Source organism: Aegilops tauschii, chromosome 4, assembly GCF_002575655.3.
Source record: "Aegilops tauschii subsp. strangulata cultivar AL8/78 chromosome 4, Aet v6.0, whole genome shotgun sequence".
In the NCBI taxonomy this organism is placed as follows: Eukaryota; Viridiplantae; Streptophyta; class Magnoliopsida; order Poales; family Poaceae; genus Aegilops; species Aegilops tauschii.
In genome coordinates this window covers 341,994,694-342,066,782 of record NC_053038.3, presented here as the reverse complement: position 1 = coordinate 342,066,782, position 72,089 = coordinate 341,994,694, and the positions used below count along the sequence as shown (strand labels likewise).

At 45.0% G+C, this 72,089-nt stretch overlaps 3 protein-coding genes across 4 annotated transcripts; all 3 read right to left on the bottom strand.

Moving 5' to 3' along the window:
• Positions 1-10,569: 10,569 nt before the first annotated feature.
• Positions 10,570-11,793, bottom strand: LOC109768546 (protein FAR1-RELATED SEQUENCE 5-like). Its single transcript, XM_020327281.2, has one exon. It carries the CDS (start codon positions 11,791-11,793, stop codon positions 10,570-10,572), a length of 1,224 nt encoding a protein of 407 aa, XP_020182870.2.
• A 40,532-nt stretch (positions 11,794-52,325) lies between these two features.
• LOC109768544 (gamma-interferon-responsive lysosomal thiol protein) lies at positions 52,326-56,101 on the bottom strand. Of its 2 annotated transcripts, none has more exons than XM_020327277.4 (5): positions 55,580-56,101; positions 53,577-53,642; positions 53,013-53,153; positions 52,827-52,919; positions 52,326-52,679 (listed from the first exon to the last, which is right to left on the bottom strand). In XM_020327277.4, the coding sequence occupies exons 1-5, from the start codon at positions 55,838-55,840 to the stop codon at positions 52,479-52,481; spliced, it is 762 nt and encodes a 253-aa protein (XP_020182866.1). In that variant the 5' UTR covers positions 55,841-56,101; the 3' UTR covers positions 52,326-52,478. The 2 variants fall into 2 exon arrangements, with proteins under 2 accessions (XP_020182866.1, XP_020182867.1); XM_020327278.4 differs by lacking the exon at positions 55,580-56,101 and adding an exon at positions 53,838-54,719.
• A 533-nt stretch (positions 56,102-56,634) lies between these two features.
• Positions 56,635-61,319, bottom strand: LOC109768545 (E3 ubiquitin-protein ligase BIG BROTHER). The gene is made up of 8 exons (XM_020327279.4): positions 61,061-61,319; positions 60,242-60,403; positions 59,386-59,620; positions 58,475-58,515; positions 58,173-58,217; positions 57,529-57,656; positions 57,116-57,224; positions 56,635-57,024 (listed from the first exon to the last, which is right to left on the bottom strand). Exons 2-8 carry the CDS (start codon positions 60,380-60,382, stop codon positions 56,971-56,973), a joined length of 753 nt encoding a protein of 250 aa, XP_020182868.1. The 5' UTR covers positions 60,383-60,403; positions 61,061-61,319; the 3' UTR covers positions 56,635-56,970.
• Between the last annotated feature and the right edge of the window lie 10,770 nt (positions 61,320-72,089).

Below are 72,089 nucleotides of genomic sequence, written 5' to 3'. Positions count from 1 at the left end.
CTCGGCATGACGAACTGTAGCAATGGTGCATACTTAGGGAGAACACTTATACCTTGAAATTTAGTGAGAGATCATCTTATAATGCTACCACCGAACTAAGCAAAATAAGATGCATAAAGGATAAACATCACATACAATCAATATAAGTGATATGATATGTCCATCATCATCTTGTGCCTTTGATCTCCATCTCCAAAGCACCGCCATGATCACCATCGTCACCTGCTTGACACCTTGATCTCCATCGAAGCATCGTTGTCGTCTTGGCAACTATTGCTTCTACGACTATCGCTACCGCTTAGTGATAAAGTAAAGCAATTACATGGCGATTGCATTTCATACAATAAAGCGACAACCATATGGCTCCTGCCATTTGCCGATAATTGTGTTACAAAACATGATCATCTCATACAATAATTTATATAATCACATCTTGACCATATCACATCACAACATGCCCTGCAAAAACAAGTTAGACGTCCTCTACTTTGTTGTTGCAAGTTTTACGTGGCTTCTATGGGCTTAGCAAGAATCGTTCTTACCTACGCATCAAAACCACAACGATTTTTCATCAAGTTTGCTGTTTTAACCTTCAACAAGGACCGGGCGTAGTCACACTCGATTCAACTAAAGTTGGAGAAACAGACACCCACTAGCCACCTGTGTGTGAAGCACGTCGGTAGAACCAGTCTAGCGTAAGCGTACGCGCAATGTCGGTCTGAGCCACTTCATCCAACAATACCGCCGAACCAAAGTATGACATGCTGGTAAGCAGTATGACTATTATCGCCCGCAACTCTTTGTGTTCTACTCGTGCATATAACATCTATGCATAGACCTGGCTCGGATGCCACTGTTGGGGAACACAGTAATTTCAAAAAAAATCCTACGCACACGCAAGATCCATCTAGGTGATGCATAGCAACGAGAGGAGAGAGTGTTATCCACGTACCCTCGTAGACCGAAAGCGAAAGCGTTATGACAACGCGGTTGATGTAGTCATACGTCTTCACGATTCGACCGATCCTAGCACTGAAGGTTCGGCACTTCCGCGATCTGCACACGTTCAGCTCGGTGACGTCCCGCGAACTCTAGATCCAGCTGAGGTCGAGGGAGAGTTTCGTCAGCACGACAGCGTGGTGACGGTGATGATGAAGTTACCGGCGCAGGGCTTCACCTAAGCACTGCAACGGTATGACCAAGGTGGAAATCTGTGGAGGGGGCATCGCACATGGCTAAACAATCAACTTGTGTGTCTATGGGGTGCCCCCCTCCCCCGTATATAAAGGAGTGGAGGAGGGGAGGGCCGGCCCTATCATGGCGCGCCCAAGGGGGGAGTCCTACTCCCAGTAGGAGTAGGTTTCCCCCCTTCCCTAGTTGGAGTAGGAGAAGAAGGAAGAGGGAGAAGGAGAGAAGGAAAGGGGGGCCGGCCCCCTCCCAATTCGGATTGGGCTTGGGGGGCACGCCCCCACCTTGGCCGCCTCCTCCTCTCTCCCACTAAGGCCCAATAAGGCCCATTGACGCCCCCGGGGGTTCCGGTAACCTCCCGGTACTCCGGAAAATGCCCGAACTCATCCGGAACCATTTCTATGTCCAAACATAGCCTCCCAATATATCGATCTTTATGTCTCGACCATTTCGAGACTCCTCGTCATGCCCGTGATCACATCCGGGACTCTGAACTACCTTCGGTACATCAAAACACATAAACTCATAATACCGATCGTCATCGAACGTTAAGCGTGCGGACCCTACGGGTTCGAGAACTATGTAGACATGATCGAGACTCATCTCCGGCCAATAACGAATAGCGGAACCTGGATGCTCATATTAGTTCCTACATATTCTACAAAGATCTTTATTGGTCAAACCGCATAACAACATATGTTGTTCCCCTTGTCATCGGTATGTTACTTGCCCGAGATTCGATCGTCGGTATCTCAATACCTAGTTCAATCACGTTATCGGCAAGTCTCTTTACTCGTTCCGTAATGCATCATCCCGTAACTAACTCATTAGTCACATTGCTTCCAAGGCTTATGGTGATGTGCATTACCGAGAGGGCCCAGAGATACCTCTCCGACAATCGGAGTGACAAATCCTAATCTCGATCTATGCCAACTCAACAAACACCATCGGAGACACCTGTAGAGCATCTTTATAATCACCCCGTTACATTGTGACGTTTGACAGCACACTCCGGTATTTGGGAGTTGCATAATCTCATAGTCATAGGAACATGTATAAGTTATGAAGAAAGCAATAGCAATAAACTAAACGATCATAGTGCTAAGCTAACAGATGGGTCAAGTCAATCACATCATTCTCTAATGATGTGGTCCCGTTCATCAAATGACAACTCATGTCTATGGTTAGGAAACTTAACCATCTTTGATTAACGAGCTAGTTAAGTAGAGGCATACTAGTGACAGTCAGTTTTGTCTATGTATTCACACATGTACTAAGTTTCCGGTCAATACAATTCTAGCATGAATAATAAACATTTATCATGATATAAGGAAATATAAATAACAACTTTATTATTGCCTCTAGGGCATATTTCCTTCATAGTCGCCTTGTGTTCAACATTAAAGTAGCACACTGCTTTTTTGGGGGGCGGGGAATGGTTTTTGTGATTGGTTGATTTTTAGTTATTGCCTAGATTTGCAGCACCAAGTTGTTATCCTTTTTGTAGTGTTCTTTAAAATTACTGTATGAAACATGGCGTTGCCTATATCCACCATCAAGTTGCGGTTTTTATCGCAACTATGAATAGAAGATGAGATATCTCTCACGAATAAGAGGCAACTTTTTATGAGTGTTTTTGATGTTTTAGCTAATGTGATGAAGATGAATATGTGAATTTTTTTGTGATGAGGAGTTTTTTATGTGCTTGTTTTATGTCATTTATTTTAGTTGCCACAAAATAATGAGTAGTTGCATAGTTTTCAACACCAAATCGCCTTTGCAAGCACTAGCATTCAGTAGTTGAGTTATCTCTGGGTAGGAGTAAATGGAGATCGTTCATCTCCAAATGACAGTGATGTTACCTCCAAATGTAAGTAGTATCATTGAGCAGTTGAGTTATAGGGCTTTGTATCTTTTTTCATTAACATGGTTTTTTTGTGTTTTCTTTTACAGAATGGCTCCAAAAAGCAAAAGGCCTGCGGAAAGAACTGATGGTGAAAATGAGGGAGAAGAAGTGGCAGCTCAATCAGCAAGGAGTAATGTTGGACGCAAGCGCGGGCGGACAAATCAGGATCATGTACGTGGTAGTCGGGCAGCGAAACAGGCCACCAATTCTGCCCGGCGTGGTCGGGCGGGGAAACGGGCCACCGATTCCGCCCCTCGTGATGAAGGAGGGAGAAATCCGAAACGTGCGAAGAAAGTCGCGGACGAGGTTTTTTTATGAAAAACTTGAAAGAAGGGAGGCATCCTTGAAATATGTAATGCTCAATTAGCATGCCATTTTCTTTTGTATATGCACTCCTATCATTTGATAAGCAGCAGAATAGCAGTGTACGAGTTGCCTAGTTTAGTACTAGCAGTTGCAGTTCAATATAGATCTAGTTGCTCAGTTTTTTAGCAAACAGAGCTTTGCTTTTTTTAATTATGGTGTGGTTTGCTTAGCTTAGTACAGTGAGTTGCTCAACTTAATATAGTGGGTTTCTCAATTTAATATAATTGCCGCTGCCTTTTTTAATGAGTTTTCCCGTTCAATTTTTTTGTATGCAGATTGGTAGCAGTGGGCCACCACCGAGGAACAGGGCATCACCTTCAAGACTCTTTGTCCTAAACAGTGGCCTCGATGATACACAAAAGGATGCCATCGGTGATATAAGCTTTGGGGTGTGCTTGATATCGGGACAAGAACAATGAAAGGAGATCTTGTGAAGTCTGTGATGAAGTGTTATGATCCAGAGTTGTCGCGGCTTGTTATCCTAGATAGGGGGAAGATCCCAGTTGATGCAGCAAGCGTAGAAAGAATCTAGGGTTTGCCAAGGGGGCAGAGGAAAGTTGCGTATGAAGTGGAGCCAGACATAGTTAGGTTGTTCAACGAGAAGTTCGACATCCCGACAGGGCCCGCTCCATCAGTGACCGAGTGGTGCAAAATGATAAATGATATGGGAGTTGCTACGGACGACAAGTTCTTAAGTGCCTGGCTGGTTGTTGTTTATAGCTGTTTCTTGCACCAATGACCAACTTGAAGGTGTCACCGCGCGCATACTCAGCTGCGTTGAATCCACGTGAGGTTGTGAATTCAAATGTTTGCCAGTTTGTCGTCGACCAACTTAGGCTTGCTTTCATGGGTTTTGGAGACAAGAATACTATATGTTGCTGGCTTTTTCACCTAGTGGTAAAATGATCTAGACCTCCGCCCCTCTTTTTTCGGTTCATTTCATGTTATATGTTTCGTGCTGAAGTTGGATAGGTCTTTTCGCAACTCACATGTGTTGTCTATTTTTTCGAAACAACTCCTCTACCTTGACTCGCTTGATGTGGACTACAGGACAGTCCATAAGGATTATGTGGATGAGAGGACGGCAACTGTTCTTCCAAGGGTCAAAGCATGGAATGAAGGTCTGATCAAAGCAGTAATTAAGAAGGACAGGATTAGGAAGGGTGTCTATGGAAAGCTGTGAGTAAGTGTTACTTTACTTTCTGAATAGAATTTTTTGTAGTTGCATGATTTTTTTTATGCAGTTGCCCACCTATAGGGATTGTGTTGCCTAATTTTAGGAGCTAGTTGCTTTGAAGCTAGTTTCATGACAGTTTTTTTTGCATGGAAATTTATATGGTAATCTTCCTCATTTTGTCTCCAAGTAGTCATACATGAAGCTAGTTTCATGACAGTTTTTAAGCAGCAGTTGCCAATAATTTATAGTTTTTTGTAGTTGCTCAATTTATCGGGGGGGGGGGGGGGGTTGCTATAGGTGCTGTAGTTTTTTGTGATGTCCATAACTGAAGTTGCCATCAATAGTGCTGGTATTGCCCTAAGTTAGGAGGCAGTTGCTCATCCATTCCCTCTTTTGAACTTTCTTGATCTTTTTGCTAACTGAGTTTATCATGTACATTTTTTACAACAAACTGCTCAAAGCCAAGTTCTCGAGGTGCGCAGAAGATAGTGTTTTTGGGAGCATGGATCACATCCAGAAGTTTGTTGCTGCGAGGCTTCCTCAAAACTACAACACCAATGTATTTCTTTGCTACCATGGTTTTGTTATTTTCATAAGAAACAGAGTGCTTTTTTTGTTCATCATTGTTGTTGTATAGACTGCTCATCTTTGAGTTTTGTATTTTTGTGTTTTGCAGAAACAAAGGAGGTTGTCAATGCTGGTCCACGATATGTGCTCTGAAATATCAGTCCAAATTGGGAGGTTTGTTCAAGGGGTGGGCAAGTTGAAACAGGAGAAGGTTGAACCAGCAGCCACAAGCGTTTCTAGGGTCGCAAGCGCACGTCAATCAGCACAGCAGATAAAGGCAGCGGCAAGTCCGAAACAGCAGAAGGTTGCAAAGCAAAAGAATACAAGGGGCAGTAGCAGTCGGTGCAAGGAGACACCTTTGGCATCCGATGACGAGGAGGAGGAATCTGACGATGAAGAATTTGAATCTTCAGAAGAAGAAGAAGAAGAAGAGGAGGAAGGGAAAGATGAGGATAGTCCTGAAGAGGAGAGTTCGGATCAGGACGGGGACAGCAATGATGACGACAACGACGATGATGACTATGATGATGATGTTCCGTCATACAGCAGCCCGTCAGTAGCCACAGAAACTGGTGATGATGATTCACAGCACATGGACGTTGACAACTCACAGTCGCCCCTTGCTGGTGAAGACGATGGTGAAGATGAGGAAGAGGACGATGAGGATGATGTTGAAGAGCAAGAGCAGGACAGGGAGGAGGATGATGAAGAGGAACGGGGCGGTGAAGAGGACAAAGAGAAGGAGAGAAATGTGGAAGAGGGCAATGAGAAAGAGAATGAACCAGAAAAGAAAGAGGGGAAATCGGAGGAGAAACAGGATGATGAAAAGAATGAAAAGGAGAAAAATATGAGGAAGACAGAGAGGATGAAGATGATGAGGCGGAGCAATATGGTGGGGGTGGGAAGAAGGGGGATGAAGATAAGGATGATGGCGGCACTGGCGGCAATGCTAGCACCGACCAGCTCAGCGGGGGAGGTGGTGATGATGAGGGAGGTGCCCAAAATCCAGGGTGGCGTGGGGGCAGTGATGACGATGAGGTGCCGCTTAGTACGATAATGGAGAAACTCAAGTGTACTGGCAAGGAAAAAAGTAAACTAGAGGAAACGATGTCCATCGAGAGCACACAAGGAAGCATCCAAAGCGCCGGCAGTTTTTTCAGAGCAGCTTCGTTAAGATGGACATGCGGAAGGAGCCGTTTGAGGTTTAGAGTGGGTCTGTCATTTTAGCTGCAGATGTGGTGAGGATTGGAGATACCCAGTACAGACAGAAACAGGTCATCCCCGAGACCCATGATATCCCTCTTTTCCCGATGCCCGCGATGCCAACTGAGGAAAAATTCTCCGGGATGGATTTGTGCCTTGAGACGATGGTAGATGAGTTGGAACTACCAAGTTTTGACCAAAAAGAGAAGGAAAAATCTTGCAAGAGGAGTTGGAGCGGCTGTCACGAGGAAGGTCAAGAAAGTGAGCCATAAGACAGTTAAGGCTTCTGTTATGTCTCCAAAAGCAAGCGAGGATGCGGCTGTTCAAAGTGCTGCAACTACGACAACCAGCCAGCAAGCTCCGACAGCTCAGAGGCCAACAGATGAAGCGGCAAGTCAGAAAGCCACATCACCAACAAAAAGCAAGGTTTACCAGAAAAGAGCAGCAAAGAAGCAAAACAGAGCAACTGATCATATTCTGCAAGCAACTGAACAGGAAAAACAAGCAACTACTGAATCAGCAAAGACTGGAACCAGAGCAACTGGTGCTACCTTTGAAGCAACTCCGCAAAAAACTCAGGCAAATAGAGTGAGCATGCAGGCAGCAACTACCCAGGAATCAGCAGCCCCTCCCACGCAAAGTACGGAGGCAACTGCTGTGCTTGAGAAAGCAACCCCTGAGCAGGAGCAAGCAACTGCCCACAAATCAATAGACAAGCCTCCAGTACTCCCCAACAAGCAAGCGTGCTCTGCAAAGGGGAAAGAAATCTCACTCCATGATATTAGGGACATCAACGAGCTGCTCAAGAAGTGTGTGAGCCCAGGTTCGACGCCACCGCTCGCGAGGAGTAATTCTGCTGGCACCATACCTGTAATACGGACATCAGCTGCCATCAATCTACCAGCAAACAGAGGAGCATGCGATTCAGGTGAAGAAGTACGATTGTTGCAAAGATCAAAGTCTGGGAGTGCTGTGTGGGATGATTACTGTCCAGCTCCACCTTTCGATCTTGGGATAGATGAGCCAGCAGGAATAACAGGCGAGGAGGGCAAGGCAGCAGAGGATAAGGGGGTGGCAAACGCACCTGCCACCGGTGACATTGAGTGGGGAATTGACTGGGGCAAGATGGATTTCGATGAAGTTGTCGAGGGGGCAATGAAAATGTTGTAGGACAGAGTGTGGGGCACGTGTCACCTGCTGGTTTCAATACACCAACCGAAGTTGCAAAAACTACCGCTGAGGGGGGATCATCGGGCAAAGGTGTAGCCAGCAGCTCGGAAGAGTCCGTTCCTGAGAAGTGCAAGAGGAGGATACTGAAAGCTCCACCATCACAAAGGTCACCATATGTGAATGTAGAGATGAGGAAGGATTTCACATGCAATGCAGAAACAAACAGAGTGTACGCGCTGGTTCTATTGCTTGGAGGAGGAGGAGGAGGGATGAGAAGGACGTCGCAGGGTGATGATACAACGTGTGTGTTTCTTCCAGTAGCCACTTTTTACCTGTTTTTTCTTTTTTGCATGCAATGATATCTCCTATTGTTATTTTTCTCAATAGAGTGTTTCTTTTTGTTCTACAGGGCGCATATCATAAACTATCGTGGTTACTTTTGCACAATCAAGGAGCTTGCTCAATCAATGAGGAAGGCAGGATGGATGAAGACACATGTCTTTGAGTTAGGGATTGAAGCAATCATGTACAATAGGCAGGAGGGGTCCAAGAAAATAATCATGCATGTTAGGTTTTTGGTAAGAGAAATAAAACCCACAGTTTTTTCCTTTTTTGTTTTGGGACTGAAGTTGTTTCGCTATCATCTCATTCTACATTTCTTCATAGACTTGGCTTCAAAGACTCGATCTCGATGTGAAGGAGTTGCATGACAGGTTCAAAGAATCAAACCGTTTGGATGAGCAATACATGGTATGCTCCATGTGTTTTACTAGTTGTCTCCTTTTTAAAAACATTTTTCAATTGTTTATAATCGTGTGTGTGTGTTAGTTGTCTAAATTTCTATGACATGTGACACATAATTAGGATGGCCTTAGGTACATGTACAAACCCCTCCTGCTGTGCATGTACACAACCACCCGTGTTGTGTGCCTACTATAATAGCCCCCTCAAGATATGAGTGAGCAGTATCTATCAGTTGGCTTTTCTTTACATATAAGTTGCCTGTTTTAGTTTGCATTGTTGCCTAAAAAGTGCATGGTTATAGTGACATTTTTTCTGCACAGGTTGAAAACCAAGAGCATTGTCTGTGCTTTGTTGTTCAGAAGTCAGTTTTTTTCTTTATTTTTGGTTTTTACATATCCGTCGCACTTACTCAAGTAAAGTTGCCCCTACCAACTCAGGGTTGCCTGAAATCACATCAGAAAGTTGGTGTTTTTCTGTTTTTTCTTAGATCATTTTTTTAGAAGCTGCTATCAGGAAATCATAGGAGTTGCTTGAAATCACATCATAAGTTGCTCATAAAAACCCACAGAGTTACCTGATAAGCCATTGCAGAAGCTTCATACACATGTCAGAAGTTTTTTGATGTTTTTTAGTGTTTTGAGAGCTATGTCAGAAGTTGCCTAAAATTCTAGAGAGTTGCCTAAAAATCATATCAGTTGTTGCTCCTAAAACCATATAGAGTTGCCCGAAAACATATCAGCAGTTGATGTCCTTTGTTATGCTGACATGGTTTTTTTTCTTGAAGGTTATGATTCATGTGCTTGAAAATTTAGACCCAGAGAACGCCAATGGTGCACACCACTACTGGCTACTCAACATCAATCAGAGGGACAAAAGGTTCGAAGTGTTTGACTCATGGAGGATGTTAAAGAAAAGCAAGAGGCTGGATGATGTTGCAAGGGCTATTGTAGCAGCAGTTCTTGTGCTGTGGGACAAATACTATCCAAAACAAGCAAAGACAATGGACAAGTTCCCACTTGTGGATATCGATGCACCAAATTAGACTGTATCGTAAGGACTAACCCACCTACATACATCTCGTTGTTATAAGACGTAGTTTTTGCCTTTTTTTTGCAAGTGCTTTCTTGACATTTGGTTTTTTTGCAGTGGTGACTGTAGCATATTTGCATTGATGAACGTGTTATTGTGGAACGGGGCGTGGCTCCCGAACTACGGACAAAGCGCCATACCAAACATCAGGAAGAAGATGACCATCTCCATGCTGAAGTGTGACCTGAACAAGATTCTATGGCAGGATATCCTCAAACCGGCCAACAAGTGAACGAATAAATAGGTACATTTTTTTCCTGATCAATGTGTTCCATTAGAGAATATCAAATGCGAATACTAATGTGTTCCATTAGAAAACTCACAAAAGTTTTGTCCCAAACCACCTATAACAAGTTTGCATAAATCACAAGCGTCCATAGGATTTGCAAGTTTATGAGTAAGGAATATAAGCACAAATGTCAAGCATCCACCCTCCACACAGTCTCCAATTTGTGAATTTAAAGCTAGGAAAACACATAAATTAAAACAAGTCCATGCAAATCATTCATAGTTGCTTTTTTTGAAACTGGCAGCTGCTTGATTTCCCTTCTACATTTGCTCAGAAACCAGACCACAATTGCTTCATCTACCAGGACACTATTGCTTTTTTTCTTACTTCAGCTAGTTTTGCAAGCCCAGGGGGTCCTTATCTTCATGTGGTAACGATCACAGCAGCTTCCCTAGGCATGTCGCAGTAGTGTGATCGATTGATTCACAAATGCTGCACTTGTTCTTTTTCTTAGGGTGTAGTTCCAGGGCTGATTTGAAGCGCCTGCTGCGGCTGCACCCTTTTCTGACTGAACGAGGTGGATCCATAGGAGCGGGGGCGGGAGGTTGGTTTGAACCACTTGGGGCATTTGATGCTTCCCTAGCCCGAGCCGCTTCTCGGGCTGCCTTTAGCCTCTTCTTCCTCAGTTTATTCAGCTTAGTAACCTCAGTATCTGCTGCTTTCATGTGCCTCCTAACTGCAGCGGCTGCCTCATCACTAGTCATTGCCTTCTTGGCTAGCTTTGCAAAATCCATTGTTAGAGTCACTTGCCGAACTTGGTTCTCTGACTCAGCGGGCAAGTCCTGCAGAGGGCCCTCGTTAGTTGGCGGTGGTGCACTTGGCACTGCATCTTGCGTCCAGCGGCGCTTGATGTAGTGTTTAGGTATCTCATTAACACCAAGGTGTGTGAAGATTTTTCAAGACATGGAAACAAAGCATGTCGTCCCTATGCCACTTGCAACATTCACAATCATAGATAGCTGGCTCTGGTCTCACCGGGACTAGGTACTTCCTTGAGCCATACCCTAGAACTTCTTCTGTATTGGGCTCAAGGTAATAGAAGTTGATTCCAGCGGGATGCACATCGTACTGGCCAATCATTTGAAACTCAGTTCTAAATTTCACATAGATGTCCCTAGTGTATGCTTTGTAGGCATGCCTCTCAATGGGGAAACGCGACCATCTTTGTGCGTCTAGATGCTTTGTCCGGTAGTCGTTCCCGCCCTCCCTCACGAGTATGTGTACCTGAATCTTCTCATATTGCTTGACGAAGTTGAGAATTGACTTGTGTGGGTTCACATAGTGCTTCAACACGGCATTGAACCCTTCGCTGTGTTGTGTTGACTGAAGGAAAGGGGAGAACCTGAATTTGAAGTAACACGGCACCCATGTAGCCCGGTCTTCATAGAGTTTCTCAAAGTGACCATGCATAAGACCTTCATATTTCAATTGAAGTGCAGCCCATTTCCTTTCAAATTCAGCCCGGGTGAAACTGAAGTCAATGCATTCATTGAAGTCTTTTACCAAATCCAGGTTCCTAGCCAACACAGGGCCAAGCTTCTCTTGTGCTTTCTTCATTATATGCCAACGGCAGCAACGGTGAATCATTGCCGGGAACTTCCTCTTGATAGATTGTGCCATAGCAACATCTTGGTCCATGATGATGTTGTTCGGAGCCAAACCATCCATTGCTTCTAGGAAAGCATCAAACAACCAGTCATAACTTGAGGCTAGTTCCTGCCGGACAAATCCACACCCAAGCATAATTGACTGCCCATGTCTGTTGATGCCAATGAAGGGGGCAAACGGCATATTGTACATGTTCGTGAGATAAGTTGCATCAAATGATACGCGATCATGATAAGCCTCCGCGTATGCTTTCCGTGCCGCACCATCCACCCAAAACAAGTTTTCTGTCCTGCCTTCCGCATCTGTCTTGCATTTACAGAAGAATCCTGGGTCATTTTCCATCACCTTGCAAAAGTAGTTTAGTGTTTCTTCAATGTGAATGTCTTTAGTTGGGGCATTGACCTTCGAACAGTGGTTATGGATGGCTTTAGCTGCGTACGGAACAATCAACTCTGAGCCGTAGTATGATGACATTAACATCATCATCTTTCCTGCCATAAAAAACAGAAACTTGTGTTTTTCAGGACTAACTAACCACAATGCAGCGAGCAACTTGTTTTTATAGAGAAAATAAAGTAACAATTATGCATAAGTAATGTTGGGGAACGTAGTAATTTCAAAAAAATTCCTACGCACACACAGGATCATGGTGATGCATAGCAACGAGAGGGGAGAGTGTGTCCATGTACCCTCGTAGACCGAAAGCGGAAGCGTTAGCACAACGCGGTTGATGTAGTCGTACGTCTTCACGATCCGACCGATCCAAGTACCGAACATACGGCACCTTCGAGTTCAGCACACGTTCAGCTTGATGACGTCCCGTGAACTCCGATCCAGCAGAGCTTCACGGGAGAGTTCCGTCAGCACGACGGCGTGGTGACGGTGATGATGTTGCTACCGACGCAGGGCTTCGCCTAAGCACCGCTACGATATGATCGAGGTGGAATATGGTGGAGGGGGGCACCGCACACGGCTAAGAGATCAAGAGATCAATTGTTGTGTCTATGGGGTGCCCCCCTCCTCTGTATATAAAGGGCGGGGGAGGAGAGGGTCGGCCTAGGGGAGAGGCGCGCCCAAGGGGGGCAATCCTACTCCAAGTAGGTTTGCCCCCCCCCCTTTCCTATTCCAAGTAGGAGAAGGGGGAAGGATGAGGTGGAGAGAAGAAAGGAGAAGGGGGCCGCGCGCCACCTCCTGGCCTCCCTCTCTCCTTTCCACTAAGGCCCATAAGGCCCAATAGCTTCCCGGGGGGGTTCCGGTAACCCCCGGTACTCCGATAAATGTCTGAAACCTCCCGGAACCATTTCGGTGTTCAAACATAGCCGTCCAATATATCGATCTTTACGTCTCGACCATTTCGAGACTCCTCGTCATGTCCGTGATCACATTCGGGACTCTGAACTACCTTCGGTACATCAAAGCACATAAACTCAAAATATAACCGTCATCGAACTTTAAGCGTGCGGACCCTATGGGTTTGAGAACTATGTAGACATGACCGAGACACGTCTCCGGTCAATAACCAATAGTGGAACCTGGATGCTCATATTGGCTCCCACATATTCTACGAAGATCTTTATCGGTCAAACCGCATAACAACATACGTTGTTCCCTTTGTCATCGGTATGTTACTTGCCCGAGATTCGATCGTCGGTATCTCAATACCTAGTTCAATCTCGTTGCTGGCAAGTCTCTTTACTCGTTCCGTAATACATCATCCCGCAACTAACTCATTAGTTGCAATGCTTGCAAGGCTTAAGTGATGTGCATTACCGAGTGGGCCCAGAGATACCTCTCCGACAATCGGAGTGAAAAATCCTAATCTCGAAATACGCCAATCCAACAAGTACCTTCGGAGACACCTGTAGAGCACCTTTATAATCACCCAGTTACGTTGTGATGTTTGATAGCACACAAAGTGTTCCTCCGGTAAACGGGAGTTGCATAATCTAATAGTCATAGGAACATGTATAAGTCATGAAGAAAGCAATAGCAACATACTAAACGATCAAGTGCTAAGCTAACGGAATGGATCAAGTCAATCACATCATTCTCCTAATGATGTGATCCCGTTAATCAAATGACAACTCATGTCTATGGCTAGGAAACATAACCATCTTTGATCAACGAGCTAGTCAAGTAGAGGCATACTAGTGACACTCTATTTGTCTATGTATTCACACATGTATCATGTTTCCGGTTAATACAATTCTAGCATGAATAATAAACATTTATCATGATATAAGGAAATAAATAATAACTTTATTATTGCCTCTAGGGCATATTTCCTTTAGTCTCCCACTTGCACTAGAGTCAATAATCTAGTTCACATCGCCATGTGATTTAACATCAATGGTTCACATCTTTATGTGGTTAACACCCATAGTTCACATCGACATGTGACCAACACCCAAAGGGTTTACTAGAGTCAGTAATCTAGTTCACATCGCTATGTGATTAACACCCAAAGAGTACTCAAGTGTGATCATGTTTTGCTTGTGAGATAATTTTAGTCAACGGGTCTGTCACATTCAGATCCGTAAGTATTTTGCAAATTTCTATGTTTACAATGCTCTGCACGGAGCTACTCTAGCTAATAGCTCCCACTTTCAATATGTATCTAGATCGAGACTTAGAGTCATCCAGATCGGTGTCAAAGCTTGCATCAACGTAACCGTTTACGATGAACCTTTTTGTCACCTCCATAATCAAGAAACATATCCTTATTCCACTAAGGATAATTTTGACCGCTGTCCAGTGATCTACTCCTAGATCACTATTGTACTCCCTTGCAAAAATCAGTGTAGGGTATACAATAGATCTGGTACACAGCATGGCATACTTTATAGAACCTATGGCTGAGGCATAGGGAATGACTTTCATTCTCTTTCTATCTTCTGCCGTGGTCGGGCTTTGAGTCTTACTCAATTTCACACCTTGTAACACAGGCAAGAACTCTTTCTTTGACTGTTCCATTTTGAACTACTTCAAAATCTTGTCAAGGTATGTACTCATTGAAAAAAAACTTATCAAGCGTCTTGATCTATCTCTATAGATCTTGATGCTCAATATGTAAGCAGCTTCACCGAAGTCTTTCTTTGAAAAAAAAACTCCTTTCAAACACTCCTTTATGCTTTGCAGAATAATTCTACATTATTTCCGATCAACAATATGTCATTCACATATACTTATCAGAAATGTTGTAGTGCTCCCACTCACTTTCTTGTAAATACAGGCTTCACCGCAAGTCTGTATAAAACTATATGCTTTGATCAACTTATCAAAGCGTCTATTCCAACTCCGAGATGCTTGCACCAGTCCATAGATGGATCGCTGGAGCTTGCATATTTTGTTAGCACCTTTAGGATTGACAAAACCTTCTGGTTGCATCATATACAACTCTTCTTTAATAAATCCATTAAGGAATTTAGTTTTGTTTATCCATTTGCCAGATTTCATAAAATGCGGCAATTGCTAACATGATTCGGACAGACTTAAGCATAGATACGAGTGAGAAACTCTCATCGTAGTCAACACCTTGAACTTGTCGAAAACCTTTTGCGACAATTCTAGCTTTGTAGATAGTAACACTACTATCAGCGTCCATCTTCCTCTTGAAGATCCATTTAATCTCAATGGCTCGCCAATCATTGGGCAAGTCAATCAAAGTCCATACTTTGTTCTCATACATGGATCCCATCTCAGATTTCATGGTCTCAAGCCATTTCGCGGAATCTGGGCTCATCATCGCTTCCTCATAGTTCGTAGGTTCGTCATGGTCAAGTAGCATGACCTCCAGAACAGGATTACCGTACCACTCTGGTGTGGATCTTACTCTGGTTGACCTATGAGGTTCAGTAGTAACTTGATCTGAAGTTTCATGATCATCATCATTAGCTTCCTTACTAATTGGTGTAGGTGTCACAGGAACCGGTTTCTGTGATGAACTACTTTCCAATAAGGGAGCAGGTACAATTACCTCATCAAGTTCTACTTTCCTCCCACTCACTTCTTTCGAGAGAAACTCCTTCTCTAGAAAGAATCCATTCTCAGCAACGAATATCTTGCCTTTGGATCTGTGATAGAAGGTGTACCCAACATTTTCTTTTGGGTATCCTATGAAGACGTACTTCTCCGATTTGGGTTTGAGCTTATCAGGTTGAAACTTTTTCACATAAGCACTGCAACCTCAAACTTTAAGAAACGACAGCTTAGGTTTCTTGCCAAACCATAGTTCATACGGTGTCGTCTCAATGGATTTAGATGGTGCCCTATTTAACGTGAATGTAGCTGTCTCTAATGCATAACCCCAAAACGATAGTGGTAGATCGGTAAGAGACATCATAGATCACACCATATCTAATAAAGTACGGTTACGACATTCGGACACACCATTACACTGTGGTGTTCCAGGTGGCGTGAGTAGTGAAACTATTTCACATTGTTTTAACTGAAGGCCAAACTCGTAACTCAAATATTTTACTTCTGTGATCATATCGTAGAAACTTTTATTTTTGTTACGATGATTCTCCACTTCACTCTGAAATTCTTTGAACTTTTCAAATGTTTCAGACTTGTGTTTCATCAAGTAGATATACCCATATCTGCTCAAATCATCTGTGAAAATCAGAAAAAATAATGATACCCGCCGCGAGCCTCAATATTCATCGGACCACATACATCAGTATGTATGATTTCCAACAAATGTGTTGCTCGCTCCATTGTTCCGGAGAACGGAGTCTTAGTCATCTTGCTCATGAGGCATGGTTCGCAAGCATCAAGTGATTCCAAAAGTCCATTAGCATGGAGTTTCTTCATGCGCTTTACACCAATATGACCTAAACGACAGTGCCACAAATAATTTGCACTATCATTATTAACTTTGCATCTTTTGGCTTCAATATTATGAAAATTGTATCACCACGATCGAGATCCAACAAACAATTTTCATTGGGTGTATGACCATAGAAGGTTTTATTCATGTAAACAGAACAACAATTATTCTCTAGCTTACATGAATAACTGTATTGCAATAAACATGATCCAATCATATTCATGCTCAACGCAAACACTAAATAACATTTATTTTTAGGTTCAACACTAATCCCGAAAGTATAGGGAGTGTGCGATGATGATCATATTAATCTTGGAACCACTTCCAATACACATCGTCACTTCACCCTTAACTAGTCTCTGTTCATTCTGCAACTCCTGTTTCGAGTTACTACTCTTAGCAACTGAACCAGTATCAAATACCGAGGGGTTGCTATAAACACTAGTAAAGTACACATCAATAACATGTATATCAAGTATAGCTTTGTTCACTTTGCCATCCTTCTTATCCACCAAATACTTGGGGCAGTTTCGCTTCCAGTGACCAGTCCCTTTGTAGTAGAAGCACTCAGTTTCAGGCTTAGGTCCAGACTTGGGCTTTTTCACTTGAGCAGCAACTTGCTTGCCGTTCTTCTTGAAGTTCCCTTTTCTTCCCTTTCTCCCTTTACTTGAAACTAGTGGTCTTGTTAACCATCAACACTTGATGCTCTTTCTTGATTTCTACCTTCGTCGATTTCAGCATCGCGAAGAGCTCGGGAATTACTTTCGTCATCCCTTGCATATTATAGTTCATCACGAAGTTCTAGCAACTTGGTGATAGTGACTAGAGAATTCTGTCAATTACTATCTTATCCGGAATATTAACTCCCACTTGATTCAAGCAATTGTAGTACGCAGACAATCTGAGCACATGCTCACTGGTTGAGCTATTCTCCTCCATCTTGTAGGCAAAGTACTGTCAGAGGTCTCATACCTCTCGACACGGGCATGAGTATGAAATACCAATTTCAACTCTTGGGACATCTTATATGCTCCATGGTGTTCAAAACATTTTTGAAGTCCCGGTTGTAAGCCGTAAAACATGGTGCACTTAAACTATCAAGTAGTCATCATACCGAGCTTTGCCAAACGTTCATAACGTCTGCATTTGCTCCTGCAATAGTTCTGTTACCTAGCGGTGCATCAAGGACATAATTCTTCTGTGCAGCAATGAGGTTAATCCTCAGATCACGGACTAAGTCCGCATCATTGCTACTAACATTTTTCAACTTAGTTTTCTCTTGGAACATATCAAAATATAAGCAGGGAGCAACAACGCGAGCTATTGATCTACAACATAGTTATGCAAATACTATCAGGACTAAGTTCATGATAAATTAAAGTTCAGTTAATCATATTACTTAAGAACTCCCACTTAGATAGACATCCCTCTAATCATCTAAGTGATCACGTGATCCAAATCAACTAAACCATGTCCGATCATCACGTGAGATGGAGTAGTTTTTCAATGGTGAACATCACTATGTTGATCATATCTACTATATGATTCACGCTCGACCTTTCGGTCTCGATGTTCCGAGGCCATATCTGCATATGCTAGGCTCGTCAAGTTTAACCCGGGTATTCTGCGTGTGCAAAACTGGCTTGCACACGTTGTAGATGAACGTAGAGCTTATCACACCCGATCATCATGTGGTGTCTCGGCACGACGAACTTTGGCAACGATGCATACTCAGGGAGAACACTTATATCTTGAAATGTAGTGAGAGATCATCTTATAATGCTACCATCAATCAAAGCAAAATAAGATGCATAAAAGATAAACATCACATGCAATCAATATAAGTGATATGATATGGCCATCATCATCTTGTGCTTGTGATCTCCATCTCCGAAGCACCGTCATGATCACCATCGTCACCGGCGCGACACCTTGATCTCCATCGTAGCATCGTTGTCGTCTCGCCAACTATTGCTTCTACGACTATCGATACCGCTTAGTGATAAAGTAAAGCAATTACAGGGCGATTGCATTGCATACAATAAAGCGACAACCATATGGCTCCTGCCAGTTGCTGATAACTCGTTTACAAAACATGATCATCTCATACAATAAAATTTAGCATCATGCCTTGACCATATCACATCGCAACATGCCCTGCAAAAACAAGTTAGACGTCCTCTACTTTGTTGTTGCAAGTTTTACGTGGCTGCTATGGGCTGAGCAAGAACCGTTCTTACCTACGCATCAAAACCACAACGATAGTTTGTCAAGTTAGTGCTGTTTTAACCTTCTCAAGGACCGGGCGTAGCCACACTCGGTTCAACTAAAGTTGGAGAAAATGACACCCGCCAGCTGTTGGGGAACGTAGTAATTTCAAAAAAATTCCTACGCACACGCAAGATCATGGTGATGCATAGCAACGAGAGGGGAGAGTGTTGTCCACGTACCCTCGTAGACCGAAAGCGGAAGCGTTAACACAACGCGGTTGATGTAGTCGTACGTCTTCACGATCCGACCGATCAAGTACCGAACGCACGACACCTCCGAGTTCAGCACACGTTCAGCTCGATGACGTCCCTCGAACTCCGATCCAGCCGAGTGTTGAGGGAGAGTTTCGTCAGCACGACGGCGTGGTGACGATGATGATGTTCTACCGACGCAGGGCTTCGCCTAAGCACCGCTACGATATTATCGAGGTGTAATATGGTGGAGGGGGGCACCGCACACGGCTAAAAGATCGTTGATCAATTGTGTGTCTAGAGGTGCCCCCCTGCCCCCGTATATAAAGGTGCAAGGGGGAGGCCGCCGGCCAAGGGAGGAGAGGCGCGCCAGGAGGAGTCCTACTCCTACCGGGAGTAGGACTCCCCCCCTTTCCATGTTGGACTAGGAGAGGAAGGGGGAAAAGGTGGAGGGGAGGAAGGAAGGGGGGCGCCGCCCCCCTCTCCTTGTCCTATTCGGGCTGGGGGGAGGTGCGCGCGGCCCTGCCCTGGCCTCCTCTCCTCTCTTCCACCTAGGCCCAATAAGGCCCATTAAGTTACCGGGGGGTTCCGGTAACCTCCCGGTACTCAGGAAAAATCCCGATTTCACCTGGAACACTTCCGATGTCCAAACATAGGCTTCCAATATATCAATCTTTATGTCTCGACCATTTCGAGACTCCTCGTCATGTCCGTGATCACATCCGGGACTCCGAACAACCTTCGGTACATCAAAACATATAAACTCATAATATAACTGTCATCGTAACGTTAAGCGTGCGGACCCTACGGGTTCGAGAACTATGTAGACATGACCGAGACACCTCTCCGGTCAATAACCAATAGCGGAACCTGGATGCTCATATTGGTTCCCACATATTCTACGAAGATCTTTATCGGTCAGACCACATAACAACATACGTTGTTCCCTTTGTCATCGGTATGTTACTTGCCCGAGATTCGATCGTCGGTATCTCGATACCTAGTTCAATCTCGTTACCGGCAAGTCTCTTTACTCGTTCCGTAATACATCATCCCGCAACTAACTCATTAGTCACAATGCTTGCAAGGCTTATAGTGATGTGTATTACTGAGTGGGCCCAGAGATACCTCTCCGACAATCGGAGTGACAAATCCTAATCTCAAAATACGCCAACCCAACAAGTACCTTTGGAGACACCTGTAGAGCACCTTTATAATCACCCAGTTACGTTGTGACGTTTGGTAGCACACAAAGTGTTCCTCCGGTAAACGGGAGTTGCATAATCTCATAGTCATAGGAACATGTATAAGTCATGAATAAATCAATAGCAACATACTAAACGATCGAGTGCTAAGCTAACGGAATGGGTCAAGTCAATCACATCATTCTCCTAATGATGTGATCCCGTTAATCAAATGACAACTCATGTCTATGGCTAGGAAACATAACCATCTTTGATCAACGAGCTAGTCAAGTAGAGGCATACTAGTGACACTCTGTTTGTCTATGTATTCACACATGTATTATGTTTCCGGTTAATACAATTCTAGCATGAATAATAAACATTTATCATGATATAAGGAAATAAATAATAACTTTATTATTGCCTCTAGGGCATATTTCCTTCAGTCTCCCACTTGCACTAGATTCAATAATCTAGATTACACAGTAATGATTCTTACACCCATGGAGTCTTGGTGCTGATCATGTTTTGCTCGTGGAAGAGGCTTAGTCAACGGGTCTGCAACATTCAGATCCGTATGTATCTTGCAAATTTCTATGTCTCCCACCTGGACTAAATCCCGGCTGGAATTGAAGCGTCTTTTGATGTGCTTGGTTCTCTTGTGAAATCTAGATTCCTTTGCTAAGGCAATTGCACCAGTATTGTCACAAAAGATTTTCATTGGTCCCGATGCACTAGGTATGACACCTAGATCGGATATGAACTCCTTCATCCAGACTCCTTCATTTGCTGCTTCCGAAGCAGCTATGTACTCCGCTTCACACGTAGATCCCGCCACGACACTTTGCTTAGAACTGCACCAACTGACAGCTCCACCGTTCAATGTAAATACGTATCCGGTTTGCGATTTAGAATCGTACGGATCAGTGTCAAAGCGTGCATCAACGTAACCATTTACGATGAGCTCTTTGTCACCTCCATAAATGAGAAACATATCCTTAGTCCTTTTCAGGTATTTCAGGATGTTCTTGACCGCTGTCCAGTGATCCACTCCCGGATTACTTTGGTACCTCCCTGCTAAACTTATAGCAAGGCACACATCAGGTCTGGTACATAGCATTGCATACATGATAGAGCCTATGGCTGAAGCATAGGGAACATCTTTCATGTTCTCTCTATCTTCTGCAGTGGTCGGGCATTGAGTCTTACTCAATCTCACACCTTGTAGTACAGGCAAGAACCCTTTCTTTGCTTGATCCATTTTGAACTTCTTCAAAACTTTGTCAAGGTATGTGCTTTGTGAAAGTCCAATTAAGCGTCTTGATCTATCTATAGATCTTGATGCCCAATATATATGCAGCTTCACCGAGGTCTTTCATTGAAAAACTCTTATTCAAGTATCCCTTTATGCTATCCAGAAATTCTATATCATTTCCAATCAGCAATATGTCATCCACATATAATATCAGAACTGCTACTGAGCTCCCACTCACTTTCTTGTAAATACAGGCTTCTCCAAAAGTCTGTATAAAACCAAATGCTTTGATCACACTATCAAAGCGTTTATTCCAACTCCGAGAGGCTTGCACCAGTCCATAAATGGATCGCTGGAGCTTGCACACTTTGGTAGCTCCCTTTGGATCGACAAAACCTTCCGGTTGCATCATATACAATTCTTCTTCCAGAAATCCATTCAGGAATGCAGTTTTGACATCCATTTGCCAAATTTCATAATCATAAAATGCGGCAATTGCTAACATGATTCGGACAGACTTAAGCATCGCTATGTGTCGGGGATATACCCCGCGGTATGACCCGGCCGGACTTGGCGCTTCACCGTGACCCGCCGGAGGACTGGCGACTCACGGGTCTGGCGGCTCACTGTCAGACGACTCACGAGCCTGACGACTCATGGATGGCCCCGATGGCGGGTCAGATAGAAGACTAGGCCCAAGGCCCAGAAGGCCGGCTCATGTTATGGTGGGCCGGCTTAAAACAAAAGGGATGACGAATATTTCCTTTACGCGGAAGCAAGACCCGGACTTGTATTCAACTTATAAGAAAAGTTAGACTAGCCCTAGTCCTACTAGGACTCCACATGTAACCCGCCCCTCTAACTTATATAAGGAGGGGCAGGGCTCCCCAAAGAGGGACAAGCAAGAAACAATCTCTAGGGCTAGACACAACTAAAGGAGATCCGGTTTACGACGACTCCCTCGTGATGATAATGAGATCTAGCCTCAAACAGCATGTAGGGTTGTTACCGGATGATGTTTCCCGGGGCCCGAAGCTGTCTAAACCCTTGTCTTGTGTTGCGTCTCTCGATTCCGCTCAACCCCTCTCAAGCTACCACAAAGATGCGTTGGCCTCACGACTAAGTCCTTACACCTAGGACATCTGACGTGACAATTCCACGACAGTTGGCGCCCACCGTGGGGCCTGCGCACAGTGGTGATGAGTTCTTGGAGGGATCTCTCCTAGGGTTCGAGAAGCTCGCGTTTTCGTCGGATGAGAAAGAGCCGACAAGTTGGTTGTTTTTGATTTGGAACATGATTCACTTTGGAGCCGGCGTATAGAAGATTGAGATCAAAGAAATTAGGGTTGTGATTGCGCACCCGCCGCCGCAGTTTGCAATACATCAAGACAAAGAGCAAATCGATGTTCGCTGTTGCGCCAATCCATCAAATCGCCGGGTCACCAATGGCACAGACGTGGACGCGTAATCATCTGGGCGTTCATACGTATGGCCGTATACACGTGCATCAAGTCTCGAGGCATATCAGTCCGGCGGTCGGTTGCAATTTGTTTGCATCAACGCCTGCTCCGATCCGCGGTTACCACCCTGCGCCCAAGCCTCAGATCGCCTCCATTGTGTAAGAACTGCTGTAGCGGCCTCCGTTTCTGTCCGGAGAGTTTACAATATTGATGCGGTCAGAGTTGTGAGAGAGATTGATGCGGTCAGATTGCCCCAACGAAATTACTGGTGTTACAACTACTACCATCAATACTGCTGCTATGTGCAAAGCTCCAGGCACGGTTTCCAAAACTTGATTAATGCCTTTTTTGACTCCCACGTGAAGGGCAAGACTGGTTCACTATTGCCAAAGCTGATGTACGTGGACAGTACATCTACACTGCTGCCAAATTATCATCAATCTGAGAAGGGAAGGAGACCACGACAAGGGTTCGGACGGGAGTCAACCAAACTGACCGTGACCCGGAAACGAACGAGGACACGGCCTCTGTTGATGCACCGCAACAACTACGGCCGATGGCCGTTCCAACGCGAACCTGCCGTTTCACTAGTCGCAGGCCATCTTAAGCCGCCAAACTGCGTTGAGACGCCTCTGCCGTGTTAACGGGTCATCCGTTATCCGAACAAATCAGGTGATGTCCATCCAAGTTTATTTTATTAACACATATTGTTTTCATCAAAAAAAATTACTTGGTCTATGATATTTTTTCACAGGACCATTATTCATTACAAAGATGTCGCAAAGGGGTAGGCGCCAACATTATTTTTGGTAATAGCATTAGCCGTGGGGCTCAACGGATATACATGCAAGTCGCCGCCCGCTGTTTGGTTTACATCCGTCCGTGCCAGCGGCTGACTCATGTGTCCGCACCGCTTTACAACGCCACAGACGACTCGCCCGTCCGCCCTCGCGGCCGGTTCAAGTGTCCACGCCAGCTTGCAACGTGGAGGACAACTCGCTCGTCCGTGACGGTTTACAACACTATGGGCGACTTACCCGTCCGACCCCGTGGCCGACTCTCCCGTCCACGCCGTTTTACAATGCCACGGCCAACTCGTCTGTTGACCGGGCAAATCAGGACAATTGTTCACTACATCAAAATGACTTGGTTGACTCGCCCGTCCGCGCCGGTTTACAACACCGCGGCCGGTTCATCTGTCTGAGCCGCCTATGATGCTGAGGTCGTCTTTTCCGTCCGCTTCTCGCGGCCTGGTCTACATCAACACACCGAGCCGCACCTGTCTGCATGAGCTGTGTATTGGGTATGAGCAGGTCACTACTTGGGAAGCCCGGTTTTCTTCCAACAAATTGGAGGCAAATTATCATATGTTATCAGCCGCCGTCTGCACTGGATGGTTCAATGGGCAGGCGCACAAGTCGCCGCCACTACAATTTTGGTTAACTTCAAATCGCTAGTTGGAAGGAACCATTGGCCGAGTTGCTGACACGGCTCGTACGGGATCATTTATAACCCGTCGCAGTCACCTCAACTTTCTATGGATTCACATCGCGTTATCAACATCAATGATATACCCTTCTGCTATGGTCAAACACGGAGAATCTCAAGCCAACTCCTCGAGTCACCTTGAGACTCGGGGGCTACAATGATATGATTCAGCTATATGCCGGTTTTCAGTGAAGTCAAGAACCCCAGGACGTTGGAGGGAAAGATAACCCGGTCCCGGAGACTACTGTTATATTGATGAAAATTTAAAGGCCGTCAGAAAATTTCCGGCTTAGAAAGTATATGACAGTTACAAAATCCCGGCTCAATGAAGAAGTTCCGGGTCATCAGAAAGGATTCCGGTTTAAAATCCGGCTCAAGGGAAGTCAGTCTCACTGAAGCTCTCAATATCCGGTTTAAAGTCCGGTTCAAGAGACATCTCTCTCCCGCAAAGCTTTGAAGCTCTCAAATCCGGTTCAAACATCCGGCTCAAGGTAAATTTGTCTCTTACAAAGCTTTTAAGCTCTCAAATCTGGTTCAAAGTTCCGGTTCAAAAATAATTAATCTCTTGCAAGATTCGAGTTCTCGGAAAAAATTAAAGGTTGCCAAAAAGAACTTGTTGCCATGATGCGCGGTTCAAACATAGGTATCCTGCCTTACGGCTTATCTTATTATGGTCACTTGGGGGCTTCCTGCTCATCGGGCATAGCTATCAGTACCCTCTTGATCGGTGCAATGCTTAAACTTATATGGTCACTTGGGGGCTTCCTGTTCAAACATAGGTCGTATTCGAACCAAAGAGAACATAGCTGTCGATACCCTTTTGATTGGCAAACTGCTGAACCTACTTGGGGGCTTCTTGATCGTATCCGAATCATAGCTCAACCCCTTTCGGAATCGACGTGGATCGTATTCGAATCAGCATCGCTAAACAACTCTTAAGGTCATTTGGGGGCTTCCTGTTCAAACATAGGTCGTATTCGAACCAAAGAGAACATAGCTGTCGATACCCACTTTGATCGGCAACGCCAACGCCACTGGGGGCTATATGATCGTATTCGAATCTTAGCTTAACCCCATTGGAACGGTTTACTGATCGTATTCGAATCAGAAGCCTCAAAATTTTTATCTGTTTCTCATACAGTTTTTGTAATCACAAATATTTGAGTTGTCACAAATATCATGTGTGCCGGCTTTTACAGAATTGGGTTCTCACCCTCACTGTCCGGGTCACATAAACCGGCGGTATCATTCAAGGGATCATAGGGATCTTGTGATCTACTTGTGTGCAGGGTAAGACTATATTTGGGTGGTTACCCGCCCTGGCTTCTGACGTTAGGTCGCCAGGGCATATATTATTTCAACTCTGCGCAGGATTTACAGAGCTATGACTTACATAAATGATTCAGTTCAAGCCCATCATCGAAAGATTGACATTGGTGTCTCAAAAGGGTTATCAATTCTTGATTTTCTCGAAGGCTATAAATAGCCGAGTTATAAAAATTCCGGATTTACAATGGAGGCGTAATAAATCGCCATCGGCCAAGAGCCGCCGGGTATTTAAACTCCGGATTTACTTGTCAACAGATAAGGTATTTGAAATCTTTAAATAGCCAAACTTGGCTGGATTTTCATTATGATTTGAATGATTGAGGTTTTCAAACCGGGTTAGTCAAATCTTTAATAGCCAACATGGCTGGATTTTTATTATGGTTATCCGAAACTAATATTATGATTGAGGTTTTCAAAATCGCTTCAGCGCAATGGCTATCATTTTATCAATGGATATGATTTATTCTACAATGATAGGAATAGTCCCGAGTCGCTGCAGGCTTACAACCCGGCACTTGGGGGCTACATTATTCAAATTGAGATTACATCAAATATGCAAGTCCCATGTCACTGCCAGCATGCACCATTGCACTTGGGGGCTAATGCAAAGTCATTTTTTGCTCACCTCATTGAAGACCCGACTCATCACATCGTAATGAGCCGGCCCTTGGGGGCTACCAATTGCTCCTGTTAAAATTCAAGATACACAAGCCTTATTCCATTATATTGAAGGATCCACTGCTCAGTTGGTAAAGCACAAAGCTATTAACCTTGTGGACGTGGGTTCAAGCCCCAGGATGGGGGTTACATCATATGATATTATTTCCAATGAAAAGTCCCAGCTCAGTATTATCTTACTAAGCCGGCACTTAGGGGCTACACGTTACTGCTCAAATTTACATCATCATATTTACAAAGTCCCTCCTCATTATTACATAATGACCCAACACTTGGGGCCTAATATATATTGTAATGACCCGACACTTGGGGCCTAATATATATTGCTCTCTGCTGAAGACAATTCTAGGATGACCCGGCTACACTACTATGACTATAGCCGACTCATGGGGGCTACACAACTGGATTTTATTTAAAGCCATGGTGATAAGTCCCGGCTTATTCATGCTGATTAAACCGGCCCTTGGGGGCTACAGGTAATATGGATATAAGGGAGAAATATCTTCAAATTCTCAGTTTTGAGTAAATCAGATTGACCTGGTGTCTGCAAAAATCATAAACCGGCGCCGACGACAATTATGACTTGGCATCATCTATTTATAACCTGGCAATTTTGGTACTCATAAACCGGCAAGTTTTATATCTTTAAGCCGGCTGAATATAAGTTGAATATTTGAAGACCAATATTTTTGTCAAGTCAGAGCATTGAAAGCCGACTCAAGTGGATTATCTCTTACAATATTTCTCAACAAGAGACCAATGTCAGCAAATTGACTCTGAAGCTGACCTGTTGACCCGGATTTTTCAAAGGAAGTATCTGGATTTTTTGCATTGGCAAAATTTGAACATATCTGCTAAAGAGATTTGCTATGAGATTATGGATACATATCAAGAAGGAAGATGACAAGGACTTAAGGATGATCAAGTGCCGGCTTACAAAGAATATTTAACCCGGAACACAACCTGTCAAATTTGTTCTTGTGATTATATTGCAGATTAGTTTAACATGGATAAATCCAAATTAAACTGGGGGCTAATGTCGGGGATATACCCCGCGGTATGACCCGGCCGGACTTGGCGCTTCACCGTGACCCGCCGGAGGACTGGCGACTCACGGGTTTGGCGGCTCACTGTCAGACGACTCACGAGCCTGACGACTCATGGATGGCCCCGATGGCGGGTCAGATAGAAGACTAGGCCCAAGGCCCAGAAGGCCGGCTCATGTTATGGTGGGCCGGCTTAAAACAAAAGGGATGACGAATATTTCCTTTACGCGGAAGCAAGACCCGGACTTGTATTCAACTTATAAGAAAAGTTAGACTAGCCCTAGTCCTACTAGGACTCCACATGTAACCCGCCCCTCTAACTTATATAAGGAGGGGCAGGGCTCCCCAAAGAGGGACAAGCAAGAAACAATCTCTAGGGCTAGACACAACTAAAGGAGATCCGGTTTACGGCGACTCCCTCGTGATGATAATGAGATCTAGCCTCAAACAGCATGTAGGGTTGTTACCGGATGATGTTTCCCGGGGCCGAAGCTGTCTAAACCCTTGTCTTGTGTTGCGTCTCTCGATTCCGCTCAACCCCTCTCAAGCTACCACAAAGATGCGTTGGCCTCACGACTAAGTCCTTACACCTAGGACATCTGACGTGACAATTCCACGACACTACGGGTGAGAAGGTCTCATCGTAGTCAATCCCTTGAACTTGTCGAAAACCTTTCGCAACAAGTCGAGCTTTATAGACAGTAACATTACCGTCAGCGTCAGTCTTCTTCTTGAAGATCCATTTATTTTCAATGACTTGCCGATCATCGGGCAAGTCAACCAAAGTCCATACTTTGTTCTCATACATGGATCCCATCTCGGATTTCATGGCCTCAAGCCATTTTGCGGAATCTGGGCTCACCATCGCTTCTTCATAGTTCGTAGGTTCGTCATGGTCTAGTAACATAACCTCCAGAACAGGATTACCGTACCACTCTGGTGCGGATCTTAATCTGGTTGATCTACGAGGTTCAGTAATAACTTGATCTGAAGTTTCATGATCATTATCATTAACTTCCCCACTAATTGGTGTAGGTGTCGTAGAAACTGATTTCTTTGATGATCTACTTTCCAATAAGGGAGCAGGTACAGTTACCTCATGAAGTTCTACTTTCCTCCCACTCAATTCTTTCGAGAGAAACTCCTTCTCTAGAAAGGATCCATTCTTAGCAATGAATGTCTTGCCTTCGGATCTGTGATAGAAGGTGTACCCAACAGTCTCCTTTGGGTATCCTATGAAGACACATTTCTCCGATTTAGGTTCGAGCTTATCAGGTTGAAGTTTCTTCACATAAGCATCGCAACCTGTAACACCCACGATGCGGCTATATCTCCCACGTGTCGAGGCACGACTTAGAGGCATAACCGCATTGTGGTTTTGTCGCAAGAAGGGTCATCTTCACACAATCCCATGTAATGAACAAGAATGGGATAAAGAGTTGGCTTACAATCGCCACTTCACACAATGCATAAATATAATTCATACATCATCCAAAATACACACATAGACCGACTACGGTCAAGATCCAAATGAAAATAAGACAACCCCAAATGCTAGATCCCCGATCATCCCAACTGGGCTCCACTATTGATCATCAGGAAAAGACACATAGTAACGACCACGTTCCTCATCGAACTCCCACTTGAGATCGACTCGGCACCTGCAACTGTTTTGGTAGAATCTGTGAGTCGCGAGGACTCAGCAATCTCACACCCGCGAGATCAAGACTATTTAAGCTTATAGGAAAGGATGGTGTAATGAGGTGGAGCTGCAGCAGGCAATAAGCATATATGGTGGCTAACATACGCAAAAGAGAGCGAGAAGAGAAGCAACGGAACGGTCGTCAACTAGTAATGACCAAGAGGTGATCCTGAACTCCTACTTACGTCATTCATAACTCAAGCCGTGTTCACTTCCCGGACTCCGTCGAGAAGAGACCATCACGGCTACACACGCAGTTGATGTATTTTAGCTGGGTCAAGTGAGAAGTTTTCTACAACCGGACATTAACAAATTCCCATCTGCCTCATAACCGCTGGCACGGCTTTCGAAAGATAATACCCTGCAGGGGTGTCCCAACTTAGCCCATCATAAGCTCTCACGGTCAACGAAGGATAAACCTTCTCCCGGAAAGACCCGATCAGTCTCGGAATCCCGGTTTACAAGACATTTCGACAATGGTAAAACAAGACCAGCAAAGCCGCCCGAATGTGCCGACAAATCCCGATAGGAGCTGCACATATCTCGTTCTCAGGGCACACCGGATTGTCCAAGCTTCCGATAGGCGAGCCCAGAGTTGCCCCTGGTGGCCACCGGCGACTGACAGGTTGGACCAATACTCAGAGGAGCACTGGCCCGGGGGTTTAAATAAAGATGACCCTCGGGCTCGCGAAAACCCGGGGGAAAAGGCTTAGGTGGCAAATGGTAAAACCAAAGTTGGGCCTTGCTGGAGGAGTTTTATTCAAGGCGAACTGTCAAGGGGGTCTCATAAATCACCCAACCGCGTAAGGAACGCAAACTCAAGGAACATAATACCGGTATGACAGAAACTAGGGCGGCAAGAGTGGAACAAAACACCAGGCATAAGGCCGAGCCTTCCACCCTTTACCAAATATATAGATGCATTAATATAATAAGAGATATTGTGATATCCCAACATATCCATGTTCCAACATGGAACAAACTTCAACTTCACCTGCAACTAGCAACGCTATAAGAAGGGCTGAGCAAAAGCGGTAACTTAGCCAAACAACGGTTTGCTAGGAAAGGATGGTTAGAGGCTGACATGGCAATATGGGAGGCATGATATAGCAAGTGGTAGATAGCGCAGCATGGCAATAGAGCGAACAACTAGCAAAGCAAAGATAGAAGTGATTTCGAGGGGTGGTCATCTTGCCTGCAAGGTTCTCAGAGTTGTCGAAACCTTGATCCTCGTAAGCGTACTCAACAGGTTCCTCGTTCACGAACTCGTCTCCCGGCTCTACCCAAGACAAGAACACAAGCAAAGGAACCACAATCAATCACGGGGAATGCACAAGCAACATGATGCAATACATGAATGATATGCAAGATATGATATGCGATGCATATGCGTGCTCCGGAAGAAAAATGATGAACAAGGCAGTAACTTGGCAAACCAAGCATGCCACTGGAAAGGTGAGATAATTTCGGTCGAAATCGATATAAAGATCACCGGAAACGGATGCACGGTTTGCAAATGGCAAGCAAAACAAGAATGACACAAATCTGCGATTAACAGCACGATAGCATTTAGAATGCAACAATTAACAATGCTACAGCACTCCAACATAGCAATAAAGCATATGGCAGTAATCTAAAGGAGATGCTTGACAAAAGATGAACACTGAGCTACGGCTAGATCACAACATAACAAGCTCAAACAAGCATGGCAAAAGTGCAAAAGATAACAGGTTCACAGACTTGGTGAAATTACTGGACATGGCAGAAAACAGCATCAGGTAGCAATGTTCAGAGCACGAAATCAACATGCTACAGGAACTTAACATGGCAAAACAAGGCATGCAAGTGTTCTACTAAATGTATATGACAGAAGTCCCTTACTGACCATAATCCAAAAAGGACCAGAAGAAATGATGGCAACCATGTAAACATAGCAAGTATCGTTATCAGGTTTCAGACTTAGCAGAAAAACAGAGCATGGCAGAAACAATAATATGAGGGCATCTTGGTGAGCTTGATGCACTCACCACAAAGCAATGCATGACAAAATAAGAATAACTACAGAAAGATGGCATGTTTATAAAGCTATCCATGTCAAGAGCATATACATAGCATGTATGTAACAACTACAACAAGCTTGGCAAAATTGAATAACACGTAAACAATCTGCCAGAAATAATTTATAGCAAAAGTAGAGTAAGATTGAGTCATGCTATGGCACTCCATAATTGCTATCAAGGGCAGGAATGGATCAATTGCAACAATATCTACAAAACATCCTTACTGAACATCTCCAAAATATGCATGGATCTCTCTGTAGCATCAAGTTTACATGGCAACAAAATAACAGCAGACAAAGACTTGGAGAAATCACTAAGTCCCTGAAATCAGAAACATTACGGGGCCTAGTTTGCATGCTTGTGCTAGTCACCACGGAGATCACAAAAATACATGTCATACACCCTTGGAAAGATGGCATGGCATACAACAAAACACGTGTAGAGCTCATGCCCATAAGATGCACAGATTAAATGATACAAAAATAACAAATCCTCAAGTTCTGCTAAGTACCAGCAGACAACAGCAACTAGCACTCTTGCACCAGAGATTTGGCATCAAGATGACCTCTAATGAACATGGTGCAATTGAACAAAATGAAGAGCATCACAAGTCGAACAATTCGATATATTACACGCGCGAAACAAAGCTCTATCCAGAGAGTTATGATGCTATGAACAAGGGCACATGCTGAAAAAATCTCGGGGACTTAGCGAAAACAAAAGGAGAGGGAGAGAGATCAACCCTAATCTCGATCGGATTTGGCCGGAGTTGGAGCTCGCCGTGGCTCGGCTCGGAGGAGGAGGAGGCGTCGGGGAGGAGCCGGTCGGAGGGGAGGAAGAAGGCGGGGCCGGGCGACCGGGGCGCGCGGCGGCGGCGGCCCGCGTGAACGGCGGCGATGGCGGCGGGGCGGCGGGGCAGCGCCGGCGGGGTCCGGCATGCGGCGGGGTTGAGGGCGCTCGGGCGGCGGCGCGGGCTCGGCCGCGGGGGAGGCGCGCGGGCCCGCGCGGGCGGCGTACGGGCCCGGCGGGCCGGCGGCGCGGGGCACGGCGCGGGCCACGTGGCACGCGGTGGCTGGCTGCGGTCGGCGGCAGGAATCGTCCGGCCGTAGACGGACGTGTCTGGCCGCGGCGGGGAGGTTTGCTAGGGTTTTGGACTGCGGGAATTTCGGGGGTCTCACAAATATATAGCTAGAGGGAGCTAGGAGAGTCCAAATGAGGTGCGGTTTTCACTCACACGATCGTGATCGAACGACCTAGAGCATGGAAGAGAGTTTGGTGGGTTTTGGGCTGGTTTTGAGGGGGGTTTTGCTGCAACACACAAATGGACTTTGCGGTTGCCCGGTTAACCGTTGGAGTACCAAACGACCTCCAAATGGAACAAAACTTGACCGGCGGTATACCAAGGCCACTTGACAAGCCTCGGTCCATTCCGAGAACGTTAGACACCCGCTCACGAAAGAAAACAAGAGGGGTGCACTGGAGGAGATGGGAGCGCCGGATTGCAAAACGGACAACGGGGAAAATGCTCGGATGCAAGAGACGAACACGTATGCAAATGCAATGCACATGATGACATGATATGAAATGCATGACATGAACAAAATGCAAAACGAAAGACAAAACCCGACCACGGAGGGAATATCATAACACATAGCTGAAAATGGCAAGAGTTGGAGTTACAACTATGGGAAGTTACATCCGGGGTGTTACAACACTCCACCACTACGAGAGGATCTCGTCCCGAGATCTAGGACTGAAAGAACTCCGGATATTCGGAACGGAGATGGTCCTCGCGTTCCCAGGTGGCTTCCCGGTCGGAATGGTGCGACCACTTCACTTTCAGGAATTTGATTGACTTGTTGTGAGTCTTGCGCTCAGTTTCTTCAAGAATAGCAACGGGGTGCTCATGATAAGACAAATCTTCTTGGAGGTCAATCTCTTCGAAGTTGATGGTGCGCTCAGGCGTCTTGAAGCACTTGCGGAGCTGTGACACATGGAACACATCGTGCACGTTCGCGAAGTTGGAAGGAATCTCAAGTTGATAGGCGCTCGCCTCTTTTGCCAATGATCTTGAAAGGACCCACGTATCTAGGGGCAAGCTTCCCTTTGATACCGAAGCGACGAGTGCCTTTCATTGGAGAGACGCGGAGATAGACATGGTCTCCGATCTCGAAAGCCACATCACGGTGCTTACTATCATAGTAACTCTTCTGGCGCGATTGCGCGGCTTTGAGATTATCACGGATGACTTTACACATTTCTTCAGCTTCTGTGATTAAGTCATTGCCAAGAAGTTGGCGTTCACCAGTCTCTGACCAATTGAGAGGAGTACGGCACTTTCTGCCATAGAGAATCTCGAATGGGGCCTTGCCCAAACTCGCTTGGAAGCTGTTGTTGTAGGAGAATTCGGCATATGGAAGACAATCTTCCCATCTCATGCCAAAGGAAATGACACAAGCCCTGAGCATATCTTCAAGAATTTGATTGACTCGCTCGACTTGGCCACTAGTTTGAGGATGAAAAGTTGTGCTGAAGCGAATGTTTGTGCCCATGGCCTTCTGGAAGGAGTCCCAGAACTTAGAGGTGAAGATGCTTCCACGATCAGAAGAAATCAATTGTGGAATGCCGTGCAAGGAGACAATTCTGGAGGTGTATAGCTCTGCCAACTGAGCTGCTGTGATGGATTCTTTGATTGGAAGGAAATGAGCCACTTTAGAAAGCTTGTCGATGACAACGAAGATAGCATCATTTCCACGCTTGGACTTTGGAAATCCAGTCACGAAGTCCATTTCGATATGATGAAACTTCCATTCTGGGATAGCAAGAGGTTGGAGGAGGCCAGCTGGTCGTTGGTGTTCTGCTTTCACTCTTCGACAGACATCACATTCATTCACGAATTGAGCAATTTCTCGCTTCATTCGAGTCCACCAATATGACTGCTTGAGGTCATGGTACATCTTCGTACTTCCAGGATGAATCGAAAGAAGAGAATTGTGCGCCTCGTTCATTATGACTTTCCTTAGATCACCCTTAGGAACCACAATCCGGTCCTCGAAGAATAAAGTGTCTCTATCATCAATGCGATAGCACTTGTATTTGGAAAGACCCTCGTCGATACCACGTTTCACCTTCTTCACCATGGTATCCAGGAGTTGTGCCTCACGAATTTGATCTTCCAAAGTAGGAGAGACTATGAGGTTGGCAAGAAAGCCTTGAGGAACAACTTGGAGATTCAGCTTGCGGAAAGCTTCACAAAGATCCGGTTGGAATGGCTTGAGGATTAAGCTGTTGCAATAAACCTTCCTGCTTAAAGCATCTGCAATGACATTGGCCTTGCCTGGAGTATATTCAATACTCGGATTGTACTCTTGAATCATTTTGACCCAACGAGTCTGCCTGAGGTTGAGGTTGGGCTGAGTGAAGATGTATTTGAGACTCTTGTGATCGGTGAATATGTCCACTTGTCTTCCCAACAAGAGATGTCTCCACGTTATTAATGCATGGACAACTGCCGCCAACTCAAGATCGTGAGTGGGGTAGTTCTTCTCATTGGGCTTCAACTGACGAGAGGTATAGGCCACAACTTTCTTCTCTTGCATTAACACAGCACCGAGACCTTGGAGAGAAGCATCACAGAAAACTTCAAATGGCTTGGATTCATCAGGAGGAGTTAAGACAGGAGCGGTGACGAGTTTCTCTTTAAGAGTGTTGAAAGCAACGTCACACTCAGGAGACCAGACATACTTCACATGCTTCTGGAGGAGGTTGGAAAGAGGCTTTGCAATCTTAGAGAAATTCTCAACGAATCTTCGGCAATAGCTTGCAAGACCAAGAAAACTGCGGAGCTGCTTGACATTCTGAGGAGGTTCCCAATTCACAATTACGGACACCTTCTCGGGGTTAACAGTGATGCCCTTGGCAGAGATGATGTGACCAAGGAAAAGAGCTTCATCGAGCCAAAACTCACATTTGGAGAACTTCGCATAGAATTGATACTCTCTGAGCTTGTCGAGCACCAATCGCAAATGTTTGGCATGATCCTTCTTATTCTTGGAGAAGACCAAGATATCATCGAGATACACCAGGACAAATTCATTGGTATAGGGGTTGAAGATGAAATTCATCATCCGAGAGAAAACTGCAGGAGCATTGACAAGGCCGAAAGACACGACAGTATATTCATAAGAACCAAAGCTTGTTCTGAATGCTGTCTTGGGAATATCTTCTTCACGAATGCGAATCTAATGATAACCCATACGAAGGTCAAGCTTGGAGAATACTGTAGCACCTTTGAGTTGCTCGAATAGCTCATTGATGTTGGGAAGTGGATACTTGTTCTTGATTGTCTTCTTATTCAATGGACGGTAATCGACACAAAGTCGGTCCATGCCATCCTTCTTCTTGACAAAAAGAACACCACAACCCCATGGAGATGAACTCGGTCTGATCAAACCCATACGCTCTTGTTCATCGAGCTGTTTCTTCAATTCCTTCAGCTCGTTGGGTCCAAGCTTGTATGGACGCTTGCAAACGGGTTCAGTTCCTGGCTCAAGTTCGATAATGAACTCAACTGGCCGGTGAGGAGGCATACCCGGAAGCTCTTCTGGAAAGACATCTTGATACTCACAAACGACTGGAATTTGCGAGATGGCATTCAATTCGCCCTTCTCATTGAGAGAAAATAACCGAATGGTTTCATCACGAGCGGCATAGATAATCACATCCTCAGAAGAGTGTGTCAATTGAATTTCCCTGGCAGCACAATCAAGTTGAGCCTTGTGCTTAGAAAGCCAGTCCATCCCGAGAATTAGATCAATATCCGAGTCACCAAGAACAACTGGAGAAGACAGAAATTTATAGTTTCCCATCTTGATGGAAACATCCGGAACCATGGAACTTGCATTCATGCATTTGCCCGGAGAGACAACTGCTAACGGTCTAGGCTAACCTTGAAAAACCAACTCATGCTTGGATGCAAAAGGTCTTGATATGAAAGAAAGCGATGCACCAGTATCAAAAGGAACTTTTGCAGGAATATCATTAACAGGAAGATTACCCATTATCACATCAGTCGATTCCTCCGCTTGAGCTGCATTCATCATGTTCACCTTTGCAAACTTGGAGTTATGCTTGACCACTGCAATTTTGGAAGATCTGACAGGAGGAGGAGGAGGCAGACGCCTTTGGTTGAAGCATTTGTTAGCATAGTGACCTTTCTGCTGACACTTGTTGCAAGTCACCTCTGAGAGTGGACGATGATAAGGAGCATTGGACTTTGGAGCTTGATTCTGAGACTTGTTCTGATAGCCAGAGTTGGAAGAGTTGGAAGAACCATGGCCACCTTTGTTCTTCTGTTGGTAAGGCTGACGAAACGGAGGAGGAGGAGGCAACCAGAACTTCTGTTGCTTAGCTGCCACAAGTGAGGAAGAAGAAGACTGAACTGCGTCTCTGACTCTCTTCTTAGAAGCCTCACACTTGAGCTGAGCAGCCTCTTGCTTCAGTGCCATATTATAGAATTGATCAAACTGAGTAGGCTCAACAAGAACGAGAGCTAACTGCAGATCCTCCCTAAGGCCACCTCTGAAGTGATAGATCATGCTCTTTTCATCAGGAACGTCTTGTTTAGCGAAGCGAGCAAGTTTCTGAAACTGGATGTTGAATTGATACACTGACATGTTGCCTTGCTTGAGATTGCGGAACTCCTCACGCTTGCTCTCAACAACACTTTGTGGAATGTGGTGTGCTTTGAAATCCCGACAGAAGTCAGTCCAAGTGATCACACGACCTCCTCTGGAATCTTTGTATTGCTGAAACCAATCAGCAGCTTGGTCCTTGAGCTGAAAAGAAGCGAACTTGACATAGTCCTCAGGCCTGACATTGCTACATTCAAAATGCTTGTTGATGTCCACGAGCCAATCATCGGCATCCGTGGCCTCGGCACAGTAGCTGAAAGACTTGGGCTGATTTGCGAGAAACTGGTTGAGAGTAGCGAAGTGAGACTGATTGTTGCCTTGACCTTGATTTCCTTGATTGCCTTGCCCTTGGGTGTGTTCTTGCAAGAGTTGTAGAATCATCTGAGCAGTGGCATTGGTGGCTGCCATGATAGCTTGCCATGCCTCCGGAGGCGGAGGTGGTGGCGGAGGGTTCGCTTGACTCCCTTCATTGCGATCCGGATTCTGACGCGTTGGCGGAGCCATCCTGAAGAGGGTGACATCCGTTAGCAACTTGATAGACAAATAGATAAGTAGAATCAACGGATAGAAATTGAAACATATAGTCTTCACAATAAACATTCGAACAAAGATGAACGAATGAATTCCATTGTAAATCATCACACTTCCATAAATTGAGAAGCCACTTGAAAAAGATATGGAATCAACATTTGTTTTCGACGCAACTCGAATACCACAATTGAAAACAAAACAAAGTATTGGCTTGCAGAATAAGCCGGAACAAACATATGATAGAGATTTCGTCCGAAGTTTTCGTGGTGGGGCCCACACGGGCTCGATCGTACAGCACCATCATGTACAAGGCTGTGCACATGACATACGAAGCGTCCCCGAGTCGGCATAGCCAAGGACTCTTTAAGACACTACGAGACCACTGTAAAACCAACCGTGTACAGGCGGACCACTAGACGTCGAACCCCAATCTCATATCATGCGTCTGTCGGAAAGATATCCTAAGAGCTACTTGAATTCCCACTTATAAACTCCCGAAACTTTCTGGTTATGCAATCTGGTGTTGGGGATACAGGGGACACAAAATATATCACCCAAACTAGCAATCCCTAGATCCAGCTGTATCCATCCGTCAACACATAACCAAGAAACCTTCAGAAATCGTTTACCTCAACCTTCGAAAAACATCCGTTATACGAGTTATGGCAATACTCCCGAACTCCCGCCCCAGTACTGGGTGGCGTCGAGGTGATCCCACCAACAACTGCATAAAAGAGATTTCGATGTCGGCGAAACTCAGGTATTCCAGAACTGCAACGATAAAATTGTGACGACAACACCTCGGAGCTCAACTCCCCGGGACACTGCCACAACCCATAAATGTCAGGAGGCACCAAGAACAATGTTCTCGTCACAAAACCATCGGAACGATTCCAAGATACACGCGTGATCCTAAAAAAAATTTAGTGAAATTTAAGGAGAGAAGAGTCAAAACTTCTACGTCAGGAGACCTCACCAGAGCGACGAAGGGACTGAGGAGTAAAAAGAATCCTACTCTCCGATATATATAATCCTAAGACTCAAAACATTTTTGTTCTAGACTCAACAACGCCAGCGATTCGATCAAGCAGGGGGGCTCCTAAGTCGGGGATGGCTCTGATTACCAACTTGTAACAACCACGATGCGGCTATATCTCCCACGTGTCGAGGCACGACTTAGAGGCATAACCGCATTGTGGTTTTGTCGCAAGAAGGGTCATCTTCACACAATCCCATGTAATGAACAAGAATGGGATAAAGAGTTGGCTTACAATCGCCACTTCACACAATACATCAATATAATTCATACATCATCCAAAATACACACATAGACCGACTACGGTCAAGATCCAAATGAAAATAAGACAACCCCAAATGCTAGATCCCCGATCGTCCCAACTGGGCTCCACTACTGATCATCAGGAAAAGACACATAGTAACGACCACGTTCCTCATCGAACTCCCACTTGAGATCGATCCCATCATCTGCACTGGCATCGTCGGCACCTGCAACTATTTTGGTAGAATCTGTGAGTCACGAGGACTCAGCAATCTCACACCCGCGAGATCAAGACTATTTAAGCTTATAGGAAAGGATGGTGTAATGAGGTGGAGCTGCAGCAGGCAATAAGCATATATGGTGGCTAACATACGCAAAAGAGAGCGAGAAGAGAAGCAACGGAACGGTCGTCAACTAGTAATGACCAAGAGGTGATCCTGAACTCCTACTTACGTCATTCATAACTCAAGCCGTGTTCACTTCCCGGACTCCGCCGAGAAGAGACCATCATGGCTACACACGCAGTTGATGTATTTTAACTGGGTCAAGTGACAAGTTTTCTACAACCGGACATTAACAAATTCCCATCTGCCTCATAACCGCGGACACGGCTTTCGAAAGATAATACCCTACAGGGGTGTCCCAACTTAGCCCATCATAAGCTCTCATGGTCAACGAAGGATAAACCTTCTCCCGGAAAGACCCGATCAGTCTCAGAATCCCGGTTTACAAGACATTTCAACAATGGTAAAACAAGACCAGCAAAGCCGCCCGAATGTGCCGACAAATCCCGATAGGAGCTGCACATATCTCGTTCTCAGGGCACACCGGATTGTCCAAGCTTCCGATAGGCGAGCCCAGAGTTGCCCCTGATGGCCACCGGCGACTGACAGGTTGGACCAATACTCAGAGAAGCACTGGCCCGGGGGTTTAAATAAAGATGACCCTCGGGCTCGTGAAAACCCGGGGGAAAAGGCTTAGGTGGCAAATGGTAAAACCAAAGTTGGGCCTTGCTGGAGGAGTTTTATTCAAGGCGAACTGTCAAGGGGGTCCCATAAATCACCGAACCGCATAAGGAACGCAAACTCAAGGAACATAATACCGGTATGACAGAAACTAGGGCGGCAAGAGTGGAACAAAACACCAGGCATAAGGCCGAGCCTTCCACCCTTTACCAAATATATAGATGCATTAATATAATAAGAGATATTGTGATATCCCAACATATCCATGTTCCAACATGGAACAAACTTCAACTTCACCTGCAACTAGCAACGCTATAAGAAGGGCTGAGCAAAAGCGGTAACTTAGCCAAACAACGGTTTGCTAGGAAAGGATGGTTAGAGGCTGACATGGCAATATGGGAGGCATGATATAGCAAGTGGTAGATAGCGCAGCATGGCAATAGAGCGAACAACTAGCAAAGCAAAGATAGAAGTGATTTCGAGGGGTGGTCATCTTGCCTGCAAGGTTCTCAGAGTTGTCGAAACCTTGATCCTCGTAAGCGTACTCAACAGGTTCCTCGTTCACGAACTCGTCTCCCGGCTCTACCCAAGACAAGAACACAAGCAAAGGAACCACAATCAATCACGGGGAATGCACAAGCAACATGATGCAATACATGAATGATATGCAAGATATGATATGCGATGCATATGCGTGCTCCGGAAGAAAAATGATGAACAAGGCAGTAACTTGGCAAACCAAGCATGCCACTGGAAAGGTGAGATAATTTTGGTCGAAATCGATATAAAGATCACCGGAAACGGATGCACGGTTTGCAAATGGCAAGCAAAACAAGAATGACACAAATCTGCGATTAACAGCACGATAGCACTTAGAATGCAACAAGTAACAATGCTACAGCACTCCAACATAGCAACAAAGCATATGGCAGTAATCTAAAGGAGATGCTTGACGGCTAGATCACAACATAACAAGCTCAAACAAGCATGGCAAAAGTGCAAAAGATAACAGGTTCACAGACTTAGTGAAATTACTGGACATGGCAGAAAACAGCATCAGGTAGCAATGTTCAGAGCACGAAATCAACATGCTATAGGAACATAACATGGAAAAACAAGGCATGGCAGTGTTCTACTAAATGCATATGACAAAAGTTCCTTCATGACTATAAGCCAAAAAGGACCAGAAGATATGATGGAAACCATGTAAGCATAGCAAGTATCGTTATCAAGTTTCAGACTTAGCAGAAAAACAGATCATGGCAGAAACAATAATATGAGGGCATCTTGGTGAGCTTGATGAACTCACCACAAAGCAATGCATGACAAAACAATCATACCTACAGCAAGATGGCATGTTTATTAAGCTATCCATGGCAAGAGCAAATACATAGCATATATGGAACAACTACAACAAGCTTGGCAAAATTGAATAACACATAAACAATCTGCCAGAAATAATTTATAGCAAAAGTAGAGTAAGATTGAGTCATGCTGCGGTCGGTGGCGGGAATCGTCCGGCCGTAGACGGACGTGTCCGGCCGCGGCGGGGAGGTTTGCTAGGGTTTTGGACTGCGGGAATTTCGGGGGTCTCACAAATATATAGCTAGAGGGAGCTAGGAGAGTCCAAATGAGGTGCGGTTTTCGCTCACACGATCGTGGTCGAATGACCTAGAGCATGGAAGAGAGTTTGGTGGGTTTTGGGCTGGTTTTGAGGGGGGGTTTCTGCAACACACAAATGGACTTTGCGGTTGCCCGGTTAACCGTTGGAGTACCAAACGACCTCCAAATGGAACGAAACTTGACCGGTGGTATACCAAGGCCACTTGACAAGCCTCGGTCCATTCCGAGAACGTTAGACACCCGCTCACGAAAGAAAACAAGAGGGGTGCACCGGAGGAGATGGGAGCGCCGGATTGCAAAACGGACAACGGGGAAAATGCTCGGATGCAAGAGACAAACACGTATGCAAATGCAATGCACATGATGACATGATATGAAATGCATGACATGAACAAAATGCAAAACGAAAGACAAAACCCGACCACGGAGGGAATATCATAACACATAGCCGAAAATGGCAAGAGTTGGAGTTACAACTATGGAAAGTTACATCCGGGGTGTTACACAACCCCAAACTTTAAGATACGACAACTTTGGTTTCTTGCCAAACCATAGTTCATAAGGTGTCGTTTCAACGGATTTTGATGGTGCCCTATTTAGAGTGAATGCAGCCGTCTCTAAAGCATAACCCCAAAACGATAGCGGTAAATCAGTAAGAGACATCATAGATCGCACCATATCTAATAAAGTACGATTACGACGTTCGGACACACCATTACGTTGTGGTGTTCCGGGTGGCGTGAGTTACGAAACTATTCCGCATTGTTTCAAATGAAGACCAAACTCATAACTCAAATATTCTCCTCCACGATCAGATCGTAGAAATTTTATTTTCTTGTTACGATGATTTTCAACTTCACTCTGAAATTCTTTGAACTTTTTAAATGTTTCAGACTTATGTTTCATAAAGTAGATATACCCATATCTGCTCAAATCATCTGTGAAGGTGAGAAAATAACGATATCCGCCACGAGCCTCAATATTCATCGGACCACATACATCTGTATGTATGATTTCCAATAAATCTGTTGCTCTCTCCATAGTTCCGGAGAACGGTGTTTTAGTCATCTTGCCTATGAGGCACGGTTCGCAAGTACCAAGTGATTCATAATCAAGTGATTCCAAAAGTCCATCAGTATGGAGTTTCTTCATGCGCTTTACACCGTTATGACCTAAACGGCAGTGCCACAAATAAGTTGCACTATCATTATCAACTCTGCATCTTTTGGCTTCAATATTATGAATATGTGTATCACTACTATCGAGATTCAACAAAAATAGACCACTCTTCAAGGGTGCATGACTATAAAAGATATTATTCATATAAATAGAACAACCATTATTCTCTGATTTAAATGAATAACCGTCTCGCATTAAACAAGATCCAGATATAATGTTCATGCTTAACGCTGGCACCAAATAACAATTATTTAGGTCTAAAACTAATCCCGAAGGTAGATGTAGAGGTAGCGTGCCGACCGCGATCACATCGACTTTGGAACCATTTCCCACGCGCATCGTCACCTCGTCCTTAGCCAATCTTCGCTTAATCCGTAGCCCCTGTTTCGAGTTGCAAATATTAGCAACAGAACCAGTATCAAATACCCAGGTGCTACTGCGAGCATTAGTAAGGTACACATCAATAACATGTATATCACATATACCTTTGTTAACCTTGCCATCCTTCTTAACCGCCAAATACATGGGGCAGTTCCGCTTCCAGTGACCAGTCTGCTTGCAGTAGAAGCACTCAGTTTCAGGCTTAGGTCCAGACTTGGGTTTCTTCTCCTGAACAGCAACTTGCTTGCTGTTCTTCTTGAAGTTCCCCTTCTTCTTCCCTTTGCCCTTTTTCTTGAAACTAGTGGTCTTATTGACCATCAACACTTGATGCTCCTTTTTGATTTCTACCTCCGCTGCCTTTAGCATTGCGAAGAGCTCGGGAATTATCTTATTCATCCCTTGCATGTTATAGTTCATCACGAAGCTCTTGTAGCTTGGTGGCAGTGATTGAAGAATTCTGTCAATGACGCTATCATCCGGAAGATTAACTCCCAGTTGAATCAAGTGATTATTATACCCAGACATTTTGAGTATATGCTCACTGACAGAACTATTCTCTTCCATCTTGCAGCTGTAGAACTTATTGGAGACTTCATATCTCTCAATCCGGGCATTTGCTTGAAATATTAACTTCAACTCCTAGAACATCTCATATGCTCCATGATGTTCAAAACGTCGTTGAAGACCCGGTTCTAAGCCGTAAAGCATGGCACACTGAACTATTGAGTAGTCATCAGCTTTGCTCTGCCAGACGTTCATAACTTCTGGTGTTGCTCTTGCAGCAGGCCTGGCACCCAGCGGTGCTTCCAGGATGTAATTCTTCTGTGCAGCAATGAGGATAATCCTCAAGTTACGGACCCAGTCCGTGTAATTGCTACCATCATCTTTCAACTTTGCTTTCTCAAGGAACGCATTAAAATTCAACGGAACAACAGCACGGGCCATCTATCTACAATTAACATAGACAAGCAAGATACTATCAGGTACTAAGTTCATGATAAATTCAAGTTCAATTAATCATATTACTTTAAGAACTCCCACTTAGATAGACATCCCTCTAATCCTCTAAGTGATCACGTGATCCATATCAACTAAACCATGTCCGATCATCACGTGAGATGGAGTAGTTTCAATGGTGAACATCACTATGTTGATCATATCTACAATATGATTCACGCTCGACCTTTCGGTCTCCGTGTCCCGAGGCCATATCTGCATATGCTAGGCTCGTCAAGTTTAACCTGACTATTCCGCGTGTGCAACTGTTTTGCACCCGTTGTATTTGAACGTAGAGCCTATCACACCCGATCATCACGTGGTGTCTCAGCACGAAGAACTTTCACAACGGTGCATACTCAGGGAGAACACTTTTATCTTGAAATTTTAGTGAGAGATCATCTTATAATGCTACCGTCAATCAAAGCAAGATAAGATGCATAAAAGATAAACATCACATGCAATTAATATAAGTGATATGATATGGCCATCATCATCTTGTGCTTGTGATCTCCATCTCCGAAGCACCATCATGATCACCATCGTCACCGGCGCGACACCTTGATCTCCATCGTAGCATCGTTGTCGTCTCGCCAACTATTGCTTTTACGACTATCGCTACCGCTTAGTGATAAAGTAAAACAATTACATGGCGATTGCATTGCATACAATAAAGCGACAACCATATGGCTCCTGCCAGTTGCCGATAACTCGGTTACAAAACATGATCATCTCATACAATAAAATATAGCATCATGTCTTGACCGTATCACATCACAACATGCCCTGCAAATACAAGTTAGACGTCCTCTACTTTGTTGTTGCAAGTTTTACGTGGCTGCTACGGGCTTAGCAAGAACCGTTCTTACCTACGCATCAAAACCACAACGATAGTTTGTCAAGTTGATGTTGTTTTAACCTTCGCAAGGACTGGGCGTAGCCACACTCGGTTCAACTAAAGTGAGAGAGACAGACACCCGCCAGTCACCTTTAAGCAACGAGTGCTCGCAACGGTGAAACCAGTCTCGCGTAAGCGTACGCGTAATGTCGGTCCGGGCCGCTTCATCTCACAATACCGCCGAACCAAAGTATGACATGTTGGTAAGCAGTATGACTTATATCGCCCACAACTCACTTGTGTTCTACTCGTGCATAACATCAACGCATAAAACCAGGCTCGGATGCCACTGTTGGGGAACGTAGTAATTTCAAAAAAATCCTACGCACACGCAAGATCATGGTGATGCATAGCAACGAGAGGGGAGAGTGTTGTCCACGTACCCTCGTAGACCGAAAGCGGAAGCGTTAACACAACGCGGTTGATGTAGTCGTACGTCTTCACGATCCGACCGATCAAGTACCGAACGCACGGCACCTCCGAGTTCAGCACACGTTCAGCTCGATGACGTCCCTCGAACTCCGATCCAGCCGAGTGTTGAGGGAGAGTTTCGTCAGCACGACGGCGTGGTGACGATGATGATGTTCTACCGACGCAGGGCTTCGCCTAAGCACCGCTACGATATTATCGAGGTGTAATATGGTGGAGGGGGGCACCGCACACGGCTAAAAGATCGTTGATCAATTGTGTGTCTAGAGGTGCCCCCCTGCCCCCGTATATAAAGGTGCAAGGGGGAGGCCGCCGGCCAAGGGAGGAGAGGCGCGCCAGGAGGAGTCCTACTCCTACCGGGAGTAGGACTCCCCCCTTTCCATGTTGGACTAGGAGAGGAAGGGGGAAAAGGTGGAGGGGAGGAAGGAAGGGGGGGCGCCGCCCCCCTCTCCTTGTCCTATTCAGACTGGGGGGAGGGGCGCGCGGCCCTGCCCTGGCCTCCTCTCCTCTCTTCCACCTAGGCCCAATAAGGCCCATTAAGTTACCAGGGGGTTCCGGTAACCTCCCGGTACTCCGGAAAAATCCCGATTTCACCCTGAACACTTCCGATGTCCAAACATAGGCTTCCAATATATCAATCTTTATGTCTCGACCATTTCGAGACTCCTCGTCATGTCCGTGATCACATCCGGGACTCCGAACAACCTTCGGTACATCAAAACATATAAACTCATAATATAACTGTCATCGTAACGTTAAGCGTGCGGACCCTACGGGTTCGAGAACTATGTAGACATGACCGAGACACCTCTCCGGTCAATAACCAATAGCGGAACCTGGATGCTCATATTGGTTCCCACATATTCTACGAAGATCGTTATCGGTCAGACCGCATAACAACATACGTTGTTCCCTTTGTCATCGGTATGTTACTTGCCCGAGATTCGATCGTCGGTATCTCGATACCTAGTTCAATCTCGTTACCGGCAAGTCTCTTTACACGTTCCGTAATACATCATCCCGCAACTAACTCATTAGTCACAATGCTTGCAAGGCTTATAGTGATGTGTATTACTGAGTGGGCCCAGAGATACCTCTCCGACAATCGGAGTGACAAATCCTAATCTCGAAATACGCCAACCCAACAAGTACCTTTGGAGACACCTGTAGAGCACCTTTATAATCACCCAGTTACGTTGTGACGTTTGGTAGCACACAAAGTGTTCCTCCGGTAAACGGGAGTTGCATAATCTCATAGTCATAGGAACATGTATAAGTCATGAAGAAAGCAATAGCAACATACTAAACGATCGAGTGCTAAGCTAACGGAATGGGTCAAGTTAATCACATCATTCTCCTAATGATGTGATCCCATTAATCAAATGACAACTCATGTCTATGGCTAGGAAACATAACCATCTTTGATCAACAAGCTAGTCAAGTAGAGGCATACTAGTGACACTCTGTTTGTCTATGTATTCACACATGTATTATGTTTCCGGTTAATACAATTCTAGCATGAATAATAAACATTTATCATGATATAAGGAAATAAATAATAACTTTATTATTGCCTCTAGGGCATATTTCCTTCACCGGCCACCTGTGTGCAAAGCACGTCGGTAGAACCAGTCTCGCGTAAGCGTACGCGTAATATCGGTCCGGGCCGCTTCATCCAACAATACCGCCGAACCAAAGTGTGACATGCTGGTAAGCAGCATGACTTGTATCGCCCACAACTCACTTGTGTTGTACTCGTGCATATAACATCAACGCATAAAACCTGGCTCGGATGCCACTGTTGGGGAACGTAGTAATTTCAAAAAAATTCCTACAAACACACAGGATCATGGTGATGCATAGCAACGAGAGGGGAGAGTGTGTCCACGTACCCTCGTAGATCGAAAGCGGAAGCGTTAGCACAACGCGGTTGATGTAGTCGTACGTCTTCACGATCCGACCGATCCAAGTACCGAACGTACGGCACCTCCGACTTCAGCACACGTTCATCTCGATGACGTCCCGCGAACTCTGATCCAGCAGAGCTTCACGGGAGAGTTCCGTCGGCACGACGGCGTGGTGACGGTGATGATGTTGCTACCGACGCAGGGCTTCGCCTAAGCACCGCTACGATATGATCGAGGTGGAATATGGTGGAGGGGGGCACCGCACACGGCTAAGAGATCAAGAGATCAATTGTTGTGTCTATGGGGTGCCCCCCTCCTCCGTATATAAAGGGGGGAGGAGGAGAGGGCCGGCTTAGGGGAGAGGCGCACCCAATGGGGGGCAATCCTACTCCAAGTAGGTTTGCCCCCCCCCCTTTCCTATTCCAAGTAGGAGAAGGGGGAAGGAGGAGGTGGAGAGAAGGAAGGAGAAGGGGGGCCGCCGCCCCCTTCCCTTTCCCAATTCGGATTGGGGCAAGGGGGCCGCGCGCCACCTCCTGGCCTTCCTCTCTCCTTTCCACTAAGGCCCATAAGGCCCAATAGCTTCCCGGGGGGGTTCCGGTAACCCCCGGTACTCCGATAAATGTCCGAAACCTCCCGGAACCATTCCGGTGTTCAAACATAGTCGTCCAATATATCGTTCTTTACGTCTCGACCATTTCGAGACTCCTCGTCATGTCCGTGATCACATCCGGGACTCCGAACTACCTTCGGTACATCAAAACACATAAACTCATAATATAACCGTCATCGAACTTTAAGCGTGCGGACCCTACGGGTTCAAGAACTATGTAGACATGACCGAGACACGTCTCCGGTCAATAACCAATAGCGGAACCTGGATGCTCATATTGGTCCCACATATTCTACGTTATCGGTCAAACCGCATAGCAACATACATTGTTCCCTTTGTCATCGGTATGTTACTTGCCCGAGATTCGATCATCGGTATCTCAATACCTAGTTAAATATCGTTACCGGCAAGTCTCTTTACTCGTTCCGTAATACATCATCCTGCAACTAACTCATTAGTTGCAATGCTTGCAAGGCTTAAGTGATGTGCATTACCGAGTGGGCCCAGAGATACCTCTCCAACAATCGGAGTGACAAATCCTAATCTCGAAATACGCCAACCCAACAAGTACCTTCGGAGACACCTGTAGAGCACCTTTATAATCACCTAGTTACGTTGTGACGTTTGGTAGCACACAAAGTGTTCCTCCGGTAAACGGGAGTTGCATAATCTCATAGTCATAGGAACATGTATAAGTCATGAAGAAAGCAATAGCAACATACTAAACGATCAAGTGATAAGCTAACGGAATGGATCAAGTCAATCACATCATTCTCATAATGATGTGATCCCGTTAATCAAATGACAACTCATGTCTATGGCTAGGAAACATAACCATCTTTGATCAACGAGCTAGTCAAGTAGAGGCATACTAGTGACACTCTGTTTGTCTATGTATTCACACATGTATCATGTTGCCGATTAATACAATTATAGCATGAATAATAAACATTTATCATGATATAAGGAAATAAATAATAACTTTATTATTGCCTCTAGGGCATATTTCCTTCAAGTAGAACAAGAACCAAGCCTGTATCCCACCAAGTTTTTTTCTGTTGGGTGATGTCTTTTTATTTATTTAACAGAGTTGCACGGAAAATGAACATAGTTGCCTCAGTTTACTGTTCAAGTTGCCAGTTTTTCTCCCTGATCAGGGTTGCCCATGAACCTTAAGCACCTTATACTAGGATAGGAAAGAAATACAAGTAGTTGAGGTAGGAATTGGCAACACCAAGGTTTTCTGCTTGGGTCATGATTTTTTTAATTACCAGAGTTGCACAAAAAATGAACATAGTTGCATAAAAAATGAACATATTTGGCTCAGGTCAAAGTACTTGATGCAGGAATAAGTAACAGTTCTGTGGTAAAAAGATTTAATCCAATGTGAGTTGTACCTGTTGTCAAGTTGCAGTCGTTTAGGTGAGTCAGAAATTTTTTCTGTTCCGGCGGGATGCCTTGGTGAGATCGGAGGTATTTCGAAAGCGAGGGCTTGTCAATCAGTGGATGGTTGTGATCTGCAATAAAAGTGATAACCTCTCATCTGTCATCTTTAAGCTTCACCACCATCTTAGCACGGCATTTTGTTTGCTTCACAGTTTCTCGCTTCCTCTTCTTCTTGAAAGTGTGTTCCTCGGCATCCTCTTCAACATCTTGTTCAGGTGAACTCGGGCATGTAGTGTTTTTGCTTGACGAGGCAACATCCGGGATCCCAACCCTCTCTACTGGTTTGCGGAACTTGTTACAGCAGAATTGTTGTTTTTCCAGCACGCCTGTGTAGGCCTACCTGTAAGATGTATTTGACTTGATTGAAAAGCCCTCCATCAGAGTGTAGCGATTGTAGTGTTCCCTCGCATCCTCTAATGTGTCGAAGCGCATGCCAACATAAGGTTGTTGGGGCTGTGACCCAGCTTCTTCGTCTTCCAACTCATGTGCCTCATGAACTAAAGCATTAGCAGGAGCAACCATAGGTGGGGGAGCGGCAACACGATTGTCCGGGACATGAGTAGTGTTAGAGCCAACGTTGGGGTCAAGAGACTCACCAACCTCCTCCTCCAAATGTTGATGCTCCTGCTCATCCCCTGCATGCAAGAAGGGTGCACCCAACTCGACTGAAATGTTGATGGACTCTACATCAAGCGGTGGTTCATTCAGATCAATCATCATGAACAATCAACCTGCAACAAACTGTGTGTTAGCCCACCACAAAAGCATGCATGACCTTTTTGAACAAACTAGTTGTAGAATATAAAGGAGCAACTATAAACACTTGTTTGGGCAACTATAAAGTTAAACAGAGGCAATTTCTATCTTCTTTTTTCTCAAAAGTTTCTTGTTTCTTCTTTTTTCTTATATGTTTTATGTTTCTACCAGTATGACACACATATATAGCAGCAAAGATTTGTTTTACATGACATGCGTTGATTCATTTGTGCCTTTTTTCAGCATCAGATTACAACTTTTGATGATGGGAAACAATGTGCATATCTGACGGAGAGCTTACCAGGAGCAGGAGGCCTATCATTTGGTGTAGTTTATGTCTTTATTTTTTTAGTGAGACCATATGGAATGTAGCAAAGTATCTTAGTGTGGGATTATTCGAATCTGTTTGTCACGTGTCCTTTGTTTTGTGCATTTGTCGTTTGTGTCTTTTTTTAGCGAGAACCATACTGATATGGCAAAAGTTATGCGTTAACACATGCAAGTTAATACTTTCTACCCCTGCTTATAACATGAGTTTTATGTTCTTGATAGTACATGCTTTAATGCACAGGGAAGTTACATGTGTTTTAGTACTAGAGTTGCCATGTTCTTACATCTGGTAGAGGCAACTCTAGAATTTCTGAACAGCTATGCTTGCACAGCTCTTTTTTACCAGAGTTGCTTCAAAAATGAACATAGTTGCTTCAGTTAACTGTTCGAGTTGTCAGTTTTGTTTCCTAATCAGGGTCACTCATGAACCCCAAGCACCTTATACTAGGATAGGAAAGAAAGCCAAGCAGGTTTCAATGCATACAATATAGAGAAATTATGTTTTGGTGTTGCAATGCACCTGCAAAACTATGCAATGGTCCTGCATTTTGTTTCGCACTAGAGTTGCCCTATTTTTTATTGGTGTTACTTTTTTTGTATCATAACAGTTGCTCAAGATGCATGCCATGCATAGGGTTGGCTCAAAGCGGTCTACAAGTTGCTTTTTCACCAGATCAAAAGAACGAACTAAACACTGGACTAGTTGATGTTCAAGCAGGGAAGGGCTAGGGTGGTTGAGTAGGGAAGAGAGAGGAGTTGGGTGGAGGTGGTGCTTACCTTTTTGGGGGGAGGTAGGTCTCTTTTTTTTCTCCAGATCTGATTTTTGGAGCAAGGAGGAGGAAGGAGGTGTTCTTGCGTCGGCTTTGTTCTTCAAGACACCATAGATAGGGCAGATCTTGTTTAGAGGAAGAAAGGAGGAGCAAGGAGGAAGAAGGGGACCCTTGTGTGGGCTTGTCCTTCAAGGAAAAGGGCGGAGGGGGTTGTGTGAGGCGTCCGCAAGGGAGCGTGGGCGGGGGTGCAGGTAGGGGGTGGGGACCGAAGCTTGGGCGACGACAGGTGCGACGAAGTGGGGGCCAGGGGGACCAGGTGTGATCGGGGCGCGCGCGCGATCCACCCGTGATTCGCGCGGGCTTGGATAGGTCGATTTCGCGCGGGGGGTCCTTTCCTCTTTCGGCTATATGGTCGCGCGCGCGGGCCGCTCCGTCCTTTTCTGAGAGAGCGCTCGGTGTTGCGATCGGGGGCCCGTGCGCCAGCAAGCCACGTCCCGGAATAAAAGGGTTTTCGACAATGTGGCCTCGTTGCCATCTATCGTGCTCCATGTGGAAACTAGCTAGAGCTCGTGTAGAGGTGGATGTAGTGAGATAAATGTTTGGGTGCGAGTGGTGAGGTCTGACTTTTTGTTACACCTCTTGTAATTAGTTGCCCTGTAATTATGCGTTAAACCTCCCCCCCCCCCCCCCATCTTAATTACAGCCCTACTAATTTATTCAGTTTTTTCCCTCCTGTTTTGTTGCCCTACTAATTTATTCAGTTTTTTTCTTTGCAGGGAAAAAATATTCAGTGGATCTTCGTACCTCTTTTTAAAATTCAATTTCATTTTCACTTGGCAGCTATGAAGAAGAGCAATCACATGTTTGACATTTTTAGTTGCTGAATTTGAAAAAAAAATCTCCATAGCTCAGGTGAATTTGAATTTGGAACTAAAATTTTACATGTTTCTAGAGGGTCACCTCTCCACCACACTGTATTTTTCAGAATTTTTGAAACATTTGAAAAAATAGTTTTACCAGTTTCCACCAAATCTTGGTTTTCATTGGATACCTTCTCTATCTTAGAGTTCTCCTTACTAGTAACTTGTATGGGTTCTGACAAATATAATTAGTTTTAATGAAACCAGAGAAAAAATAAAAACGCATATGTGGCTAGTCCAGTTAGCATCAAATATGGGGAAGAAATTAAAATGTGTCACAAACTTGCCTACATTGGGTATAAATTGAGAATTTTCACTAAATGGGGTAATATCTGTCACAAACATGAATTTTGTGGGTAAAAGATGGAATTCACTCTTTTATTCACATAGTGGTACTTGTGTGGACTTTGGGGGTGAACAGTATCATGTGCTCAAAAGCCACAATTTTTTTTCACAGCCCTCATTTCAACACATTTCATCGTGGAAATTTTTACAGATGTACATCATGCCTCCATATATATCTGTATTTTTCAGAATTTTTAAAAATGTAAAAATGTAGAAACTTGATGCTAAGCTGGATGGCCAGATAGAAGGCGTGGCTACCTGTAGGATAGAAAATCCAGACTTACTTAGGTTCGTTAGTTCAACAAACCAGAAACCAGATAGGGCTAGCAGGATCACCATAGCTCACGTTATTATCGCACATTGTATATTTCCATATTAACTTGAACACCGCCAAAAAAAAAAACTTGAACGGAAAAATAAAACTCACAATGCTCATGTATATCTACATATTAACTTGAACATGAATTTACATCACCATAAATCACTTTATTACCGATGTACATCATAATTAACCTTTTCTTTTATAACTTACATCATAATTAACCTGAACAGACAGATGAAACAGCCCTATGTTCATGTATATCGGTATAGGATCCCCGAAAGGAGACATACAATCTATCAATTGTCATCACCCTGCACCATCTTAATCTTGTCGTCGCCCCCTTCATCCAGCTCGAAATCGCCGGAGTTGTAGGTGACACCGTTGCCAGCCTCCACCACCTGTTGTACGATTGGGTAGTCACGGCCCAGCCCTTGGCAAATCTTGGGAGGATGGCCCTTGTACGCCTTGCAGACGTAAGCTTCGAAGTTCTCGTAGTCCTGAAACAAACAAGCTCATCATGACTCAAAAACTAGCGTATGCTCATATGGTGAAATTAGGACATGAAGCTGAGGAAACAGTTGGTAAAATGGAAAATCGTCCATCATGATTGGATCTAAAACTTGAGAAGAGTGGTTGTTGCTTACCTCGTACAGCGGCTGGCCATCAACCACCACCCATGGAACGTACTTGTGCGGGGGCACAAGCGCATCAGTCTGTTTCCCATACTTGAGCGAAAGCTAGATGGAGCAAGCAAAATACGAACACTGTGGTTAGCAATATTGCCTATAAAATGTATGTGACGATACAACGCAGAGGCAAAGGGAACGGACCTTGTGGCCTTGATCACTGTTGTAGCACTCCATGACAGGCTTGGGGTCAAGCCCCTGTTTCTGGAAGCACGACTCCCATTCCTCGCGCTTGCGGTTCATCACCAGGTCCTCCACGCAGTTGATGAAACCGAAATGCACATTCTGCAACCAATGACAAGTAGCTATCATATCAAAGAGTATGTGTAACAAAATTCTCCAGACTTGTAGCAGAACTGTCTAAATTTGAGGTGAGAACTCGGACCTTGGGAACCAACGACAGCTAGCTAATGACTATTCAAATTTACACATGTGTAATATACATTCATACAAACATGTTGATTTGTTTCAGAATTTTTTGAAACTTCAAAATAGCATTTTGGCACAGTTCAAAAAATAGGGCTCCAATGCACCCAGGTTCCAAAGTGACTTTTTGCTATTCTATACTACTATAACTGATACAAAGTTCACGTTGTAATTAATGTATCATAGTACATCCTATTCTTTTCTGAGAACTTAATGTAGTTGCAACAATACGTTGGTGGTGAAGCTGTGAGCAGAGATTATGATGAGATGTGGATGAATTACCAAATCTGGCCAGGCGTCGATGGCACAAGCCTCCACGTTGTTCAGAAGGCATTCATCGGGGCCATGCTGCAACAAGCCAAAAACCCAACATTAGTATGAGCACCAACACCATCCACCGCCAAATAGTCAGTAATTAGACAATACTAGTTAGAAAGTACTCAGAACTAAGTACACACCCAGGATCCCCGACTGAACAAAGAAACATCAACAATAACCAAAGGAAGAACAGAGAAACGGATCGGGCGCGCGGCGATGGCACACCTGACAGGTGATGGCACCATGCGCGTCCACCTTGGCATTGCCGTAGGGGACGAGGGTGAGGTCCGCGGCATCAAGGAGTCCATCCTTAAAGACTCTGGTGAGGCTGTTCACCACGAAGTGCGCTGAGAAGGGGCACAGCGACTCATAGTAGAGCGCCATGCTCACCTTCCCGCTCCCCGCCGTGACGACGCCACCATTGGCGCTCGCAGAGGAGGTGCTGAGCAGCAGGAGTAGCACGGGGAGGAGGAGGAAACGGTGGGGGCGGGTGGTCATGGGGTTTGCTCCTCCGGTCGATCAATGCACAGAGGATCAATGTGCAGAGAAGATGGTGGAGCCTTGGAGTGAGTGCAGGAGCTTGGCAATGAGGGGTTTATATTGGCGATTAGGGTGATGCACGGGTGGCCACGTGTGCAGTGAGGTGGTTTAAAGGACAAACTAGAATTGCTCAGCTGTGCGTGGCGATGTGGTGCATATTTGATATGGTGAAATGATGAGTGGTTCCCACCATTTCATCTTATGAGCATCTGCACGATAAAATGGCAGAAAGGGTATCTAGATGCATTTGTAAAACTAAAACTATTGCACATCCAAATGAACCTTGTTTCTTCAGGAAGAGTTTCCATTCTAGGCAAGAAGCACCAAGTGTGGTACACATTTAGATCGCGTAAACCAGATGGTAAGCAACTTGTTGAGGATTGTTAGTGGCGTTTCCAAAAGCTAGCAAATACAAAATCTCAATGGAAGTGGCTTGCAATGAATTATAGTAACCCTTCCCTAAGCTGAAAACTGCAAGAGAACTCTAGGGTAGGAGCAAGGGCCGGTAGTGGAGCGAGCCTAACTTGTGGTCTGCCCAAAAACCAGGCCATTAATCACCGTGGGAACACATGATTGTAGGCGACGGTTGCAAAGCATGTTCTCCTCCTCTTTTAGAATCATCACAAACCATGATCGTGGGTAGTGGGCTGGTGGGTTAGCACGCTATGGCATTACTCGTTGAGATCTGAGAGAGAAGTCGTTTTAGCTCTAGTGTAAGTAAGACAATTAGACAAGGCAGCCAGGTGCGTGCGCTTGTCTTGTTCATAGTACAAAAAGATTCAGTTATTTCTTCGTACTCCCTCCGTCCGGAAATACTCGTCGGAGGAATGGGTATATCTAGATGTATTTTAGTTTTAGATACATTCATTTTTATGCATTTCTCCGACAAGTATTTCCGGACGGAGGGAGTACAAGGCAGAAACAAACAGAAAGGGAAACAATAGCAAATGGGCCGCGCTAAATAGAGCCTACGGCAAACGCGGCAGGACGGCGACTGATTAGCAGCAAGCATACACGCCTTGGCCGCTATGCTGCCACCACTACCGTTCAAAGTACCTCTGACAGCAAAATCAAGAAACTAGCTTTGGAATTGGCCCAAGGCAAGAGCACAGGATATTCGTCGCAGAGTAATTCAGTGCCACTCTAGCTAGGAATCGATTTTGAGCCGGATGGTTCATGGGGAATTAGAATTAATTGGGGATTGAATGACTGAAATACTACTGTACTACTGTCTACTACTCCCTCTGTTCCTAAATATAAGTCTTGTCTTTTTGAGATTTTAAATAGACTACTACATACGGATGTATATAGACATATTCTAGAGTGTAGATTCACTCATTTTGCTTTGCTTTGTATGTAGTCACTTGTTGAAATCTCTAGAAAGACCTATATTTTGGAACGGAGGGAGTACTAGCTAACTGCAGCACCTGGCAGGAGATGGTGTTGTTGGCGCCGTGGACGTGGGCGTTGCCGTAGGGGACGAGCAGGAGGTCGACGGCGTGGATGAGGCCGCTGTCGAAGATCCCGGCGAGGCGGGTGACGATGAAGCGCGAGCAGTAGGGGCAGAGCGACTCGTAGTAGAGCGCCAGGGACACCTTGGGCGGCCCCGCGGCGGCCGGCGGCAGGAGGGCGCCGAGGATGGCCGGCAGGAGCAGGACGAAGCGGAGGGCGCGACGGGAACCGGCCATGGCGCGCAGGGGGGATCGCGTCCGTCCCGAGCGGAGTTCTCCTCTCCTGGTCAACGGGGAGCGGTAAGTTTTTTGTGTCTCGACTCGATGGGTACAGACGGGATCACGGGAACATACGTGCGTGCGTGCGTGCCGGAAGGAAGGAAGGAAGTTCACGGCTGGATGATGTCTCTGATGTTTTGGGACGTGTCACGATTCCGTCGTCAAGCAGGAGAGCTGTCTGTGAGGCCAACTCGATGCGCCATCTTGTGAATAGGTGATCGCCATCAAGTTTGGACACCATTTTGTTTTGTGAAGCACCTGGCCTAGAGAGGCACACCATCTTTCAGCTCCACATACCAGAATCAGTCCGTCTGTGTGACTGGATGATCCCCTGATTTCCTGGTTGATAATGTAACAATTGTGAGCTAAATAAAGGTTAATTTCCTGTCCAAGAAAAGTTGTACTGCCTCAACTCAACAGGTCCAGAGCTGAGCAGTTGTCACCAAAGCACAAGTGTATGGAGCTGATCCAACTGCAGATAGCTACACACAAGACTGGCAAAGCCTCCCCCAAAAATTGCACCTGAACTGGACAGGTCCATAGCTGAGCAGTGGTCACCGGTACAAGTGGATACAGAGTTCATCCCTTCCCAGTACAGACAAAAACAGGAGCCACACACACACACACAAAATCCCGACCGAAAAGATAAAGGAGCAACACAAAACTGGCAAAACCTAGCTTCCGCAAAAAAAAATCAGTCACAAACACATCACGGCCAAGGAATGCAATCTCACAGGGCAAAGCAGGGGGTGTAACAAATGAATCTTTTCTCTGTCCACAAAAATCTTAATCAAATACAGTTAACAGAAACCAGCGCATGCCTCTTCGCAGTGAACAAAACACCTCGCAAGCATGCGCGATCGAAGCTCTACCACGTGGTCATAGTTCACGGTCAAACTCTACAGCCTACGGCAAACCTCTGGGAAGCGGTTCCAGCTTCCAGCTACATCTGCTTATAACCTATATTTAGTGATATAGTCCTAATATACAAGTCTAAAGGGAAGGGGTAGGGCACAAAGCAAGCTGCCCTCAAGCAGAGATCACGCGTACGTCGTCCCAGCGCAAGAACTTCGTGGCTGCCACATAACTCATTGCCTCTTGGGCTCCTCACCGGGAACTTCAGCAAAGCAGACAGGGCATACCTACAGAGCAAATGCATACTCCTGTCAGATAAAGAGGCAGGGGGTAGAAACAAGAAGCGGATACAGGTTGTTCCCTTTCGTTAGCGCTGACCTTGTTGATGGTAAGCCATTTTGTCACGCAGCTGGCATGGTACACATGCTTGCAGGGGAGCGCCATCTGCAGATCCCCTCTCCGATACTCCATTTGACAGATCACACACCTGTTTGTTACCCATATGAAAGTTCTAAAAGTTATCTTCCTTTCCATTTAAGAATCGGGTTGCTGTAACTGTGTCCTCTACAGGTAAGCAGAAACAGAATATTGCACTCAAGATGCAGCATCGTGTCGATGCAGACAGAACTACTCCTACTATGGTATGCTTCAAAAGATAAGGTAAACCTGCCTAACCGAAAACTAAAAGCCTAAACCTACAGTGGCCTACAGCATGCCAAGAGGGCACGCATAAAGTAGGGCAAAGTCATAGTCCAGAACTGATGGTGTAAGAGAATGCAGCAAGATCTAACCTTTCACGGCGTTTTTTCTTCCTTGAAAATAAACCACACTTGAATTTGGTGACTGGAAGTGCTGAAATGCTTTCTTGGGAGAGACCCCGACTTTGGGTTCCAACTGCCTCGCCCAAATCCAACAATTCCTGTCAACAAAAACTTGTAAGCGAACCAAGTTCCAGAAATAATAAGATGAGACAAACAAAACTAGCAATGAAACGAATGATTAATGGATAAAGAGCTTAACCATTGAAGAGTATTGTACTATTGTTAGTTGAATAGTTCCAGTGCATGGAATGGAACAAAAGAAAAGCAGTGTGATGTGTGGATGTATATATCTACTAGTGGCTTTACAAGCATGTACTTTCAGATAAGCACAGCAAAAATACTGCTAAGTGATTATTCAAGTAACAAATTTTTTCTTCATCTCAAGTCACATCATCCTTGATGTCCAGTATTTTGGTCCTCAAAGCACCCAAATAAGAACAATAAAGTGATCAATCCAATTGTGCATGGTGTAATCACTGCAGACTTTTACCTATCTAGCTGAACCCAAACATATAAATCAGATGCAGAAGATGACACATACATCAAGTGGGTTTTACATGAAACAGCGAGCATAAGAGCATGGTTACACAAGTCATGCAAGAGAAGTCATTAACCTCATATGTCATGTTGTCAGGATCAATGCTGTCTTGCCAAACAACCTGGAAATAAAACAGTATTATATTTCAGTGAATCAATGAGGAAATACCTTTTGGGTAGATGAGAAATAAGTGTACACATGAAACATGGAAACAAATAAACAATGTTATCGCATTGTTCTGGTGGGATATGGTCAGGTATCAAGTTAATGTTTGGTGGGGGGGGGGGGGGGGATACATGGCATATAGCCTACTATCACATTCACAGGACAATACTAGTCAGTTAAATAAACATAAGCCTGCTCGAAAAACTCATTTACCTGAGGACTGCTTGAATTTTGGTGCACAGGTTGTTGGATGCCTGCAAGTGAAAACTAAATCAGAGTGCCAAAGTAAAGATGTATCGTTGAAGCAACTGTTTGGCTAGCAGGTAAAGGTTCAAATTTTATAAATTGTCGGTTACTGTTTATGTGGTACCTAAATGCGTAAGAATCCATTAAGAACATCGCATGTGCCGATCCAGTGCCGCGGTTTATGTACAGTTTGTATTCCAAAATAGGCACTAGTCAGATAACTAGTACTCCCTCCGTCCCAAAATAAGTATCATGGTTTTAGTTCAGTACCATGACCAAGTCTAACAAGTTTGCAGTAATCTGTAAATGCATAACGAAATAACCACAGGATTATAACGACAAACAGGTATTCTAAACCCACTTCCGAACTTCTGTTTTCTTTCCTCATGTAAGCATCTGACCAACTGTGCTCCAATTGGTCAACATTAGCAACGAATCCGATCATACAATGCCGATCACTAATAGTCTGACACTAACAAACTTCCTATATTATATAACTAACAGTAAGCAAATTTTATGTGCTACTAGTCCTCTTAGAAAGGAAGAGCAAAAGCGTGGAAGAAAAATAGCCAATGAAGTGTGTTAATGCAGGTATAGCATAAGTGGCTGATGGAACCAGCCTGTAACCATGTCCAACGATACACTAATTGCAGGTATAGCATAAGTGGCTGACTGAACCAGCCTGTAACCATGTCCAACGATACACTAATTGCAGGTACAGCATATTGCTGACTTGAATAATATTGTAATTGATCCTTAGTACCTAACCAGAGATGTTTATGTAGCTGATATCCCAGAATAATGATGATTTCAACTCCATCCTAAAATAATGATTATTTCAACTTCCAAAAACCATATCTCCAAAGTACTGAACTTACGTTCCTCGGTAGTAGAACTTGCATTTGCATGAGGAGCTTCAGCACCCTGCAGGACTATGTTGGGGGAGTCGGTACTGTTTACAGGCATGGGGTTATCCCAAATTCTGCGTCCACTATCTGCTCTATGCACGTAGTCATTCATGTCATACACATGTCCATAGCTATAGTAATTTCCTGCACCAGAATATCCATATTTATACGAGTTTGTCTGCATCATCGTCCAGTATGGATTAGCCTGCACATTAACAACAAATAAGCGTGGAATGCAAAAGAAACGATAACAATGGATGAAAGCATGAAACAGTGACTAAAGTATAATGATCGACAGTATTATAGTCTTTGAATGATGTGCCGGTGAGCTTTCGGAAATCATCGCCCATTGTTGAGTGACTCTATTTCTTCTTTCTTTTTCTTAAAATGAAGGTGCTTATTAGACTTGTGAGAAAAATATGTAGATTCATGAGGCGTGTAAACTGCTAAAATTTGAAATTTGGAATCACCAAATTCTTAAGTATCATTTTTAATTATAAAGTAGCTGAATATATAAAGAGTGACCTTTGCCAAAGCCACAAGCCACGTAATATTACATGGTGGATATATGTACATCATTACCAAAGTACTCCCTCCGTTCACAAATATAAAGATGTTTTGGATATTTCAATATGGACTACATATGGCTAAAATGAGTGAACAAGCACACTAAAACACGTCTATATACATCCGATTCAGAAAAAAGTTAGAACATCTTATATTTATGAACGGAGGGAGTAGTGAGAAATCTAACAATACAGTGAAGGGTTTGAGGAAATGGAAGAAACTAGCTGTTGCACTAAAAGACAATTACAATCTATTGTACCTGATCCTGGAAGGCATCGGCAAGAGCAAAATCAGCTTGAGCATATGTGAGGCCTTCAAAAAAATCCATGAAGCTCTCGGTGATGGTGTATGGATATCCAGTGTTTATGTAGTGGAGTTCCATCTGTCGACTCCCGTTCATCCTTTCCGACGGATCATCAACCTACAACAAAACAAGCCAAAAAAAAACTTCATTAAACTTCACTGATAGAAATGAAAAACAAATTGAAACACGCATCGAAGTTGGGACACGGCAGAATTGAGTTAGCCGAAGATCAAACAGTGGGGAACAGATACATCGTATGAGGTGTGTAATAGGCATAGTGATCTTTTGACTGAACCAACACCTGAAGGAGTTAAACAACACTGCAGATCTTGCTCCATCTTAGTTAAAAGCAATAGATCAGTCATTATCACTGGATTGCCCTCGGCTATGGAACTCGCAGAGCTGAACTGTGCATTCATACCACAGTGGCCTGCTATTTACCATTCTACCGTAAAATGATACTATGACAGAAGTGGTCCTTTTGTCACCACTGGTACAATGCACATTTTTCTTCCAAAACCAAAAAAACTACCAGCACGATGCAGGAACCAATGCACGATCCAGCCAGAAACAATGCCAAGAATAGAATCGAGGGAGGCCTCCGCTCGGAGCATCGAAAGTAAAATAAAACAAGAACTGAGGAGAGGCAAATCGAGGCATCGAGCTTCCGCCGAGGGGCGGATCTAGATGGCGTGCCGGGTGCGGACCGGAAGACAGAGAAATTGTGAAGGTCAGTGGGATCTGGCTAGTCGCTGGAAGAAAACAAGCTCATACCTCAAACTCAATGGCCAAAGACTGCGGACGGAGTGGAGGCAGGAGGGACGCGATGTGGCGACGAGGAAGAAAGGGAACGGCAATGGCGGCGTCCCGCGTGAGAGGCGGATGGGGGTGGAGGGGGAGAGGGGTTGGGGGAGGGGGAAGGGGGAGGATAGAGGTTTGAGGCACGGCAGGGCAGGCGGTGGTACACTGTAGGTCTGCAGCTAGCCTGTGGGAGAGATGGAGCAGAGCAGCCTTGGGCGGAGTGAGACTGCTGAGAAGAGGAAAGGAAGGCACGGGACGGTGGAGAGAAATACGGAAGGGCTAAATTTGTAATCGGGTAAACATTCGGTACTGTTTAAGTAATACAGCGGCTGATGGAGTGGTTTCTTCGTAGGCTTTTGAAATTTTGAGTATAATATACCACTAGTCCTAAAATTATTAGGGTATTATGAAAATGCACACCTAGATCCTAAAAGTTTGCTAAGGGTGTTAGCAGCAATCCTATCCGCGTTGCATTAGATTTGGCCTGCACGGGTGGCAGGTTGATCCTTGACATGCGGTGACTTTTTACGCGCGCGCACCCGCTCCCCTTCCTCCTAAAAAGGTTCTCTCTTCTAATTTTATGGCCCTCCTCTTTGCACAAAACCTACGCGGATGTCGTCTAGCAATCTATTGGACGAAGCCTTTCATCCCATTCCCCTGATCCTCTCGCATGAGCCTGTCACTGCCGGTCTTGCTCTCCCACGCTATGGGCCCGGACCCCCTCCCCACACGGCGACGACTGCCTTCCTTGAAGGGCGCGGTGCTAACAGCGCACGCTGGAGGGTGGCGATGGTAGCAAGCAGGCATGCTAGCTCCGTCCTCCTCCTTCCACCCGACAGAACAAGTCTGGAAGGCTCAGTCCGCGCTTCCTTCCCAGCACAGATGATCCTTCCTGAGCGGCAAAGGTAGCTATGTTAGAATGGTTCCATCGGCGTGCCGAAGGAGCGCATCATACTCACGACGTTCGGCCGCTGGGATGGACTGTGGCCTTTGAAGGTGAAGAGGAAGACAAGGGAGAGGATGTGTGCAAGGAGAAAAAATAGAAAAGACAACCTTTAGGGGGTGCAAAAAAAAGCCACATGGCATTAGTCAACATGCCACCCGTTTTTAATAACTACAGTGAAGATTGAATGCGAACGGTGCATCCCTTCGGCTGCTGGTTGTTCGCTTCGTCTTCCTCTCTTTGTTTCATCACCCGTCGATGCCTGCTCGCCTCCTTCTCCTATTGTCTATAAAAGAGAGGTCGCTCCTCTCCAGAGAGACACACTAGAACATCATCTTCCTCTCGGCACCGAGTTCCAAGCTCTGAGCTACTGCAAGGTTCTTCCCCATCCCGACTTGCGGCATGCACCGCAGGTTGGGCAGTACGCCTCCGAAACCACGCCACTTCGAGTCCTGTACGGGAGAAGGGTGATAAGATTTTTGGGGAGCGCTCTACGCGACTACTGACTTCTTCACCACGGACGCCGACGATCACTTCCCAAACGACGACTTCTTCCCCGACGTCGACAACCTCTTCGACGACATGGCCGGCGAGGACGTCGGGCCCAAGACCAATGCTTCTGCTATTGCTCCGTACATCTTCGTGTTCTTTCTGTTTAACATCCTGCCACTTTTTTTTGTTTTAGCTTCTGTTTATATTCACGACTTCATATGTCATTTGCATACTCTCTGTTAGATTGCATGACTAGCTTCATCTTTGTTATAATAGTCAGTTTTATTTAGTTTTTCTGTGGATTAAATCATATGATAAACTGCTCATATTTCTAACATTTTCATGGAGTATAAAACCACTCGCTCGCAGATAGATGACGAATTATTATGTAGTGACATGTGACGTTGGTCAGGTTTTAAGCTTGAGACCTCTTGGTTTTGATACAATATTAATTATGTTTATCAAAAAACCCAAACGAATGAATTAAGATGTGCAATATATTTCAACATCTTCATAAGTCATGCAAAATCATTATATACTTATTATGAAATGGATTTAAATTTGATGTTCAAACCGAAACATATGTGCTTAGTAAGTTCCAATACATTGCTCTCTTATGTTAATTTTTTTTTGCTCTATTGTAAAATTATAGCTACTGTAGACATCACTACAAAATGAAATTTCGTACCCCCTCCATTCATAAATATAGATGTTTTAATTTTTTTTTCTAAATTAGATGTATATAGACATGTTTCAGTGTGTTTATTCACTTATTTCATTTCATACTGAAATATCTAAAATATTTTATATTTGTGAATGAAACATATTTTACTCCCTCCGTTTTATTTACTCCGCATGTAGCTTTGACTTAAGTCAAACTTTATAAAGCATGACCAAGTTTGTAGAAAACAATATGAATATTTATAGTAACAAATTTATACGATGTGAAAAATATATGCAATAATGAATCCAATGATATATATTTCGTGGTATATATGTTAATATATTTTCCTACAAACTTGTTGAAAGTATATTAAATTTGACTTCAGACAAACCTGATATGCAGAGTAAATACAAAAGGATGAGTATTTGTGAATGAAGGGGTAGTAAAAAGCATTGCAAAATGCAATTGACGTATGTAAGCAGTGGCGTCATTGATCGTAAAAATTGTGTGTGCCCACTTTACCTTGCATTTATACGACTTGCAGGCAGTGTAGTACGGCTGTACGGGTGGAACAAGGAAGAAAACAATATCGTACTCTGCATTTGCCATATATCAAAGCAAACCATAGCGTGTGCTGCGGGCCTGCCCCTCGGTGTACTCTGCATTTGATAATGAGCAAATCATGCATGAAATTCTCAACTATGCCTTAACAACACAATAAACACAAGGCGCAGTACACATTTTATCTGGCTAAAAGTACACCGGATGCAATTTCCAAAGAGTGCTTTGGAGATTCTATATGCCCTGCTCGGAGTCATGTTGTTTCGTGACTCGTGTCATGAGAGGAAAGCATAAGATGTTTATATAATCTTGAAATATATATTACTTGTCCAACCAATTAAATTACTCGCGCGCAACCATGCATTAGAAAAGAGCCTATGCTCTAGAACAACTCAACAACATCCAAGTAACATATGCAGGTGACACGGACACACATGTTTAAGCATTTTAGTTTGTTTCCTTTTGGCAAAGTTAGTTGTACTTGTTACTTGCAAGTCACAGCCAATACATCACGTTGTAATGTTTGTGCAATCTTTTGATTGAACAAGGTCTTGCATGCGGCCAAAGAGCAACTCTACCCTCCAAACCTTCGAAGCGTGCTCCGTAATATTTAGAGATTGTGCACAAATTCAGAGTGGCCATAGTTCGAGTCCTATACTTTGCTAAGTCACATGTTAGCATTTGTGTTTCTTTTTTACACAAAGAAAATACAGTTTATTTACATTGGCATTTGTTCAGCATCACAATGGCATTGGTCGACGATTAGACATTGAACATTGAAACTGAACAATGATTTTCATAATACGAACTAAGACATACCTAAAACATAGCGGGCATGACCAGATGGGACGACTTCCACCCCGTATTCATGCAGGCTGACTGGCCATCTGCATGCTCGGCATTCACACCAACACGAGGAGCATCGCCTACCCATGCTATTTAAATCTTGTCGGCAACGACCCAAAACTCTACCCCTCCGATCACCTTCTCTCACCGTTCCACGCGTCAGCCTTCCACCTCGTTCGTCCTCGCCCATCGTCCGTCGTTGTAATGGCCGGGACCTCTCGTGGCTGGTGGAAGCGGTTGTCGCCGCAACACCGTGCGAAAATCATGGCCGAGGTCCCAGGTGCCAGGGCCGCGCGGCGGTGGGCCAACCTCCGAGCTCTCCGGAGCAGAGGTCGGATGACTCAGAGACGGGGAAGGAGGAGTAGGAGGAGGGCGACCCCATGGCGACGACGAAGATCGCCAACGGGAAGAAGGAGCAGCAAGATGCCGGTGGTGTGTGGAGCCACCGATGTCAAGTTCACCCTCCTGCAGACGCATGTGCACTACAGACAGGTGATGTCAGAGGCAGAGGAGGAGGAGCCGCCGCCACTAGTGTCCGTGTTCCATTAGCTACAGGAGGAGTAGCGGTACGACATGGCGATCCTCGAGGAGCACTGGATGACAAGGATTACCCGGAGGCAGAGCATGCATGCTTCCGGCATTGCCGTCACAGCCATGATTGCCGTGGACCTGGGTATCGTTGACAAGCAACGATGGTGGTCGAGTCCGTGCACAATATAGGCACCATCCGCCGCGAAGGCTAACAGCTTCGTGTCATTTAGGCGGAGCGCAAACCGTCTCTTCAAGACCTTGGAGACGCAAACCGACAACGCACGGAACCACGACGACGATGATGCCAATGTCGATAGCTGCACCTCATTCGCACCGGGCCACGGCGACGATGGGGCTGGACCGTCTGGTGCGAGGATCGTCGACCTCCAATGACGACAGCGACGACCAAGCGGATCCATCGAGGAGTAGAGTAGGACGTGGACACGTTTTTGCCATGTAAAAATTATTCAAATATTAATGAAAATGATGTGTCCGCTTTTCTATTTGTGCCCGCTCACACGTCCAAACGTGTCTGCTGACATTTGATGAGATCCCCCCGCAAAGAAAAAGACATTTGATGAGATCCCCCCGCAAAGAAAAAGACATTTGATGAGATCGGTTTATTTTGGCTCCGCAGTTACATTTTCGCCTTATTCATGATCTTATTTCCCAAGGTTAAAGGTGTCGAACACCCTCGGAATGAACCCGTTTGTGGTAGGTCATACGTACTGCTCCACTAATGTGGTTTTATAACATCGCAAAAGCAATTGGATAGGGACAAAAGCGAAGCGATTATTTTATGTGTTCCCACACACCTCAGCCCTTGCTGTATCACCGCAAGTGGGACCCGGCGGTCCCGGACCCGCAAGCCGGTATAACGAGGGTCGGCCTGGACGGTGCGGAAAGGACGCTTGGGGTGTACGCAAGGCGGCACGGGAAGGGGGCCCCGCTGGCCGTCCGGTCCTGGCAGCAGGCGTGACGCTTGGAATTTCTCTTTCCCTACGGCACAGCCACCGAGGACGTACACGCCAGCACGGACCAAGGATGACAGGTGGGCCCGAGCGGAGTAACGGGTTCGGTGGGTCCGTGGTCCACTGCCGTGCGTCGCTTTTGTCTCCCCCGCTGCGCTCTTTTTTCTCCTTGTTTCACGCCGAAAAGAAAAGCGCGCATGGGACGGGACGGGATGGGATTGGAAAGCGGCGCGCAGAGTGCCGCGCTTTCACGTGAACGCGGTGCATGGACATCACGACTCGCGTGCAGCGCTTTTCTTTTTTTGATTTGTAACGCTCTGTTTCTATAGGGAACAAGGTGGCTGTAGCTGTACTAATCCTTGCTAAACTGTTGGTTGCGGCACTAGTCATGAATGATTTTGGCTCCATGCATCCATGGAACGAGTCCACAGGCACGAATAATATGAGAGAGGGAGAGAGAGAACTCGCGGGTCGGCGTGGAGGATTTGATCAGGCGAGCACCTCTACGCTGCCTTCTGGAAGGTACTTGTCCGTCCGGCCGGGAAAAGGCAACCAGCTCGTCAATTGGGTAGGGACCGGAGCTGGCATGCATTGATGCACGGCGAAAGCCTCAGCAATCCGCGAGTCCGCGTGCCTGTTGCATCAAAGCCTTGACCCGAGAGCGAAGCAACGCCCAGGCCCAGCTCGGAAGCAAGAACTTGTGCTAGTCTTTGCCATCGCGACATACAAAGATGCTCGCCAGCAATGTTGGCGATTCCACGGACAACTGGTTGAGGTTGGGAACACGGCTATTCGTAGACATCACGTGCCCACCACAGTGCAAACAATTTTTATTTCTACTCCCTCCGTTCGAAATTACTCGTCCAAGAAATAAATGTATTTAGATGTATTTTAGTTATAGATACATCCATTTTTATTCATTCTTGTGACAAGTAATTCCGAACGGGAGGAATAGTTTGCAAACTTGAGCCCTCCGGAAGGTGGGCCCAGGGACGCACGCGGGCGCGTCTGCATTTGTCCGCATAGCGAAAATTGCACTAATCTTTATTACTTTAACGCCGTTCGCTTGCATCCCTTGTGGGCCTCCTCTCTCATATATTAGCACATTAGAGCAAGTATAATGATATAGTAGGCTTAAGCCTGCATAGAGCAACTCTAGCATAATCTTCATATCTTCGGTCGTTATATGGAATGTGAGAGAGGTATGTGCCGCTCATCCTATTTTCTGTTTAGGAATCATCTACACTGCAAAGGCTATTGGGCTGGCCCATCATTGTGGCTGAGCGTGACATTTTTCTGTGAGTTTTTTGTCGGGTTTTTCACCGTTGTAGCATCGGGGTTTTTTCTCCATATTTTCTCTGGGTTTCTTCGGTTTTCATTTTTAGTTTTATTTCAGTTTTCAGTTTTATTTGTTTCTTCTTTGGTTTTCATTGGGTTTATTCTTTTTATTGATTTTTCCTTCTTTCCTCTATTTTATATACACATTCAATGTTTTCCATATGCATCTGGAACATTGTTATACATGTTTAATTTTTTTAATACATGATTAATATATCTTAAAATACATTTTTGATGTCTATTTTTTTATTAACACGTTGACATTTTTAAATACATGACTAACATTTTTTCAAATACTTCTTTTGGACCTATTTTTGAATACACGTTGAAACATATTTCTGTATGACACAAAACATTATTCTAACTATGTGAATGCTTCTATACAATGAATAATCATTCATTAAATGTCACAACCTTTTTGTTTGAACTGCGTGAACATTTTTTAAAAATGTAACATACATTTTTTGAATGGTATGAAACATGCTTTTTTGAATTACATGAAATGATTTTTAAATTGTATAACATTTTTCTAAAACTATCACATACATTTTTTTGAAACATGTAAACACTTTTGTAGTGTCACATAAATTTTCTTGAATGATACAAACATTTTGTTAAAGTTGAGCGAACATTTTTTACACTGCATTAACTTTTTCTAAATATGTAATGAACAGTTTTTAAAAACTAACTATTTTTCATAATACATGTATTTAATATATTTTTCTAGATATAAAAAATATAAAAAAACATGTGTGAGGTCAGCGTGATGAGGCCACATGGTTACCGGGCCGCCCCAGCACCGGCTCTCGCATATGAGTTGTTGCGAGCGATGCATAGACGTGCCTTGTGGGACGCTTCATATGGGTATGAAGACCACGACTGTTGTGTGCAAACACATACTGCGCAAAATACTAATGGACGGCGGCAGCGGGCTTAATATCATTTACGCCGACACATTGGAGGCAATGAGCATCCCGATGACCCGGCTCAGCAAGAGCAACATGCAGTTCCACAGGGTAATCCCTGGGAAGAAGGCTAAATTGCTCGGCCAGATTGCCCTCGAAGTCCACCACCTCGAAAGTCAGTCGTTCCTTTTGAAAGGTAGGCCTTCGCAGGTTTTATGGCCCGTCCATGCTACGTGTATCCTAAGCTTAAGATGCTAGGGCAGAAAGGCGTGATCACCATCACAGGCAATCGGAAGTTGGCTGAAGACTGTCTCCAGAAGGGCTCCCATATTGCCGATGAGCAGATGGCGATGGCCTAGCTGGACGAATACAAGAAGGCGGTGGACGCGAGCGAGTTGTTGAAGTCTAAGAAGCCGACTGTGGAATCTGCTTTCTAGTCGGCCGGGGAAACGAAGCCGGTGCACATCCATCCCGAAGACCCTGGTGCTGCCCCGACCAACATCTCCACCACCCTCGGCGGCAAATAGGAAGCCGAGCTCGTCCAATTCCTCCATGAGAACTAGGAAATATTCGCATGAAAGCCTTCTGACATGCCAGGTGTTCCCAGGGAACTGGCCGAGCACAGACTCCATGTCGATTCGAGGAGGAAGCTTGTCAAGGAGCATCTTCGGAGATCTTACGCCGAGAAGCGCAAGGCGATTGGCGAGGAGATAGCGAGGCTCTTAGCCGCCGAGTTCATCAGAGAGGTGTACCACTCCGAGTGGCTCGCCAATGTCGTCCTGGTGCCGAAGAAAGAAAAGTCACTCTGAATGTGTGTAGATTTTAGGCACATCAATCGGGCCTACCCGAAGGATCATTTCCCTCTCCCTCGCATAGATCTAGTAGTAGATTCTACTGCCGGATGTGAGCGGTTGTCGTTTCTGGATGCATACTCCGGGTACCACCAGATCCGACTATACGGCCCTGATGAAATAAAAACAGTGTTTTGATGTCTACTATGCAACTTTATTCTTGTAGACACGTGTTGGGCCTCCAAGCGCAGAGTTTTGTAGGACAATAGCAATTTTCCCTCAAGTGGATGACCTAAGGTTTATCAATCCATGAGAGGTGTAGGATGAAGATGGTCTCTCTCAAACAACCCTGCAACCAAATACAAGAAATCTCTTGTGTCCCCAACACACCCAATACAATGGCAAATTGTATAGGTGCACTAGTTCGGCGAAGAGATGGTGATAAAAGTGTAATATGGATGGTAGAAATATATTTTTATAATCTGAATAAATAAACACAACAAGGTAGCAAATAGTAAACGGGCACAAAAACGGTATTGCAATACTTGAAAATGAGGCCTAGGGTTCGTACTTTCGCTAGTGCAATCGCTCAACAATGCTAATATAATTGGATCATATAACCACCCCTCAAAGTGCGATGAAGAATCACTCCAAAGGAAAGATCGTGGATGTCGCCTAGAGGGGGGGGGGTGAATAGGCGCTTTAAAATAATTACGGTTTAGGCTTGAACAAATGCGGAATAAACCTAGCGGTTAATTTGTGAAGCACACAACCTACAACAACTAGGCTCACCTATGTACACCAACAACTTATGCTAACCAAGATAAACTACTAGGTGATAGCAAGATATATGACAAGAAACAATATGGCTATCAGAAAGTAAAGTGCATAAGTAACGGGTAAGAGATAACCGAGACATGCGGAGACGACGATGTATCCCGAAGTTCACACCCTTGCGGATGCTAATCTCCGTTTGGAGCGGTGTGGAGGCACAATGCTCCCCAAGAAGCCACTAGGGCCATCGTAATCTCCTCACGCCCTCGCACAATGCAAGATGCCGTGATTCCACTAAGGGATCCTTGAGGGCGGTCACTGAACCCGTACAAATGGCAACCCTTGGGGGCAGTCACCGAACCCGTACACTTTGGCAACCCTTGGGGACGGTCACCGGTACCCGTCAAATTGCTCAGGGCGATCTCCACAACCTAATTGGAGACCCTGACGCTTGCCCGGAGCTTTACACCACAATGATTGAGCTCCGAACACCACCAACCGTCTAGGACGCCCAAGCACCCAAGAGTAACAAGCTCAAGGGTACCAAGCACCCAAGAGTAATAAGCTTCTCAACTTGTAACTTCCACGTATCACCGTGGAGAACTCAAACCGATGGACCAAATGCAATGGCAAGGGCACACGGAGTGCCCAAGTCCTTCTCTCCCAAATCCCACCAAAGCAACTAATGCTAGGAAGGAAAATGAGAGGAAGAACAAGAAGGAGAACACCAAGAACTCCAAGATCTAGATCCAAGGGGTTCCCCTCACATAGAGGAGAAAGTGATTGGTGGAAATGTGGATCTAGACCTCCTCTCTCTTTTCCCACAAAAACTAGCAAGAATCCATGGAGGAATTGAGAGATAGCAAGCTCGAAGAAGGTCAACAATGGGGGAAGAACACGAGCTCAAAGGATAAGGTTCATTGGGGAAGAAGACCCCCTTTTATAGGTGGGGAAAAATCCAACTGTTATGCTCACAACCCGCACAGAGCGGTACTACCGCTAAGGGTAGCGGTACTACTGCTTGCGAGCGGTACTAAAAAAATACATCCGTGCCTACCACCGCTGGACTTGTGACGAGTTTTTGGTCCGGAGCGGAAGTAGCCACGGAAGTAGCTGCGGTAGTACTGCTCCAAGCGGTACTACCGCTCCCAAGAGCGGTAGTAAAAAAATTACATCCCCTCCAAGCGGTAGTACCGCTGCAACTTTTTTTAAGGACACCAAAACTGACACAACTTCTGCAAACGTACTCCGAATTCAACGAAACCAAGTTTGTTGGAAAGCTAGAGACAAGGGCTAACACAATATTGATAGAAATAACAATAAGAAGGAAATTAGAAAAGGCCCATAAGAAAATGGTGAGAACCCTTCTCGAATAAGACTGGTAAACCTCCAACACCAAAAACGCAATAGAAGAAGCATGTGAACTCCGTTTTCAATGAACTCGAACTTGTCAAGAAGATGACCATAAGCTCCAAATCTCACGAGGAGAAAACCAAACAAGAACCAAGAAAGGTGATGCAAGCATGCAATGGTTTGAGCTCTCTACAAACAATACGATCAAGCTACTCAGTTGAGAGCCCCCCTTGATAGTACGACAATTGATCCTATAACCCGGTCTCCAAACTACCACCGTGAGACCGGTAAAATAGAGAACCTACCAAGGCCAAAACTTTGCCTTGCACAAAGTCCACTTGAGCTAGATGTAGACGATCTTGACTTTCTCAAGTAGGACCACCTTTCTTGATTGCGTTGGCTCGGTGAAGACTAGTAGATTGCTCCCCCATACTCCACTATGGGTGAGCCACTGTTCGACACATCTTCACAAGTCCATTGTCACCACAATGGACGGCAATCTTCAAGCACTTGATCTCTTCGTGATGCATCACTTGAACGTGCACACCGCAACCTAACCCCACAAAGAACTCTCACGAAGACCATGGGTTAGTACACAAAGCGTAATTGACAATGCTTACCATACCATGGAATCACTTGATCCCTCTCGGTACATCTTCTACGCTTTGTGAGTTGATCAACTTGATTCACTCTTGACTTAGTCTTGATCAACCTTGAACCTTTCCAACTTTCTTCATTTGGATGATGCCTTGAAGGTAAGCATGAATGATCACACAATCTTCTTCAAGACATGCTTGCAGTAAGCTCAACTCTCACATGACCAATCTTTGGAT

Excerpts from the sequence above, each read along its gene's own strand:
- LOC109768546 (XM_020327281.2), bottom strand. The coding sequence starts at position 11,793 with ATGATGATGTTAATGTCATCATACTACGGCTCAGAGTTGATTGTTCCG.
- LOC109768544 (XM_020327278.4), bottom strand. The coding sequence starts at position 54,110 with ATGACCACCCGCCCCCACCGTTTCCTCCTCCTCCCCGTGCTACTCCTG. Across the intron at positions 53,154-53,576 it reads TCGACGCCTGGCCAGATTTG|AATGTGCATTTCGGTTTCAT; the intron begins GTAATTCATCCA and ends CATTGGTTGCAG. Across the intron at positions 52,920-53,012 it reads ACAGTGATCAAGGCCACAAG|CTTTCGCTCAAGTATGGGAA; the intron begins GTCCGTTCCCTT and ends TGCTCCATCTAG.
- LOC109768545 (XM_020327279.4), bottom strand. The coding sequence starts at position 60,382 with ATGAACGGGAGTCGACAGATGGAACTCCACTACATAAACACTGGATAT. Across the intron at positions 58,516-59,385 it reads AAGTTCTACTACCGAGGAAC|GCATCCAACAACCTGTGCAC; the intron begins GTAAGTTCAGTA and ends TTTCACTTGCAG. Across the intron at positions 58,218-58,474 it reads AAAATTCAAGCAGTCCTCAG|GTTGTTTGGCAAGACAGCAT; the intron begins GTAAATGAGTTT and ends TTTTATTTCCAG.